We start from the raw sequence: 72,089 nt of genomic DNA, 5'->3' as shown, positions 1-72,089 counted from the left end.
CCCTAGATATGGCATTAGAGACAATGCCATGATAATCATTTTGCCAGAACATTGGACGTATATAGAATACAGTCCAATTAGATTATTTTTTTGTGTGAACTATATTTTGTATATTTTTGTTTTGTTTATGCTTTCATTCCTTTTCGGTTCAGTTCCTTTGACACTTAGGAAGTGATAGAGCCATAAACAAAGTCCCCATACAACCATCACTTAGTGCCACAACGCCGCTCATTGGGGAATGAATGTAATTATATATATTTCATGAGTGTGTGTGCGTTGTTAACATCTGCCTAAGTTACTGCCCAGATCTTCCAGTCTGGACGACGGGTCCGGAACGGCGACCCCAAATCCGGACACCCACAGCCTATCCTAGTGGCGGCATGCCCGCTGTCAGAGAGACTACCAAGGTAAACCACCAGAGGGGGGGACCGCAACGGCGATCACCAACCAGGACATCCCCCTGGCCCTTCCTGGGGTACTTTACAGCTTCCAGGGAACCTACCAAGGTAAACCACCAGAGGGGGGGGACCGCAACGGCGATCACCAACCGGACATCAACTGCCCATCCTTGTGGTGGACGGCTCCACTTTCAGAGAGCCTACCAAGTTCAACCACCAGAGAGGACTGCAACGATGATCTACCAATGGGACATCACGTGGTCATGATTTTATGTTGATTTGTAACTTGCAGGATAAACAAGATCCAAACCACCAGGGGGGGTATGTCATGACGTTGGCCTCTTTTGGTACAGGGAGGACAGTTGACTCCCCTCCAATCCACCCTGTGTGTAAAGGGTTGTAAAAACTCTAAAATTCCAGGAGAGTCTCTGGCCACATGGCCCATAGAGAGACACAGGAAATTCTTCCAACTCATAGAATTGGAGAGCCAAGCGACATTTTGTGTTCTGGAGAAGGTATGGAAGATTGGTGAAGAATCCAGCTACGAACTGATCCGCTTGGTACAATTTTGTGATACTCAGAAGAGACAATATAGCCATATTACCATAAAACTGTTTATATAATAGCATCATAATGGTTGTATAGAATGTATTAATAAGGATAAAGCTTTTGTAAGACATTGAGATGCTATGTACTGATGTAATGTGATATAATTGTATTTCTGTAACCAAATCTAACTCAGTCATAGGCAGGCCCCCAGGGACCCATACAGGACCAGGCGTCATTTGACAAGCCTGTTCGATGGGCACTATAAAACACCCCCTGATTTACATTTCTTCAGACCAGGCCTACACTCTATGGCCAGAGGTTTGACCATCCAAGTACTCTACTGAAAGTGAACTATACCACGTGGTTAACTTTTAGACTATCGAGACCGACAGAATAAGAACAAGTCTTTGATATTAATTATTAGTCTGCAGCTAAGTAAATTATATCATCGAACGCGAAGACCAACGAAACAACCATTCTATGACGACATTAATGAATGTCGCTCTGAAAGATCCATTCAAACCGAGAGAGAGAGAGAGAGAGAGAGAACGCGGACAAAACTCCCCAACAGAACAGAACTCTCGAACAAGGATCACGACGACACACTGAGCGTAAATATATATTGATTGCAATTGTTCCCGAATGAGTGAGCCTTCAATTGTCAATTGTTAATATTAATGAACTCCGTGCAACTTCTCAGCTGACCGTTTATGACCCATTGTTCAACAGGCCGACATGCCTGTTTAGCCCACAAGGGCACATTCCTCTACCAATCCTTTGTGACGATAATTACTGTTTGTATGTTTTTCTGTTAATTACTTAGTGTAGTAAATAAATGATTTTAAGACAATTGACGTATGGATGATTTTAGTAAAGACTGGGTTCGTGCAGATACAACAATTTACGACGTTTGGAATGAGACTGGACTAGAGGTAAAATACACCATTTAAACCAGAACATAATCGGCCTATACTATAATAGAATATAATATTATAGTACAGGAAAGTTATATTAGGAAAATTATAGCTTTGTAATCTGAATATTCTTCTTGGTGCCCCGATCTCCTAGTTAATTACAATTAAACGATTAATCAGTTTAATCACGTGATAATAATTACAGGGAGCTAATTGATAAACATATCTTAAGTTTAATGGTACCCCAAAGACACGACACGGGACAGGTACAGGATGGCAACAACAACTGCCCGAGTTACACCAGGAATGCACAATCCCTCCATCAGTGCTCAGACTGTCCGCAATAGGCTGAGAGAGGTTGAACTGCGGGCTTGTTGGCCTGTTGTAAGGCAGGTCCTCACCAGACATCACTGGCAACAACGTCGCTTATGGGCACAAACCCACCGTCGCTGGACCAGACAGGACTGGCAAAAAGTGCTCTTCACTGATGAGTTGTGGTTTTGTCTCACCAGGGGCGATGGTCGGATTTGCATTTATCATCGAAGGAATGAGCATTACACCGAGGCCTGTACTCTGGAGCAGGATCGATTTGGAGGTGGAGGGTCCATCATGGTCTGCGGCGGTGTGTGACAGCATCATTGGACTGAGCTTGTTGTCAATGCAGGCAATCTCAACGCTGTGCGTTACAGGGAAGACATCCTCCTCCTTCATGTGGTACTCTTCCTGCAGTCTCATCCTGACATGACCCTCCAGCATGACAATGCCATCAGCCATACTGCTCATTCTGTGCGTGATTTCCTGCAAGACAGGAATGTCAGTGTTCTGCCATGGCCAGCGAAGAGCCCGGATCTCAATCCCATTGAGCAAGTCTGGGATCTTTTGGATCGGAGGGTGAGGGCTAGGGCCATTCCCCCCAAAAAATTCTGGGATCTTGCAGGTGCCTTAGTGGAAGAGTACGGTAACATCTCACAGCAAAAACTGGCCAATCTGGTGCAGTCCATGAGGAGGAGATGCACTGCAGTACTTAATGCAGCTGGTGGCTACTTTTGATTTTGAACCCACCTTTGTTCAGGGACACATTATTCCATTTCTGTTAGTCACATGTCTGTGGAACTTGTTCAGTTTATGTCTCAGTTGTTGAATCTTGTTATGTTCATTCAACTATTTACACATGTTAAGTTTGCTGAAAATAAATGCAGTTGACAGTTGTAACGCCCTGGCCATAGAGAGGGGTTTTTTTGTTCTTTATTTTGGTTAGGCCAGGGTGTTACATTGGGTGGGCGTTCTATGTTCCGGTATTTCTTTGTTTTGGGCCGTGTGTGTGGCTCCCAATCAGGCACAGCTGAAGCTCGTTGGTGCTGATTGGGAGTCACACATAAGGAGCATGTTTTGCCTTTGGGTTTTGTGGGTAATTGTTTCTGTTTGAGTATTTTCCTAACAGGACTGTTTGCTGTCGTTTTTGTTCATTTTGTAGTGTTCTCTTGTTTATTTGAATTAAAATTCTAATGATGAACACATCCTCTGCTGCACCTTGGTTCCCTCTTCCAGACAGCCGTTACAGAATTACCCACCAACAACGGACCAAGCAGCAGAGGAAGGAGCAGCACAAGGAGAGGCACCAGGAGAAAAGCTATCTGGAGTCATGGACTTGGGAGGAAATCCTGGACGGGAAAGGACCATGGACTCAAGCTGGGGATTATCGCCGCCCACAGTGGGAGATCGAGGCGGCGAGAGTTGAGAGGCGCTGGTATGAGGAGAGGGAGCGCAACGGACACGGGAGGCAGCCCCACAATTTTTTTGGGGGGGGGCACACAGGGAGATTGGCGGAGTCAGGTGGTAGACCTAAGCCAACTCCCCGTGCTTACCGGAAGCAGCGTGGTACTGGTAAGACACCGTGTTATGCTGTGGAGCGCACGGTGTCCCCAGTGCGCGTTCAAAGCCCGGTGCGCTACATACCAGCCCCCCACAAGTGCCATGCGAGTGCAGGCATCGAGCCAGGGCGGATGGTGCCAGCTCAGCGCGTCTGGTCTCCAGTGCGCCTCCTCGGTCCAGGTTATCCTGCGCCAGCGTTGCGCACTGTGTCTCCAGAGCGCTGGGAGGGTCCAGTTCGCCCAATGCCTGCTCTCCGCCCGTGCCGGGCCAAAGTGGGCATTCAGCCTGGAGTGTGGGTAAAGAGTGTCCGTACCAGAACTCCAGTGCTCCCCCACAGCCCGGTTTATCCTGTGCCTCCTCCTCGGACCAGGCCTCCGGTGGGTCTCCCCATCCTGGTCCATCCTGTGCCACCTCCCAGGACCAGGCCTTCAGTGGGTCTCCCCATCCTGGTCCATCCTGTGCCACCTCCCAGGACCAGGCCTCCTGTGGGTCTCCCCATCCTGGTCCATCCTGTGCCACCTCCCAGGACCAGGCCTTCAGTGGGTCTCCCCATCCTGGTCCATCCTGTGCCACCTCCCAGGACCAGGCCTTCAGTGGGTCTCCCCATCCTGGTCCATCCTGTGCCACCTCCCAGGACTAGGCCTCCAGTGGGTCTCACCAGTCAACAGTCGCCAGAGCTGCCCGCCAGTCAACAGTCGTCAGAGCTGCCCGCCAGTCAACAGTCGTCAGAGCTGCCCGCCAGTCAACAGTCGTCAGAGCTCCCCGCCAGTCAACAGTCGCCAGAGTGGCCAGACTGCCCTGAACTGCCAGAGTGGCCAGACTGCCCTGAACTGCCAGAGTGGCCAGACTGCCCTGAACTGCCAGAGTGGCCAGACTGCCCTGAACTGCCAGAGTGGCCAGACTGCCCTGAACTGCCAGAGTGGCCAGACACGCCCGCCAGCCAGGCGCAGCCTTCGCCGCCCGCCAGCCGGGCGCAACCATTGCCGGGCGCAACCATCGCCGGCCGCCAGCCGGGCGCAACCAGGGTCGCCTGCCAGCCGGGCGCAACCATCGCCGCCCGCCAGCCGGGCGCAGTCAGCGTCGCCCACCAGACCTTCGGCGCGGCCAGGTGCGCCACCTAAGAGGGCGACGCCAAGGGTGGAGCAGAGGCCACGTCCTGCACCTGAGCCGCTGCCGTAAGAAGGCCCACCCGGACCCTCCCCTTCAGAGTCAGGTTTTGGCGGCCGGAGTCCGCACCTTTGGGGGGGGGGGGGGGTACTGTAACGCCCTGGCCATAGAGAGGTTTTTTTTTGTTCTTTATTTTGGTTAGGCCAGGGTGTTACATTGGGTGGGCGTTCTATGTTCCTTTTTCTATGTTTTGGTATTTCTTTGTTTTGGGCCGTGTGTGTGGCTCCCAATCAGGCACAGCTGAAGCTCGTTGGTGCTGATTGGGAGTCACACATAAGGAGCATGTTTTTCCTTTGGGTTTTGTGGGTAATTGTTTCTGTTTGAGTATTTTCCTAACAGGACTGTTTGCTGTCGTTTTTGTTCATTTTGTAGTGTTCTCTTGTTTATTTGAATTAAAATTCTAATGATGAACACATCCTCTGCTGCACCATGGTTCCCTCTTCCAGACAGCCGTTACAACAGTGAAAGGACATTTCTTTTTTGCTGAGTTTATCTTTACAGACGTTTGTCCTTAACAAGGCCTAGGAGGCCCTTGTAGCGTCCAAAAATCTCTCCAAATTGTCAAATGTTTTAAGCATCTTTATTTTCATGCATAAAACTTGTCAAAAAGTATTTTTATGACCAAATTTATATTCTTTAGTGTAGACACCACACTCTAGCTTTCATTTGTGTTATAATAGTGATTTACAAATGAAAAAGTCAATAGTTAATGGCTAAATAATGGAAAAGAATCGAATCAACAATTACATAATATTATAACACAAATGAAAGCTAGAGTGTGGTTTAAATAGCCAAGGGGTGAATGCAAAAAGTTGTATATGTATTAGGTAGTTAAGATCATGTGAAGAAAAAAACTCAATTCTGATCTTATACTCAGGCATACCTACCCCGGAAATTACTGTTTCATATACAAGATCCCTAAACAGCAGAGCCATAAGTTCACTACAACATGTCCCAACTCTTTCAAATGTTCAAACACATAACACAGTTAAACAAGGTCACTACACATCAATCACCAGGACAGCTTTATAGCAAACCCTGCACAGCTACACTATCAGGTTACATAAGCATGTACATAAATTGGCATAACCACATGACACATAAAATAGGTCATCAATCACTTTCGGACACATGCCATCTACTGTATTACCTCTTTTACACATTTACCACGTTTTATTTTACACACAGAGACTGATCATGTAGATCATATTCTTTGTTGTTTAATTAGTTAAAACCTGTATTTCCCCCTAGCAGGATTTTATTTAGCATGTTTCAGTGCAAAACAAAGTGTCACCATTTTGGGCCCTCACCAGTTTATGCTTAAATATGGGGAGTAGTAATGTGTTGTATTGGATTTGCCCCAGGACAAAAATTGAATTGATTTGCCATATTTTTTTGCACTACTACTTTAGTGTCTTGTTGCAAACAGGATGCATGTTTTGGAATATTTTTATTCCGTACAGGCTTCCTTCTTTTCACTCTGTAACTACAGTGTTGTTGATCCATCCTCAGTTTTCTCCTATCACAGCCATTAAACTCTGTAACAGTTTAAAAGACACCATTGGCCTCATGTTGAAATCCCTGAACGGTTTCCTTTCTCTCCAGCATCTGACCTATTCATTATAGACCTATTCATTGTCTTTGTAATGAATAGGTCTATTGATACACCATCCAAAGTGTAATAACTTCACCATGCTCAAAGGGATATTCAATGTCTTGTTTTTTTTTTTTACTCATTACCAATACGTGCCCTTCTTTGCGCGGCATTGGGAAACTTCCCTAGTCTTTGTGGTTGAATCTGTCTTTTAAATTCACTGTTCGACTGAGAGACCCTTACTTTTTTTGGTCCATGCAATTTATTATGCCACTTGAAGACTAGGCCCCTTTTTTCTCCACTTCCTGTCTGAATGACGTGCTCAAAGTAAACTGCCTGTTACTCAGGCCCTGAAGCCAGGATATGCATATAATTGGTACCATTGGAAAGAAAACACTTTGAAGTTTGTAGAAATGTTAAAATATGTAGGAGAATATAACACAATAGATATGGTAGGAGAAAATCCAAAGAAAAACCAACCAGAATTTATTTTGCGAGACCATGCTCTTCCAATGGCCAGTATAAGGGCATACTCAATTCCAGATCCCATGATGCAATTCCTATGGTTTGCACTGGGTGACAGCAGTCTCTGTTCAAGGTTTCAGGCTTGTAACTTGAAAAACTAGTAAGAAATACGTTTTAGTACAGGGACACAGTCTTAGAAGACAAGACGCACCTGCTAAAATCGGTTTCCTATTGAACATACTTCTTTCTGTAAAAAATCTTATAGTTTGATTACATTTTAGGGTATCTGAGGAATAAATAGAAATGTATTTTGACTTGTTGAAACAAAGTTTAGGGGTAGATGTTTCGATTCCTTTCTTTGCATGAACGAGTGGATTACTGAAATCGATGGCGCCAACTAAACAACTTTTTGGGATATAAAGAAGGATTTTATCTAACAAAACAACACTACATGTTGTAGCTGGGACCCTTTGGATCACAAATCAGAGAAAGATTTTCAAAAAGTGAATAGTTATTTGCTATTTGTGAATTTATGAAACCTGTGCCGGTGGAAAAATATTTTGATGTGGCGCGTCGTCCTCAAACAATCGCATGGCATGCTTTCGCTGTAATAGCTACTGTAAATTGGACAGTGCAGTTAGATTAACAATAATCTAAGCTTTCAACTGATATAAGACATATGTATGTACCTAAATGTTTAATATCCATAATTTTAATGATAATTCATTTGAATGCGCGTCCTCCAGGACGCCTAGGCTAAATTAAGGAAATGTTTACTCCTGAACTTATTTAGGCTTGCAAAAACAAAGGGGTTGAATACTTATTAACTCAAGACATTTCAGCATTTAATTTTTAATTTTAACATTTTGAAAAACATTATTCCACTTTCACATTATGGAGTATTGTGTGTAAGTCAGTGAAAAAACATCTCAATTTAATCCATTGTTTATTCAGGCTGTAACACAACAAAATGTGGAACAAGTAAAGGGCTGTACATTATTTCTGAAGGCATTTGCCAAGTCATCAACAGCTACATTATTTATTTCAATTCAATCCAGGGTTCAACTAAAAATAGACAATATATAAGTTTAGCGATTTAAGCGTTGGTTGATTCCAAATGTAATCTTCAAGTTAATCATGAATATGTTGAATTCACTTCTCCATTTCAACCAAAAATGTAAGAATAGGACTAAATCAAATCAGACTTTATTTAAAATGCATTTAAGATTAGATTAAGGTATATTATTAAAGTAAGATTTCTGGGGGGGTTGAGATGTAGACCAACATATCAATTATTCATTTGTAGACAAACTGGACATTGAATTGTGTTTGGTTTTCAACTCAACCAACTATCAACATTTGAAGGAGATGTACTATGTCTTCATATTGGATAGTTCCATTTGTTCCGCTGACTTAGTCTGTCTACAAATGTATTTGATTTAGTCCTACACTTTAATGTTGGTTCTTGGTTGAAATGGAGACATGTATCCAACATATCAATTACTAATGTGGAGCAATATACAGGGATTACCAGTATCAGATCAATGAGCAGGGGTACGAGGAATTTGAGGTAGAAATCTACATGAAGGCAGGGTAAAGTGACTAGGCATCAGGATAGATAATAATAAGGTATTAGAGGTAGATATGTACATGAAGGCAGGGTAAAGTGACTAGGCATCAGGATAGATAATAATAAGGTATTAGAGGTAGATATGTATATGAAGGCAGGGTAAAGTGACTAGGTATCAGGATAGATAATAATAAGGTATTAGAGGTAGATATGTACATGAAGGCAGGGTAAAGTGACTAGGCATCAGGATAGATAATAATAAGGTATTAGAGGTAGATATCTACATGAAGGCAGGGTAAAGTGACTAGGTATCAGGATAGATAATAATAAGGTATTAGAGGTAGATATGTACATGAAGGCAGGGTAAAGTGACTAGGCATCAGGATAGATAATAATAAGGTATTAGAGGTAGATATCTACATGAAGGCAGGGTAAAGTGACTAGGCATCAGGATATATAATAATAAGGTATTAGAGGTAGATATGTACATGAAGGCAGGGTAAAGTGACTAGGTATCAGGATAGATAATAATAAGGTATTAGAGGTAGATATGTATATGAAGGCAGGGTAAAGTGACTAGGCATCAGGATAGATAATAATAAGGTATTAGAGGTAGAGATGCACATGAAGGCAGGGTAAAGTGACTAGGCATCAGGATAGATAATAATAAGGTATTAGAGGTAGATATGTACATGAAGGCAGGGTAAAGTGACTAGGCATCAGGATAGATAAGAGTAAAATAAAGAATAGAGTAGCAGCAGCAAATGAGTGTAAAGGTTTTGTGTGTGTAAAGTGTATGTTTATGTTGTTTCGGTTTGAGTGTGCGTATTTAGTGAATGTGTGTGGGATTGACAATGTAGTGTGTGTGAGTGACTGTGTAGGGTCAGTGCAAGAGAGTCATTGCTCCGGTACCATTTGCCAGACGGTAGCAGAGTGAACAGTCTATGACACGGTTGGCTGGAGTTTTTGGCAATTTCTCTGGTCTTCCTCTGACACCGCCTGATATAGAGGTCCTGGATGGCAGGGAGTTCGGCCTCAGTGATGTACTGGTCTGTCCGCCAGCACACTCTGTAGCACTTTGCGGTCAAGGGCAATGCATTTGCCATACCAAGCGGTGATGAAGTCAGTCAAGATGCTCTCGAAGGTGCAGCTGTAGAATGTTTTGAGGATCTGAGGGCCCATACCAAATCTTTTCAGCCTCCTTCGGTGATCAGGCCAACCACCACTGTCATCAGCAATCTTGATGATAGTGTTGGATTCATGCGTGGCCACGTAGTCGTGGGTAAACGGGGAGTACAGGAGGGGACTAAGCACACACCCCTGAGGGTGTTGAGGGTTAGCGTAGGAGAGATGTTGTTGCCTACCCTCACCACCTGGAAGCCGGCCCATCAGGAAGTTCAGGATCCAGTTGCGGAGAGAGAGGTTCAGTCCCAGGGTTCGTTGCTTGGTGATGAGCTTGGAGTGGACTATCGTGTTGAAGGCTGAGCTGTAGTCTATGAACAGCATTTTCCATTTTTTTCTTGTCCAGGTGGGAGCGGGCAGTGTGAAGTGCATTTCAGATTGCATCATCTGTGGATCTGTTGGGGTGGTATGTGAATTGGAGTGGGTCTAGGATTGTCTGGGATGATGATGTTGATGTGTGTCATGACCACCCTTTCAAAGCACTTCATCATTACAGATGTGAGTGCTACAGGACGATAGTCATTTAGGCAGGTTAACATGGAGCTCTTGGGAACAGGGACAGTGGTGGTCAGCTTGAAACATATTGGGATTACAGACTGGGACAAGAAGAGATTGAAAATGTCTGTGAAGACACTTGCAAACTGGTTTGAGCATGTTTTGAGAACGCACCTTGGTATTTCCATCTGGCCCGGCGGCCTTGTGATTGTAAACTGTTTAAATGTTTTGCTCACATCGGCCATGGAGAGCGAGATCACACAGTCATCTGGAAAAACAGGCTTTCACGCAAGGCACAGTGTTCTATTTCTAGAAGCAGAAAGGCATTTAGGAGTTCTACATTATGGTAAAATAAACATATGAGGCTACATTCTGCTATGCAAAACAAATGTATTGGTCACACAAACATGGTTAGTAGATGTTAATGTGAGTGTAGCGAAATGCTTGTGCTTCTAGTTCTGACAGTGCAGTAATATCTAACAATTCCCTAACTACCTAATACACACAAATGTAAAGGGATGAATAAGAATATGTACATATAAATATATGGATAAGCGATGGCCGTGTGGCTGAGGCAAGATGCAGTAGATGTTATAGAACAGTATATACATATGAGGTGTGTAATGTAGGAAATGTAGACATTATTAAAGTGGTGTTATTTAAAGTGACTAGTGATACATTTTTTCATATATTTTTGGGTGACAGGTCATGAGATCCTCGGACGCGGAACTGTATTTATATAAAACAAGGCCTTTTGCTCCTTGATCAGGATTCTCTGTGTGTGTAAACCCACAGACCTTGACACCTCCCCTCCTGGAGCCTGGACACACCCACACTTAGACATATGTCCCAAGAAAGAGCTGTCATTCATTAAAGAAAAGTGTATTTACCTTCTTGAAAAACTTAAATTTTTTCTTTCTAAAATGTTAATACATAAATGTCTACATATTACTATATTTATATTAAAAAGTGCACTATGCATTATGAAACTATACCTTATTTTTATACTAAACATTTATATAAATCAAACATATTTTTTATCATACTACACTTTAATATCCATTAAATGTTTACATGTATAATTATTTTATTGTAGGAAATACTGTTTTTAAATGCATTTGTCTTAGAAAAAAATGTTTCAGTTAAGTTTCTCTGCTTGTAACCTAACGCCCTCCCATGCTCACACCGCCACAGACACACAGACACATAGACAGAGATATTTCATTAAAGGTAAATTACATTTTAAAACCCTTTATTTTTTCAACAATATTACTACCAACATTTAAACATATTACTATTATAAAAACTTTCCTATGAAATATTAAAATATACCTCTGTTTTTTACTAAACCATATATATATCTCATACGTGTTATTATCACACATTACTACATAATATATATTTAAAATGTATAAATACTTTTAATTGCTGGAAAGACAGATGTTTTAATGTCTTAGAAAAGAAGGACTCGGGAAGGGTTCTCTCTGCTTGTAACCCCACAGCTTGTAACTGTTACGGCTGTCGTAGAGAGGGGACCAAAGCGCAGCGTGTTGAGTGTTCATGATGAAATGTATTATAACTCAAAAACACTAAAGACAAAATAACAAAGAGAAAAAAGGACAGCGCACAGTTCTATCAGGTACATAGACTAAACAGAAATACAAAACCGAAAATAACTACCCACAAAACACAGGTGGGAAAAGGCTGCCTAAGTATGGTTCCGAATCAGAGACAACGATAGACAGCTGCCTCTGATTGGAAACCATACCTGGCCAAAACATAGACATAAAATACAGAGAATGCCCACCCCATATCCCACCCCGACCTAACTAAACAGAGAAAAACGTCTCTCTCAGGTCAGGGCGTGAGAGTAACCTGTCACCACCCATGCAACTAGGCCTCACACATACGCCAAGGGGGAGAGAGACAGAGACAGGGATTTCATTCATTGAAGGTGAATCACAATATACCTAGAATTGGTCTAGGAGACATGTTTTCTGTACTTTCTCTCTCTTGAGGTTTCTTGTCGCTCGTAGTGTAACAGCTCTTACATATACTCAGCATAACTACCCCGAAAATTACTGTTTCATATACAAGATCCCTTGTACATGAAGGCAGGGTAAAGTGACTAGGCATCAGGATAGATAATAATAATAAGGTATTTGAGGTAGATACAGTTGAAGTCAGAAGTTTACATAAACCTTAGCCAAATACATTTAAACTCAGTTTTTCACAATGAGGTAGATATGTACATGAAGGCATGTAAGAATATACTCAAAAAGAGAACAATTATACAAACCTAGAAACAGGGGCAATAACCAATAGTCCGAGTACAATAATCAGAGAAAGAAAAATAACACTGATATAAATAGGAGAGAATAAGGTGTGGTCAAAGTCATTTAGGGCTTGAACAGACCGCTAAGTAACTAAAACTATTTTTACCATGACCTGTTCTAATTTTTGGTACTGTTAGAAGCAAATGAGAATGGGACCGTAATTTATATTTATTTATTTATTTATTTACCGACCTGACTAAAAAAAAGAACAGAGATAAAATGGCATTTTACCCAATATGGCCTTATAAATCAGTGAATACCAGTGTTTAAGCCTACGCAAGGTCAATGACGACCAGCCAATAGCGCTGTAGAGATCACAATGATGACGTTTCTGATTTGTAATGAACCTGACGGCTGCATGATACACTGAATCAAGTGCTCTCAGGGTAGTGGTTGAGGCCTGCATATATATAACATCACTAAAATCTAAAACCGCCAGTGATGTACATCGTACCAGCTCCTTCCTGGCCTCCAAAGAATAACTAGCCTTATGCCGATAATAAAACCTATTCTCAGCTTGAGCTTCCTTATCAAGTTCTCTACATGCACAGTGAAGCTCAGCTTATCATCAACCCACACACCCAAATATTTGTACACTTTAACTTGCTCTATAGTATGTCCAGCCAATGTAGCAATGTAGCAATTTACTGATTAGTAACATGCCTGCCATTTGAAAATACCATGCATTTTCTTTTCAGATGATGATGTTGTTATTGTTTGCTGTGGCAGTCATCAGGTTACCCCTAAAGCAATGTATGATCTTGACGTCGCAGTTTACGGATGTCGTGCCAGGCCAAGTTGATGAGATGATACTGGGCAGCAATGCCATCAAGAAGCTGATAAAGCTACTGAAAGAATCCGAGACTCATGTCTATGCCCGATAGCAATCAAAGTGATGAACACTGTCCGTTTATATTACATCTTTCTGAATTGGAAAGAAGTGGAGGCCAAACTGTGCCAGACAGGGTAGGTATGGTCAAGCTCAAGTAAAGGGTGACATTACCGCCACAGAGTGAACATCATGTTTGGGACAAGTTACCTGTGTCTGCAGTCATATCAGTAGGTAGTACAGTGATTGTTGAACCCACTGAATCCAAGACCAGACCAAAACACATACTGATAGGGAGATGTTGTGTCTTTGGCTATGCCGGATTAAGTGATATGACATGCTATTCTACAAAATCCTTTCTCTGTAATTAATATCACCTGATTCGCTAATCATGTAAATGTAATTAACTAGAAAGTCGGGACACCACGGAAGAGTGTTTATAGAGCTGTTATCTTCCGAATAAACTCTTAAAGACTTTAATATTTTACATCGATAGCCGTCAATATTAATCCTCATTTTATTTTCAGTCTCACAATGAAAGTTGTAAATTATTGGTTATTTTCACGAACCCTGGCTAATAAGTTGAATCAGCAAAACAAAATTGGGTTTAATTATTTATTTACTAAATACCTAACTAATCACACAGAATTACATATACACAGAATACAAATGATGTCATACAGAAAACGCCCATGGTGGATGGAGCCGACATGGCGGCTTGTTACACAAAGAAAGGGGGTTGGGCTTGAATGAAAGAGCGGGAAGACTTAGGAACAAAGAAACAGCAGCTATGCTATCGTAAATACAGAATATTATTCATTCTAAATTACCGCCCATTTGGAAAAGGAAAATGCAATAAATATTTACTCTGAGCTGCGCTTCGGTAGATTGGTCGTAGATGCTGGTCGGGTTGGCCAACAGATCTTCCGGTCCTCGGAAGAATGTCAATGGTGGTAAAGTGGATACATTGTAGTATCTTCGTCTGTGGTAGACTGGATCCGTCGTCCGTCCTTTCCTAGCCCACGTCTACACCGGCCGCTGCTAACTCAACGCCTAGGAAGTATCACTTCTGTAGTGAAAAAGTTCAAAGTTCATACCATTCACAACCAAAGCTCCCGCCGAGGTTGGCTTAGTTCTGTACTTGACATGTGTGTCCTTGTAACGCAGAGGCTGCAGACCTCACGTAGTGGAACCCGGTTACATTGTGTCATTGTCTTATATAGTGGCGAGGGGAGAAGGGTGTGTCATCGTTTATAACCCCTGTCTCTTCACAGGGGCGGGCCACTGATAAAGCAGGGCACTTTCCTTATGAAAACCCAATTCTCTCAATTGGAAGCTAAAATTACATTTAACCTCTATGGGACCGGCGGGACGAATTCGTCCCACCTACGTAACAGCCACTGCCATCCTGTGGCGCGATTTTCAAAATCTTCAAAATCATATTACTTCAATTTCTCAAACATATGACTATTTTACAGCCATTTAAAGATAAGACTCTCGTTAATCTAACCACACTGTCCGATTTCAAAAAGGCTTTACAACGAAAGCAAAACATTAGATTATGTCAGCAGAGTACCAAGCCAGAAATAATCAGACACCCATTTTTCAAGCCAGCATATAATGTCACCAAAACCCAGAAGACAGCTAAATGCAGCACTCACCTTTGATGATCTTCATCAGATGACAACCCTAGGACATTATGTTATACAATACATGCATGTTTTGTTCAATCAAGTTCATATTTATATCAAAAACCAGCTTTTTACATTAGCATGTGACGTTCAGAACTAGCATACCCCCCGCAAACTTACGGGGAATTCGCTAACATTTTACTAAATTACTCACGATAAACGTTCACAAAAAGCATAACAATTATTTTAAGAATTATAGATACAGACCTCCTCTATGCACTCGATATGTCCGATTTTAAAATAGCTTTTTGGTGAAAGCACATTTTGCAATATTCTCAGTAGATAGCCCAGGCATCACGGGCTCGCTATTTAGACACCCGGCAAGTTTAGCACTCACCATAATCATATTTACTATTATAAAAATGTCATTACCTTTTGTTGTCTTCGTCAGAATGCACACCCAGGACGTCTACTTCAATAACAAATGTTGGTTTGGTCCAAAATAATCCATCGTTATATCCGAATAGCGGCGTTTTGTTCGTGCGTTCCAGACACTATCCGAAATAGTAAAGAAGTGTCGCGCGCTTGGCGCAATTCCTGACAATAAAATTCAAAGTATTCCATTGCCGTACGTGGAAGCATGTCAACCGCTGTTTAAAATCAATTTTTACGTCATTTTTCTCGTAGAAAAGCGCTAAAATTCCGACAGGGAATCTCCTTTTCGGCAAACAGAGGAAAAAATCCCAAAGGCGGGGGCGGTCGGGGTCACGCGCATAAGCTAGTGTCTCTTGATGGGCCACTTGAGAAAGGCGATAATGTGTTTCAGCCTGGGGCTGGAATGACGACATTCTCTTTTTTCCCGGGCTATGAGAGCCTATGGACGACGTGGGAAGTGTCACGTTAGAGCAGAGATCCTTAGTAAATGATAGAGATGGCAAAGAAGTTCCAGAAATGGTCAGACAGGCCACTTCCTGTAAAGGAATCTCTCAGGTTTTGACCTGCCATTTGAGTTCTGTTATACTCACAGACACCATTCAAACAGTTTTAGAAAATTTAGGGTGTTTTCTATCCATATGTAATAAGTATATGCATATTCTAGTTGCTGAGTAGGAGTGGTAACCAGATTAAATCGGGTATGTTTTTTATCCAGCCGTGTCAATGCTGCCCCCTAGCCCTAACAGGTTAATCTCCTAACAAACAATTTCAATATCAAACATTTCAATTGCATAACAATTCCACGTGACTCTGATAACTAGAGGGTGTATACTTTCCCAGGTACAGTTTATGTCGTCCTGTCATCAGTCATAATGTCTCAGATGACAACCGAACTGACATGCATACTCATTAAGTTCCAAAGCATATTTCCAACTGGTTTTATTACCAAAATATGGTTCCTTTTCTCCATTTGTTTGATGTTCCCAGACTCTCTATATTTAACAAAGGCTATTCAACAGTCCTTCAGTAGGGTCAGAAAGAGAGGGGAAGGGAACAAGGTATTTATGGGGGGGTCATAAACCTTACCCACAGGCCAACGTCATGACAGAGAGTTATCACTCCATTATGGGAAGATGATTCTATCCCACTTAAAGTAGCCAATCCTACAAACAAAATAATCAATTCTGAAGAGAAATACAAAAATTGCTGAGGTGTCTCCTTGCATTACAGTAGAGGACTTGCCGGGGGTTGACAGTATCCAGTCTAATGTGCACAGAGCTCTGACATCCCATCAAGAACAAAAGAAGAGATGGCAAGTGTTCTGAGAGATCTTGGATTGCAGGATATAGACTTGGAGTCCTGTGAAGTCTCATTGGAATGCTGCACCTCATTGAAAATCATGAGTCAATCTTTTCTAGGCACAAAATGGATTGTGGTGAGGCAAAGGACTTTGTCCACAGAATGAATCTTGTCGATGACAAGCCGTTCCATCTGCCTTACCGATATCTCCAAGCCACTATGAGAAGCTGAGAACTGCCCTGGATGAGATGGAAGAAAGAGGCATCATTCGCAAGTCTATGAGAGAATATGCATCTGCGCTTGTTCTGGTGTTGAGGAAAAATGACGATCTCAGAATTTGCACTGATTTCCGGTGGCTCACTGCCAGAACAATAAAAGATGCCCATCCCTTGCCCCACCAGGCCGACGCCCTAGCTGCACTCGGAGGAAATGCATTTTTCTCAACAATGGATCTCACGTCAGCCTTCTATAACGTTCCTTTACACGAAGAGGACAAGAAGTATATTGCGTTTTCACAACCGTTTGGACTCCATGAATACAATAGGTTACCACAGGGCCTATCGAACAGTTCAACGTTCATGCTTATGATGATGTCTATATTTGGTGATGAGAACTTTACAAGCCTACTGTGCTGTCTTGATGACATAATGGTCTTTGCACCTACTGAGCAGTTAGCACTTGAACGCCTCCAGATGGTGTTTTCTCGTCTGTCAAAACACAACTTGAAGCTGGCTCCCAAGAGGTGCTACTTCTTAAGAAGATCTGTCAGATTCCTTGGTCACATCATCTGTGAAAATGGTGTGCAAACAGATCCAGAGAAAGTTGACGCCATCAACAACGTCCAGAAAGCTGACCTAATGGACTCTGATGGAATGGCACCGTGTCAAAAGAAAATCCGCTCGTTCCTGGGAATGGTTCTCTACTACGGACACTTCATAGAGACATGTTCAGCCAAGACCAAGACCAACTTTTGATGATCTTCATCAGATGACAATCCTAGGACATTATGTTATACAATACATGCATGTTTTGTTCAATCAAGTTCATATTTATATCAAAAAACAGCTTTTTACATTAGCATGTGACGTTCAGAACTAGCATACCCCCCGCAAACTTCTGGTGAATTTACTAAATTACTCACGATAAACGTTCACAAAAAGCATAACAATTATTATAAGAATTATAGATACAGAACTCATCTATGCACTCGCTATGTCCGATTTTAAAATAGCTTTTCGGTGAAAGCACATTTTGCAATATTCTAAGTAGATAGCCCGGCATCACAGGGCTAGCTATTTAGACACCCACCAAGTTTAGCCCTCACCAAAGTCAGATTTACTATAAGAAAAATGCTATTACCTTTGCTGTTCTTCGTCAGAATGCGCTCCCAGGACTTCTACTTCAATAACAAATGTTGGTTTGGTTCAAAATAATCTATAGTTATGTTCAAATATCCTCTGTTTTGTTTGTGCGTTCAAGACACTATCCGAAGTGTAAAGAAGGGTGACGCGCCCGACGCGTTTCGTGACAAAAAAAATCTAAATATTCCATTACCGTACTTCGAAGCATGTCAACCGCCGTTTAAAATCAATTTTTATGCCATTTTTCTCGTAAAAAAGCGATAATATTCCGACCGGGAATCTGTGTTTTAGTTCAAAGAGAGAGAAAATAAAAACATGGGGTTGCCTCGTGCACGCGCCTCATTCTCATTGTCCTCTGATAGACCACTTACCAAAGGCGCTAATGTTTTTCAGCCAGGGGCTGGAATTACATCATTCAGCTTTTTCCCGGGTTCTGAGAGCCTATGGGAGCCGTAGGAATTGTCACGTTACGCAAAGATCCTCAGTTTTCAATAAAGAGAGCCAAGAAGCCCAAGGAATGGTCAGAGAGGGCACTTCCTGTACAGAATCTTCTCAGGTTTTTGCATGCCATATGAGTTCTGTTATACTCACAGACACCATTCAAACAGTTTTAGAAACGTTAGGGTGTTTTCCATCCAAAGCCAATGATTATATGCATATTCTAGTTTCTGGGCAGTAGTAATAACCAGATTAAATCGGGTACGTTTTTTATCCGGCCGTGTAAATACTGCCCCCTAGCCCTAACAGGTTAACGAGAGTCTTGTCTTTAAAATGGTGTAAAATAGTCATATGTTTGAGAAATTGAAGTTATAGCACCTTTGAGGTATTTGTATTTCGCGCCACGCGATTCCACTGGCTGTTGACTAGGGTGGGACGCAAGCATCCCACCTAGCCCATAGAAGATAAGGCATCTCTTTCATCTCCGTTAGGTTTGGGGCCTGGTACCTCCCCATTATCAAGCACTTCCAAGAGGAGAATTTTACAATTGTCATGTACAGTAGTGCTCTATGAGATACACATTGAGTTCTTTTCTTCTATTCTCTCTATGGTCTAAGGATTTAGTGATGTGCTTCCCCAATTTAGCATCATTTAAGGGGGATGTATGTAACGGTGTAATTAAGTTGTTAAATTCTTGCATAAAATGGGTATTATGCCACCTCCTGGTGGATTAGTGTGTTTACATTGTCTAATACGCTCAGTGATAAAAGTATGGGATTCAGGGTAATCCACAGCAGATTTATGGAGAATTGCTGTGGGTGAGTTGAAAATTGAATGGTCCCGGGATAGAAATGTATAAAGTTTACATTATATCATAAAATCCACATTTTACACCGTACATTAGCAATTTATGTTATCAGTATCTAATGTTGTTGGTTTGGCGTCAAATAAGCCACCATGTTATTTGCCGAAGCTCATTTTGCCATGCGGGTTTTATGCTAGCTAAAGTTCCCTCTTTGAAGTTGGTAGCTAACTCAAGAATGCATCTTCTTTTGGAGTGCTGTTATATCCCGTCTAATACTCATCATTCATCAAGTGTGTCCCATGATCACAGCTTTGGAAATAAAATAATTATCCATCCATTACTCCTTCCTGTGTTGACTGACGGACTTGAGGGATGGGACCAGGAAGGTCACACTTGTAAGCAAATTATTTGATATTTTTCCAAAGTAATTTTTATTTTAAGATACAGTACATACTGATGCCACCTGTCAATGATTTTAGAGGACAGGATAATGGGGATTTAAATGGTTTCACTCTTCAGAGCAATCACACACAGGGCTCCCAAGTGGCGCAGCGGTCTAAGGCAATGCATCTCTGTGCTAAAGGTGTCACTACAGACCCTGGTTTGATTCCAAGCTGTATCACAACTGGCCGTGATTGGGAGCCCCATAGGGCTGCACACAGTTGACCCAGCGTTGTCTACAAAGCATGTGACAAATAACATTTGAGCTTATGACAACATGGTCTTGGAGGCTACTTTCACTTTCAGTAGCCTGCTGTGTAGTGTTTGCCATTTAGAGATTGATTTGCAGGGGATCCTTGGCTTTATCTGGCAAACAAAATACACGTCTACGTGAGTATCTGGGATCCACACAGCATTTCAGGGAACCAATGGGCTGAATCCTAACTTTAGATCTGCAGGCTAAACTTATTTCAATTCAATCTATCATGGCAAACTCCCATCAATAACAATTGCTGTGCGTATGCATCTCAAGTATGAATTCTGCCCTATTTTTCCTAGGTATCTCCAAGTCTTTGTTCCACATCTGCACTAACACGCCTGTTTCAAATAATCCATTAATAATGGTCTTAAGTCTGGACCTTAAATATTTTAATATCGTGTCAATGCTGGGTTAGAATAAAATATGTTCATACATTTTGTCTCTAGGCACAAGAGAGTGGAATGCATTATCATGAGAATTTAATTCAAGAATCAATGATGATTAATTGGTATCAACCATTAGCTGCTTTGAAGTGATCATTTGATCATGGATTTCCCAATGTGCCTCTTTAAAAACAATTGCATGTTATTGTTCTCAGAAAGCAGTCCTGAGCGTGCTGCCAGACTTTCCTGACTCCATAGACTGTTTGCAGTGCACTGACTAGTTTTCCATGCAAATGTTTTTACTTGAGAAATACTGCACCCAACATCTTAGCTAGATGTAAAATTGTGCAACTAAGATTTCGGCGGCAAAAAAGTATAAATTAATTACAGATTTCTTAATGTGTCTTAGAATTATTCAGATTATTTTGAGGAAGTCACTATTTTGAGGAAGTGGCTATGATGCTACGGTGACTCAGGAGGGACAAACAACAGAACCTGCCAGGGTATTCAGTCATGGTCGCTAGTATTTGTTAATGAGCATTGGTGAAAAACGAGGCCAAATCAGGAAGTTCAGTCGTCCGTTAAATATTTGAATAGTGTGTTAGTGCTTGGTTGGAATGAAAGCCTCCAATAGGATAAGACCTTGATAGTGAACACCAGACCTTGATAGTGAACACCAGGCCTTGATAGTGAACACCAGACCTTGATAGTGAACACCAGGCCTTGATAGTGAACACCAGGCCTTGATAGTGAACACCAGGCCTTGATAGTGAACACCAGGCCTCGATAGTGAACACCAAACCTTGATAGTGGACACCAGACATCGATAGTGAACACCAGGCCTTGATAGTGAACACCAGGCCTTGTATTTTGCAATGGGCACAAGAAAGATGTGTGAGGGTTTATTTGGGGGATTTAATATTTAGTTCTCAAATATTTAATATTGTCACGGCCGTCGTATGAATTGGACCAAGGCGCAGCGGGTAGGTGAATGCTCATTTTTATTCACCCCCCCAAAAAACCAAGAAACCGGTCGACAAACAGTCTTGCAGGCAACACACAGCTATGCTAAGAACAACTACCCACAATACCCAAAACAAACATACTCCTAATTATAGGACCTTCAATCAGAGGCAACGATAACCAGCTGCTTCCAATTGAAGGCCCCAATCTCATTTACTAAACATAGAAATAAACACCCTAGAAACAGACATAGAACCATACAATATAGAACTAAACCAAAAACCCCGGAAACATAAATCAAACGCCCCTCTACATAAACACACATTCAAAACCATATAAAACAAATACCTCCTGCCACATCCTGACCAAACTATAATAACAAATAACCCCTTTACTGGTCAGGACGTGACAAATATTTAAGTATTAATGAGGATTAACTTGTATCAATCATTCACAAAAGGATTTTCGTGTAGGCCATTTGGTGTGCGTAAAATTAGGCCCTAAAGTTTAGGCTTAAACACTAATGCCAGATAGATAAAAAATAATGAAGGATAAAATCTATAGATATAAATTACACAACAATGATGATTCATTTATGGATTTTTTATGGATTATTTTCTATTTATTCAAACAGACTGCCACCCATCCGCCCTACAACTAGACCACATTTCATGACCCTAAATCGTCCCGCCCCGTGGATATAACCACAGAAGGTATTTTTCTTTACTGTCTATATTCTAGTCTTACTCGCCCTATAGTGTCATGCCCTGACCATAGAGAGCACTTGGTTCTCTATGGTGTAGTAGGTCAGGGCGTGACTCGGGGGTGTTCTAAGTTATATATATTCTATGTTGGTGATCTTGGTATGGTTCTCAATTAAAGGCAGCTGATGTTCGTTGTCTCTAATTGGGGATCATACTTAAGGGTTCCCTGTTCCCACCTGCTTTGTGGGATATTGTTTTTGAGAGAGTGCATGTAGCACCTCAGTGCTGCACGGTCGTTGTTTGTGTCTTGGTTTGTTTTAAGTTTCACTTAATAAAGATGTGGAACTCCAATCACGCTGCGCCTTGGTCCGTCTCTCCACGGTCGTGACATATAGACTATTCACCTCTCCTCTCTTGACACTAACAATGGATTCAAACTGAGCAAATAAGAAATTAATCTCGGTCTTTGTTGTTTAGTGCTCCAACTCCTTTTTGCCTCGAATTAGTCCTTATCCAAGGGCTTATCAAGGTTTTTCTTGATAAGCCCTTGTTGTTAGAAGGCATTGTACTTTAGTACATTGTACAGTTCCATTGGCACTCATGAATAAAAGCAACTGGGAATCGGAGGTAGGTCCTGTTAAACTGCATTCTTGTAGTACTTAGGTAATGAATGAGTTTCACCAGACAGGAGGTCACTTTCACTTTCAGTGTCTGTTTAAATGTTTTGCTCACATCGGCCATGGAGAGCGAGATCACACAGTCATCTGGAAAAACAGGCTTTCACGCAAGGCACAGTGTTCTATTTCTAGAAGCAGAAAGGCATTTAGGAGTTCTACATTATGGTAAAATAAACATATGAGGCTACATTCTGCTATGCAAAACAAATGTATTGGTCACACAAACATGGTTAGTAGATGTTAATGTGAGTGTAGCGAAATGCTTGTGCTTCTAGTTCTGACAGTGCAGTAATATCTAACAATTCCCTAACTACCTAATACACACAAATGTAAAGGGATGAATAAGAATATGTACATATAAATATATGGATAAGCGATGGCCGTGTGGCTGAGGCAAGATGCAGTAGATGTTATAGAACAGTATATACATATGAGGTGTGTAATGTAGGAAATGTAGACATTATTAAAGTGGTGTTATTTAAAGTGACTAGTGATACATTTTTTCATATATTTTTGGGTGACAGGTCATGAGATCCTCGGACGCGGAACTGTATTTATATAAAACAAGGCCTTTTGCTCCTTGATCAGGATTCTCTGTGTGTGTAAACCCACAGACCTTGACACCTCCCCTCCTGGAGCCTGGACACACCCACACTTAGACATATGTCCCAAGAAAGAGCTGTCATTCATTAAAGAAAAGTGTATTTACCTTCTTGAAAAACTTAAATTTTTTCTTTCTAAAATGTTAATACATAAATGTCTACATATTACTATATTTATATTAAAAAGTGCACTATGCATTATGAAACTATACCTTATTTTTATACTAAACATTTATATAAATCAAACATATTTTTTATCATACTACACTTTAATATCCATTAAATGTTTACATGTATAATTATTTTATTGTAGGAAATACTGTTTTTAAATGCATTTGTCTTAGAAAAAAATGTTTCAGTTAAGTTTCTCTGCTTGTAACCTAACGCCCTCCCATGCTCACACCGCCACAGACACACAGACACATAGACAGAGATATTTCATTAAAGGTAAATTACATTTTAAAACCCTTTATTTTTTCAACAATATTACTACCAACATTTAAACATATTACTATTATAAAAACTTTCCTATGAAATATTAAAATATACCTCTGTTTTTTACTAAACCATATATATATCTCATACGTGTTATTATCACACATTACTACATAATATATATTTAAAATGTATAAATACTTTTAATTGCTGGAAAGACAGATGTTTTAATGTCTTAGAAAAGAAGGACTCGGGAAGGGTTCTCTCTGCTTGTAACCCCACAGCTTGTAACTGTTACGGCTGTCGTAGAGAGGGGACCAAAGCGCAGCGTGTTGAGTGTTCATGATGAAATGTATTATAACTCAAAAACACTAAAGACAAAATAACAAAGAGAAAAAAGGACAGCGCACAGTTCTATCAGGTACATAGACTAAACAGAAATACAAAACCGAAAATAACTACCCACAAAACACAGGTGGGAAAAGGCTGCCTAAGTATGGTTCCGAATCAGAGACAACGATAGACAGCTGCCTCTGATTGGAAACCATACCTGGCCAAAACATAGACATAAAATACAGAGAATGCCCACCCCATATCCCACCCCGACCTAACTAAACAGAGAAAAACGTCTCTCTCAGGTCAGGGCGTGAGAGTAACCTGTCACCACCCATGCAACTAGGCCTCACACATACGCCAAGGGGGAGAGAGACAGAGACAGGGATTTCATTCATTGAAGGTGAATCACAATATACCTAGAATTGGTCTAGGAGACATGTTTTCTGTACTTTCTCTCTCTTGAGGTTTCTTGTCGCTCGTAGTGTAACAGCTCTTACATATACTCAGCATAACTACCCCGAAAATTACTGTTTCATATACAAGATCCCTTGTACATGAAGGCAGGGTAAAGTGACTAGGCATCAGGATAGATAATAATAATAAGGTATTTGAGGTAGATACAGTTGAAGTCAGAAGTTTACATAAACCTTAGCCAAATACATTTAAACTCAGTTTTTCACAATGAGGTAGATATGTACATGAAGGCATGTAAGAATATACTCAAAAAGAGAACAATTATACAAACCTAGAAACAGGGGCAATAACCAATAGTCCGAGTACAATAATCAGAGAAAGAAAAATAACACTGATATAAATAGGAGAGAATAAGGTGTGGTCAAAGTCATTTAGGGCTTGAACAGACCGCTAAGTAACTAAAACTATTTTTACCATGACCTGTTCTAATTTTTGGTACTGTTAGAAGCAAATGAGAATGGGACCGTAATTTATATTTATTTATTTATTTATTTACCGACCTGACTAAAAAAAAGAACAGAGATAAAATGGCATTTTACCCAATATGGCCTTATAAATCAGTGAATACCAGTGTTTAAGCCTACGCAAGGTCAATGACGACCAGCCAATAGCGCTGTAGAGATCACAATGATGACGTTTCTGATTTGTAATGAACCTGACGGCTGCATGATACACTGAATCAAGTGCTCTCAGGGTAGTGGTTGAGGCCTGCATATATATAACATCACTAAAATCTAAAACCGCCAGTGATGTACATCGTACCAGCTCCTTCCTGGCCTCCAAAGAATAACTAGCCTTATGCCGATAATAAAACCTATTCTCAGCTTGAGCTTCCTTATCAAGTTCTCTACATGCACAGTGAAGCTCAGCTTATCATCAACCCACACACCCAAATATTTGTACACTTTAACTTGCTCTATAGTATGTCCAGCCAATGTAGCAATGTAGCAATTTACTGATTAGTAACATGCCTGCCATTTGAAAATACCATGCATTTTCTTTTCAGATGATGATGTTGTTATTGTTTGCTGTGGCAGTCATCAGGTTACCCCTAAAGCAATGTATGATCTTGACGTCGCAGTTTACGGATGTCGTGCCAGGCCAAGTTGATGAGATGATACTGGGCAGCAATGCCATCAAGAAGCTGATAAAGCTACTGAAAGAATCCGAGACTCATGTCTATGCCCGATAGCAATCAAAGTGATGAACACTGTCCGTTTATATTACATCTTTCTGAATTGGAAAGAAGTGGAGGCCAAACTGTGCCAGACAGGGTAGGTATGGTCAAGCTCAAGTAAAGGGTGACATTACCGCCACAGAGTGAACATCATGTTTGGGACAAGTTACCTGTGTCTGCAGTCATATCAGTAGGTAGTACAGTGATTGTTGAACCCACTGAATCCAAGACCAGACCAAAACACATACTGATAGGGAGATGTTGTGTCTTTGGCTATGCCGGATTAAGTGATATGACATGCTATTCTACAAAATCCTTTCTCTGTAATTAATATCACCTGATTCGCTAATCATGTAAATGTAATTAACTAGAAAGTCGGGACACCACGGAAGAGTGTTTATAGAGCTGTTATCTTCCGAATAAACTCTTAAAGACTTTAATATTTTACATCGATAGCCGTCAATATTAATCCTCATTTTATTTTCAGTCTCACAATGAAAGTTGTAAATTATTGGTTATTTTCACGAACCCTGGCTAATAAGTTGAATCAGCAAAACAAAATTGGGTTTAATTATTTATTTACTAAATACCTAACTAATCACACAGAATTACATATACACAGAATACAAATGATGTCATACAGAAAACGCCCATGGTGGATGGAGCCGACATGGCGGCTTGTTACACAAAGAAAGGGGGTTGGGCTTGAATGAAAGAGCGGGAAGACTTAGGAACAAAGAAACAGCAGCTATGCTATCGTAAATACAGAATATTATTCATTCTAAATTACCGCCCATTTGGAAAAGGAAAATGCAATAAATATTTACTCTGAGCTGCGCTTCGGTAGATTGGTCGTAGATGCTGGTCGGGTTGGCCAACAGATCTTCCGGTCCTCGGAAGAATGTCAATGGTGGTAAAGTGGATACATTGTAGTATCTTCGTCTGTGGTAGACTGGATCCGTCGTCCGTCCTTTCCTAGCCCACGTCTACACCGGCCGCTGCTAACTCAACGCCTAGGAAGTATCACTTCTGTAGTGAAAAAGTTCAAAGTTCATACCATTCACAACCAAAGCTCCCGCCGAGGTTGGCTTAGTTCTGTACTTGACATGTGTGTCCTTGTAACGCAGAGGCTGCAGACCTCACGTAGTGGAACCCGGTTACATTGTGTCATTGTCTTATATAGTGGCGAGGGGAGAAGGGTGTGTCATCGTTTATAACCCCTGTCTCTTCACAGGGGCGGGCCACTGATAAAGCAGGGCACTTTCCTTATGAAAACCCAATTCTCTCAATTGGAAGCTAAAATTACATTTAACCTCTATGGGACCGGCGGGACGAATTCGTCCCACCTACGTAACAGCCACTGCCATCCTGTGGCGCGATTTTCAAAATCTTCAAAATCATATTACTTCAATTTCTCAAACATATGACTATTTTACAGCCATTTAAAGATAAGACTCTCGTTAATCTAACCACACTGTCCGATTTCAAAAAGGCTTTACAACGAAAGCAAAACATTAGATTATGTCAGCAGAGTACCAAGCCAGAAATAATCAGACACCCATTTTTCAAGCCAGCATATAATGTCACCAAAACCCAGAAGACAGCTAAATGCAGCACTCACCTTTGATGATCTTCATCAGATGACAACCCTAGGACATTATGTTATACAATACATGCATGTTTTGTTCAATCAAGTTCATATTTATATCAAAAACCAGCTTTTTACATTAGCATGTGACGTTCAGAACTAGCATACCCCCCGCAAACTTACGGGGAATTCGCTAACATTTTACTAAATTACTCACGATAAACGTTCACAAAAAGCATAACAATTATTTTAAGAATTATAGATACAGACCTCCTCTATGCACTCGATATGTCCGATTTTAAAATAGCTTTTTGGTGAAAGCACATTTTGCAATATTCTCAGTAGATAGCCCAGGCATCACGGGCTCGCTATTTAGACACCCGGCAAGTTTAGCACTCACCATAATCATATTTACTATTATAAAAATGTCATTACCTTTTGTTGTCTTCGTCAGAATGCACACCCAGGACGTCTACTTCAATAACAAATGTTGGTTTGGTCCAAAATAATCCATCGTTATATCCGAATAGCGGCGTTTTGTTCGTGCGTTCCAGACACTATCCGAAATAGTAAAGAAGTGTCGCGCGCTTGGCGCAATTCCTGACAATAAAATTCAAAGTATTCCATTGCCGTACGTGGAAGCATGTCAACCGCTGTTTAAAATCAATTTTTACGTCATTTTTCTCGTAGAAAAGCGCTAAAATTCCGACAGGGAATCTCCTTTTCGGCAAACAGAGGAAAAAATCCCAAAGGCGGGGGCGGTCGGGGTCACGCGCATAAGCTAGTGTCTCTTGATGGGCCACTTGAGAAAGGCGATAATGTGTTTCAGCCTGGGGCTGGAATGACGACATTCTCTTTTTTCCCGGGCTATGAGAGCCTATGGACGACGTGGGAAGTGTCACGTTAGAGCAGAGATCCTTAGTAAATGATAGAGATGGCAAAGAAGTTCCAGAAATGGTCAGACAGGCCACTTCCTGTAAAGGAATCTCTCAGGTTTTGACCTGCCATTTGAGTTCTGTTATACTCACAGACACCATTCAAACAGTTTTAGAAAATTTAGGGTGTTTTCTATCCATATGTAATAAGTATATGCATATTCTAGTTGCTGAGTAGGAGTGGTAACCAGATTAAATCGGGTATGTTTTTTATCCAGCCGTGTCAATGCTGCCCCCTAGCCCTAACAGGTTAATCTCCTAACAAACAATTTCAATATCAAACATTTCAATTGCATAACAATTCCACGTGACTCTGATAACTAGAGGGTGTATACTTTCCCAGGTACAGTTTATGTCGTCCTGTCATCAGTCATAATGTCTCAGATGACAACCGAACTGACATGCATACTCATTAAGTTCCAAAGCATATTTCCAACTGGTTTTATTACCAAAATATGGTTCCTTTTCTCCATTTGTTTGATGTTCCCAGACTCTCTATATTTAACAAAGGCTATTCAACAGTCCTTCAGTAGGGTCAGAAAGAGAGGGGAAGGGAACAAGGTATTTATGGGGGGGTCATAAACCTTACCCACAGGCCAACGTCATGACAGAGAGTTATCACTCCATTATGGGAAGATGATTCTATCCCACTTAAAGTAGCCAATCCTACAAACAAAATAATCAATTCTGAAGAGAAATACAAAAATTGCTGAGGTGTCTCCTTGCATTACAGTAGAGGACTTGCCGGGGGTTGACAGTATCCAGTCTAATGTGCACAGAGCTCTGACATCCCATCAAGAACAAAAGAAGAGATGGCAAGTGTTCTGAGAGATCTTGGATTGCAGGATATAGACTTGGAGTCCTGTGAAGTCTCATTGGAATGCTGCACCTCATTGAAAATCATGAGTCAATCTTTTCTAGGCACAAAATGGATTGTGGTGAGGCAAAGGACTTTGTCCACAGAATGAATCTTGTCGATGACAAGCCGTTCCATCTGCCTTACCGATATCTCCAAGCCACTATGAGAAGCTGAGAACTGCCCTGGATGAGATGGAAGAAAGAGGCATCATTCGCAAGTCTATGAGAGAATATGCATCTGCGCTTGTTCTGGTGTTGAGGAAAAATGACGATCTCAGAATTTGCACTGATTTCCGGTGGCTCACTGCCAGAACAATAAAAGATGCCCATCCCTTGCCCCACCAGGCCGACGCCCTAGCTGCACTCGGAGGAAATGCATTTTTCTCAACAATGGATCTCACGTCAGCCTTCTATAACGTTCCTTTACACGAAGAGGACAAGAAGTATATTGCGTTTTCACAACCGTTTGGACTCCATGAATACAATAGGTTACCACAGGGCCTATCGAACAGTTCAACGTTCATGCTTATGATGATGTCTATATTTGGTGATGAGAACTTTACAAGCCTACTGTGCTGTCTTGATGACATAATGGTCTTTGCACCTACTGAGCAGTTAGCACTTGAACGCCTCCAGATGGTGTTTTCTCGTCTGTCAAAACACAACTTGAAGCTGGCTCCCAAGAGGTGCTACTTCTTAAGAAGATCTGTCAGATTCCTTGGTCACATCATCTGTGAAAATGGTGTGCAAACAGATCCAGAGAAAGTTGACGCCATCAACAACGTCCAGAAAGCTGACCTAATGGACTCTGATGGAATGGCACCGTGTCAAAAGAAAATCCGCTCGTTCCTGGGAATGGTTCTCTACTACGGACACTTCATAGAGACATGTTCAGCCAAGACCAAGACCAACTTTTGATGATCTTCATCAGATGACAATCCTAGGACATTATGTTATACAATACATGCATGTTTTGTTCAATCAAGTTCATATTTATATCAAAAAACAGCTTTTTACATTAGCATGTGACGTTCAGAACTAGCATACCCCCCGCAAACTTCTGGTGAATTTACTAAATTACTCACGATAAACGTTCACAAAAAGCATAACAATTATTATAAGAATTATAGATACAGAACTCATCTATGCACTCGCTATGTCCGATTTTAAAATAGCTTTTCGGTGAAAGCACATTTTGCAATATTCTAAGTAGATAGCCCGGCATCACAGGGCTAGCTATTTAGACACCCACCAAGTTTAGCCCTCACCAAAGTCAGATTTACTATAAGAAAAATGCTATTACCTTTGCTGTTCTTCGTCAGAATGCGCTCCCAGGACTTCTACTTCAATAACAAATGTTGGTTTGGTTCAAAATAATCTATAGTTATGTTCAAATATCCTCTGTTTTGTTTGTGCGTTCAAGACACTATCCGAAGTGTAAAGAAGGGTGACGCGCCCGACGCGTTTCGTGACAAAAAAAATCTAAATATTCCATTACCGTACTTCGAAGCATGTCAACCGCCGTTTAAAATCAATTTTTATGCCATTTTTCTCGTAAAAAAGCGATAATATTCCGACCGGGAATCTGTGTTTTAGTTCAAAGAGAGAGAAAATAAAAACATGGGGTTGCCTCGTGCACGCGCCTCATTCTCATTGTCCTCTGATAGACCACTTACCAAAGGCGCTAATGTTTTTCAGCCAGGGGCTGGAATTACATCATTCAGCTTTTTCCCGGGTTCTGAGAGCCTATGGGAGCCGTAGGAATTGTCACGTTACGCAAAGATCCTCAGTTTTCAATAAAGAGAGCCAAGAAGCCCAAGGAATGGTCAGAGAGGGCACTTCCTGTACAGAATCTTCTCAGGTTTTTGCATGCCATATGAGTTCTGTTATACTCACAGACACCATTCAAACAGTTTTAGAAACGTTAGGGTGTTTTCCATCCAAAGCCAATGATTATATGCATATTCTAGTTTCTGGGCAGTAGTAATAACCAGATTAAATCGGGTACGTTTTTTATCCGGCCGTGTAAATACTGCCCCCTAGCCCTAACAGGTTAACGAGAGTCTTGTCTTTAAAATGGTGTAAAATAGTCATATGTTTGAGAAATTGAAGTTATAGCACCTTTGAGGTATTTGTATTTCGCGCCACGCGATTCCACTGGCTGTTGACTAGGGTGGGACGCAAGCATCCCACCTAGCCCATAGAAGATAAGGCATCTCTTTCATCTCCGTTAGGTTTGGGGCCTGGTACCTCCCCATTATCAAGCACTTCCAAGAGGAGAATTTTACAATTGTCATGTACAGTAGTGCTCTATGAGATACACATTGAGTTCTTTTCTTCTATTCTCTCTATGGTCTAAGGATTTAGTGATGTGCTTCCCCAATTTAGCATCATTTAAGGGGGATGTATGTAACGGTGTAATTAAGTTGTTAAATTCTTGCATAAAATGGGTATTATGCCACCTCCTGGTGGATTAGTGTGTTTACATTGTCTAATACGCTCAGTGATAAAAGTATGGGATTCAGGGTAATCCACAGCAGATTTATGGAGAATTGCTGTGGGTGAGTTGAAAATTGAATGGTCCCGGGATAGAAATGTATAAAGTTTACATTATATCATAAAATCCACATTTTACACCGTACATTAGCAATTTATGTTATCAGTATCTAATGTTGTTGGTTTGGCGTCAAATAAGCCACCATGTTATTTGCCGAAGCTCATTTTGCCATGCGGGTTTTATGCTAGCTAAAGTTCCCTCTTTGAAGTTGGTAGCTAACTCAAGAATGCATCTTCTTTTGGAGTGCTGTTATATCCCGTCTAATACTCATCATTCATCAAGTGTGTCCCATGATCACAGCTTTGGAAATAAAATAATTATCCATCCATTACTCCTTCCTGTGTTGACTGACGGACTTGAGGGATGGGACCAGGAAGGTCACACTTGTAAGCAAATTATTTGATATTTTTCCAAAGTAATTTTTATTTTAAGATACAGTACATACTGATGCCACCTGTCAATGATTTTAGAGGACAGGATAATGGGGATTTAAATGGTTTCACTCTTCAGAGCAATCACACACAGGGCTCCCAAGTGGCGCAGCGGTCTAAGGCAATGCATCTCTGTGCTAAAGGTGTCACTACAGACCCTGGTTTGATTCCAAGCTGTATCACAACTGGCCGTGATTGGGAGCCCCATAGGGCTGCACACAGTTGACCCAGCGTTGTCTACAAAGCATGTGACAAATAACATTTGAGCTTATGACAACATGGTCTTGGAGGCTACTTTCACTTTCAGTAGCCTGCTGTGTAGTGTTTGCCATTTAGAGATTGATTTGCAGGGGATCCTTGGCTTTATCTGGCAAACAAAATACACGTCTACGTGAGTATCTGGGATCCACACAGCATTTCAGGGAACCAATGGGCTGAATCCTAACTTTAGATCTGCAGGCTAAACTTATTTCAATTCAATCTATCATGGCAAACTCCCATCAATAACAATTGCTGTGCGTATGCATCTCAAGTATGAATTCTGCCCTATTTTTCCTAGGTATCTCCAAGTCTTTGTTCCACATCTGCACTAACACGCCTGTTTCAAATAATCCATTAATAATGGTCTTAAGTCTGGACCTTAAATATTTTAATATCGTGTCAATGCTGGGTTAGAATAAAATATGTTCATACATTTTGTCTCTAGGCACAAGAGAGTGGAATGCATTATCATGAGAATTTAATTCAAGAATCAATGATGATTAATTGGTATCAACCATTAGCTGCTTTGAAGTGATCATTTGATCATGGATTTCCCAATGTGCCTCTTTAAAAACAATTGCATGTTATTGTTCTCAGAAAGCAGTCCTGAGCGTGCTGCCAGACTTTCCTGACTCCATAGACTGTTTGCAGTGCACTGACTAGTTTTCCATGCAAATGTTTTTACTTGAGAAATACTGCACCCAACATCTTAGCTAGATGTAAAATTGTGCAACTAAGATTTCGGCGGCAAAAAAGTATAAATTAATTACAGATTTCTTAATGTGTCTTAGAATTATTCAGATTATTTTGAGGAAGTCACTATTTTGAGGAAGTGGCTATGATGCTACGGTGACTCAGGAGGGACAAACAACAGAACCTGCCAGGGTATTCAGTCATGGTCGCTAGTATTTGTTAATGAGCATTGGTGAAAAACGAGGCCAAATCAGGAAGTTCAGTCGTCCGTTAAATATTTGAATAGTGTGTTAGTGCTTGGTTGGAATGAAAGCCTCCAATAGGATAAGACCTTGATAGTGAACACCAGACCTTGATAGTGAACACCAGGCCTTGATAGTGAACACCAGACCTTGATAGTGAACACCAGGCCTTGATAGTGAACACCAGGCCTTGATAGTGAACACCAGGCCTTGATAGTGAACACCAGGCCTCGATAGTGAACACCAAACCTTGATAGTGGACACCAGACATCGATAGTGAACACCAGGCCTTGATAGTGAACACCAGGCCTTGTATTTTGCAATGGGCACAAGAAAGATGTGTGAGGGTTTATTTGGGGGATTTAATATTTAGTTCTCAAATATTTAATATTGTCACGGCCGTCGTATGAATTGGACCAAGGCGCAGCGGGTAGGTGAATGCTCATTTTTATTCACCCCCCCAAAAAACCAAGAAACCGGTCGACAAACAGTCTTGCAGGCAACACACAGCTATGCTAAGAACAACTACCCACAATACCCAAAACAAACATACTCCTAATTATAGGACCTTCAATCAGAGGCAACGATAACCAGCTGCTTCCAATTGAAGGCCCCAATCTCATTTACTAAACATAGAAATAAACACCCTAGAAACAGACATAGAACCATACAATATAGAACTAAACCAAAAACCCCGGAAACATAAATCAAACGCCCCTCTACATAAACACACATTCAAAACCATATAAAACAAATACCTCCTGCCACATCCTGACCAAACTATAATAACAAATAACCCCTTTACTGGTCAGGACGTGACAAATATTTAAGTATTAATGAGGATTAACTTGTATCAATCATTCACAAAAGGATTTTCGTGTAGGCCATTTGGTGTGCGTAAAATTAGGCCCTAAAGTTTAGGCTTAAACACTAATGCCAGATAGATAAAAAATAATGAAGGATAAAATCTATAGATATAAATTACACAACAATGATGATTCATTTATGGATTTTTTATGGATTATTTTCTATTTATTCAAACAGACTGCCACCCATCCGCCCTACAACTAGACCACATTTCATGACCCTAAATCGTCCCGCCCCGTGGATATAACCACAGAAGGTATTTTTCTTTACTGTCTATATTCTAGTCTTACTCGCCCTATAGTGTCATGCCCTGACCATAGAGAGCACTTGGTTCTCTATGGTGTAGTAGGTCAGGGCGTGACTCGGGGGTGTTCTAAGTTATATATATTCTATGTTGGTGATCTTGGTATGGTTCTCAATTAAAGGCAGCTGATGTTCGTTGTCTCTAATTGGGGATCATACTTAAGGGTTCCCTGTTCCCACCTGCTTTGTGGGATATTGTTTTTGAGAGAGTGCATGTAGCACCTCAGTGCTGCACGGTCGTTGTTTGTGTCTTGGTTTGTTTTAAGTTTCACTTAATAAAGATGTGGAACTCCAATCACGCTGCGCCTTGGTCCGTCTCTCCACGGTCGTGACATATAGACTATTCACCTCTCCTCTCTTGACACTAACAATGGATTCAAACTGAGCAAATAAGAAATTAATCTCGGTCTTTGTTGTTTAGTGCTCCAACTCCTTTTTGCCTCGAATTAGTCCTTATCCAAGGGCTTATCAAGGTTTTTCTTGATAAGCCCTTGTTGTTAGAAGGCATTGTACTTTAGTACATTGTACAGTTCCATTGGCACTCATGAATAAAAGCAACTGGGAATCGGAGGTAGGTCCTGTTAAACTGCATTCTTGTAGTACTTAGGTAATGAATGAGTTTCACCAGACAGGAGGTCACTTTCACTTTCAGTGTCTGCAGCCTTTAAATAGCCTGCTGCTTGGTTATTTTGCCAAATTGGTTTGCAGAGGATCCTTGACTCTCAGTGAAACTACGAGTATATGTGAGTATCAAGCCTGACTTTAACCTGAGTTCTGATTTCCAAACCCACAGATATTCAAACTCTTCGCTGGTTGACCTAATCCTGACAAATTGTCTCCTTAAGTACTTGGCCAGTGGTGTCTTTACAAATGATCTCAGCGACCACTTTCCTATTGCTTGAACTAAATATACCAAACTGAACAACTCTGTTGTAGATTTATGAAGACGTTAATAAAAAATTTTTGCCCCAGGCGTTCCTTCGTGATCTGTATTCTTCAGAGTTTCTCTATCAGCTGCATTCCCGACCCTGATTTGTCTGTAGTATTGTTCTCATGTTCTCATGACACACACCAAAAGCACTAACAAACCTGTATCAAACCTGTACCTTGATATTTTGAATCAGGCATGTTAGTGCTGGATTAATATACAAGCCTAAAGAACCAGTCACTACTGGACTGGAGCAAGAGATCCCTGCATTAGAAGTTTGGCTTTAGTTGCTGTCAAACTATTTACTATTTATTATTGTTACATATCATTATTGGAAGTAAAATAGTTTATGATGTTAAAATGTGTTGTACTTGCTATTGACACGACAAGGAATAGCATCATAGAGGTCAAATAAGCATTAATGATGATGAACGTGTATCAACCATTTACTTTTAAGCGATCTTGTGAATCCACTTGACCATGGACTCCCCAATGTGCCTCGTTAAAAACGCCGACGGAGAGCTTTGCGTTGAAGCAGAGGCCATGGCCTACCTGATGGGACTGAAACAGAAAGTCGTTGTTGTGTCTGTGGTTGGGTTGTATCGCACCGGCAAGTCCTACCTCATGAACCAGCTGGCTCAGAAGAGAAGTGGTGAGAGACAAATATATCTTTCTTTACAAACAGGTTTTGACATCATCTGTGCCTCTAAGTCTTTTTTAGTAACACTGTACATTGTTTCCCCTACTACTTTGTAACTACACAGTAATAACTGTAGAAACATAGTAGGACAGGGATTCTTGAAACTCATACAATCTTTGTATGGCAGAAAAACATTATCTGTGCTTAACCTCTTAGATGTAATGGCAAATGTTTGATTTCCGCCAAAATAGACATACCCAAAAGTAACTGCTTTTCATGTGTAATTAGATGAGTCTGACATGCCAAAAGTTGGTATATTTGGAAAGAATAGATCTGGGAGATTATGGGGAAATTATCATAAGATAGATAGGAGTTACATAGTTCAGAATACACAAGATCAAGCACACACAAAATAACCGTTTATTTTTTATTTTGAAAGTCATCTTTCATTGACAAGCTATAAGTGAATTATTGATTCCCAGAGCTGGAAACACATCAGAAGGCGTCCACATCATGTGAACAATATCAGAAACAAAATGGGATTGATAGACCCAACAACTAGAAATGGGCAGATGTTTTAGTAAGTGGTGTCAGGTGTGGTCACGGGACGTTTCCAAGTGTCCCTAAACCTCTCCAAATGGGCATATGTCTGTAAATGTGAAAATTCCAGTGCTATTACATATCTGTAATCTCTAAATGCTATTTGTTCAGTATAAAAACCAAATTTCTACCATATTTCTACCATATTTAAAATGTTTATTTAACCTTTATTTAACTAGGCAAGTCAGTTAATGTTACCGATGTGAAATGGCTAGCTAGTTAGCGGGGTGTGCGCTAATTGCGTTTCAATCGGTGACGTCAATCGCTCTGAGACCTTGAAGTAGTTGTTCCCCTTGGTCTGCAAGGGCCATGGCTTTTGTGGAGCGATGGGTAACGATGCTTCGTGGGAGGCGGTTGTCTATGTGTGCAGAGGATCCCTGGTTCGAGCCCAGGTAGGGGCGAGGAGAGGAACGGAAGCAATACAGTTACATTAAGAACAAATTCCTATTTACAACGACGGCCGACCAGAGAACAGTGAGTTAACTGCCTTGTTCAGGGGCAGAACCTCACTCAAACTGTGGTGGTATTATGGGTTATCCAGGGTACATTCATGTGCCCTTTAAACCTTTCAAAATTGTCTGAATGTGGTAATTGCACTGTTTTTGCACACTGGATGTGCCCAAAAGTTATTGTTCAGTATAAAAACTACATTTCTACAACACCAACCTCTCTCAAACGTTGTGCTGGTGTCAGAGGACGTACAAGGGATATCCAAATGGTTTTTCAACCTTTCCAAAGTGCCTGAACGTTTAGCCTAGGCCTATCCAATGTATTGGCTCCCCATACAAATGAACTGTTCACAAAAACAATATAAAAGCAACAGATATACATAAACAAATATATCAACATGTCTTATGAAACACAAAATTGGTTACACATGTGTCCTTCACTAAAAAAAGTGCAAAAATAGACATAAGCTAAACTATTTACAAAATGGCGTTCGTGTTTGTTTTACATCCCAGGTGTAGATGATTAGATTTCACTTTCATTGTAGCTTGTGCATGTTGTGTTAGTCTTTGAAACAGTCTCTCTCTCTGACAGGAAACAAAAAGAGAACTGGCATTTCGGACAGAAGATCTGGCATTGCACCCTTTTTTCCTGTCTGTGTTTAGTGAAATGCTTGCAGTTCTTTCTTTTTGTCTTTTGGCATGTGTGTTGGATAGTGGCACTCACCTTGAGTGGGGGTCTTGTGATGGTTGTGAGGTTGCTTTGGGACCCCAATTCAGCCATTTCCCACACCAGCTGCTCTCGGAAGGCCAACTGGGAGAGAGGGGTTTGACTTTTTGTTTTGGCCATTTGCTTGTGGAGAATGAAAGTATTTACTGTAGCAATGTCCACAAAGTGGTAAAAAAAAAAGTCTTATACCACTTCCTGGTCTTATGGAGGACCTGGTAGTAGCCTATCAGAGCATCAGATAGGTTGACACACCCCCATGCTGGCATTGCAGTCCTTCACAGAAACAGGAATGGGGACATTCTTCCTTTTTCACCCTCCTTGAAGCATGGTAGTTATTGAATGCCTTATGCTGTGTGGTGAGCATGGTTACTTCCCTAATGTCATTCCATTTCACAGAAAGCAGCTTGTTGGGGAGGGGTGGCTCCCAAATGTCATCATCCAAATCCTCTGCATCCTCCACTCTATAGTGAATCAAATAAAGGGATATATTGTTGTAAGACACACAGAATTACAGTTGACTAAGTTTACAAAACAACATCACTGTAAAGTAAAAACACCAAGCCTGGACTTCATCTGTACAGTGACTCACATAGTAGGTGTGAAGCACACACACAATGCAAACAAATAAGCAATGTCCATGAGAGTTTAGTGGCCTCCCCAATGTCCATGAGAGTTTAGTGGCCTCTCCAATGGCCGTGACAGTTTAGTGGCCTCTTCAATGGCCATGAGAGTTCAGTGGCCTCTCCAATGGCCATGAGAGTTCAGTGGCCTCTCCAATGGCCGTGAGAGTTTAGTGGCCTCTCCAATGGCCGTGACAGTTTAGTGGCCTCTCCAATGGCCGTGACAGTTTAGTGGCCTCCCCAATGGCCGTGACAATTTAGTGGCCTCTCCAATGGCCGTGACAGTTTAGTGGCCTCTCCAATGGCTGTGACAGTTTAGTGGCCTCTCCAATGGCCGTGACAGTTTAGTGGCCTCTCCAATGGCCATGAGAGTTTAGTGGCCTCCCCAATGGCCGTGACAGTTTAGTGGCCTCTCCAATGGCCGTGACAGTTTAGTGGCCTCTCCAATGGCCGTGACAGTTTAGTGGCCTCTCCAATGGCCGTGAGAGTTTAGTGGCCTCTCCAATGGCCGTGACAGTTTAGTGGCCTCTCCAATGGCCGTGACAGTTTAGTGGCCTCTCCAATGGCCGTGACAGTTTAGTGGCCTCTCCAATGGCCGTGACAGTTTAGTGGCCTCTCCAATGGCCGTGACAGTTTAGTGGCCTCTCCAATGGCCGTGACAGTTTAGTGGCCTCTGCAAAGTAACGAGGATGACACTTAGAACAGTAAACAGTGAAATAATATGAAACAAAAGACAACTACTTTGGAATTGTATAATATTGACATTTCTTGTTAAATAGGCTTATGTAAACTAAATCCAAAGCACAAAAAGCAGACAATTTACCGAAAACAAAATACATTTAGTAAATTACTTCATCATTCCAAGATGGCATAGCAGTCAGATGTCCTCGTCTTGTCGTGTCCCGTGTGTATATATATATATATTTACATCTTTTCTTCGCATATTTTTTTATATATTTTTTTCTAAAACTCAACCTCAAAACACTCTCCTGCAACCCGCCTCAACAATAAAAAAACAAATTTATTATTTACCTCAAATCTGAAATCCACAACAGAAGCTGGCCAGAGGTTGGCCAGTTCACTGGCTAAAGTTGGAGTTCAGCTAGCCACGGTTGGCGGTCATCAGCTATCGCCAGTTTTCTACAGTGCGACTCAGACCAGAACATACCGGACCTATTTTCTCTCCATATTCCCGGATTTCTACCGCAGGCTCTGGACATTTACAACTGGAGCTTGCAGCTAGCGACTATTGGCTAACGTCAGTCCCGGAGCTAACATCAATTATTTCAGAGCTAGCCAGCTGAAGAGTTCCATCAGCCACTCCTGGGCTACAATCACCTATCCGGACCCGTTTTACTGCCGATGCGGAGCCCCATCGGGCCTTCATGACTGGACTACCGACGTTATCTGCCCGAGGGAGTTATCCAACTGGCCCCTCCATCGCGACGTAACCTGAACGCCCATATGCGGCCCGCTAATCGTTAGCTGTCTTATCGGCTGCTATCTGAATATGTAACGGCTGTCGTAGAGAGGGGACCAAAGCGCAGCATGTTGATTGCTCATTATTTTATTTTATTATAACTCAAAAAACTGAAGCAAAATAACAAAGAGAAAAAACGAAAGCACACAGTTCTGTCAGGTACATAGACTTAAACAGAAAATAGCTACCCACAAACACAGATGGAAAAAAAACCCTACTTAAGTATGATCTCCAATATGAGACAATGAGGACCAGCTGCCTCTAATTGGAGATCATCCCCAAAAAAACCATAGAAATCGAAAAACTAGAACTAAAACATAGAAATAGGAAACATAGAAAAACACAAAACGTCCCGTCACACCCTGACCTACTCTAATAATATTTTACTATGGTCAGGACGTGACAGAATAGGTCTATTCGGACAATTTCCTTGGGCCACTATAACTACAACTATTTTGCCAATTGGACTGGTCCCCCCTACCACACGGAACCCCACTAATCTACAGACGGAAACGCACGAGGTGGCTAAAAACAGACCTGCCTCCATCTTCTGCCAGCTTGCTACCTATGGCTCGACTAGCTGTCTGAATCTCACTGGACCCTTATGATCACTCGGCTAAGCATGCCTCTCCTTAATGTCAATATGCCTTGTCCATTGCTGTTCTGGTTAGTGTTTATTGGCTTATTTCACTGTAGAGCCTCTAGCCCTGCTCATTATACCTTATCCAACCTTTCAATTCAACCACCCACACATGCTATGACATCTTCTGGTTTCAATTATGTTTCTAGAGACAATATCTCTGTCATCATCACTCAATGCCTAGGTTTACCTCCACTGTATTCACATCCTACCATACCTTTGTCTGTACATTATACCTTGAAGCTATTTTATCGCCCCCAGAAACCTGCTCCTTTTACTCTCTATTCCGGACGTCATAGATGACCGATTCTCATAGCTTTTAGCCGTACCCTTATCCTACTCCTCCTCTGTTCCTCTGGTGACGTAGAACTGAATCCAGGCCCTGCAGTGCCTAGCTCCACTCCTATTCCCCAGGCGCTCACACCCGCGGTACACACTATTCAACAGCCAGTGAAATAGCAGGGCGGCAAATTCAAAACAACAAAAATCTCATAATTCAAATTTCTCAAACATACAACTATTATATCCCATTTTAAAGATAATCTTCTCGTTAATCCAACCACATTGTCCGATTTCAAAAAGGCTTTACAACGAAAGCAAAACATTAGATTGTGTCAGGAGAGTACCCTGCCAAAAATAACCACACAGCCATTGTCAAAGCAAGCATATATGTCACAAAAACCAAAACCACAGCTAAATGCAGCACTAACCTATGATGATCTTCATCAGATGACACTCCTAGGACATTATGTTATACAATACATACATGTTTTGTTCAATCAAGTTCATATTTATATCAAAAAACAGCTTTTTACATTAGCATGTGATGTTCAGAACTTGCATACCCACCGCAAACTTCCGGTGAATTTACTAAATTACTCACGATTAACGTTCACAAAATACATAACAATTATTTTAAGAATTATAGATACAGACCTCCATTATGCAATCGCGGTGTCAGATTTTAAAATAGCTTTTCGGCGAAAGCACATTTTGCAATATTCCGAGTACATAGCCCGGCCATCACGGCTAGCTAATTTGACACCCACCAAGTTTGGACCTCACCAAACTCAGATTTACTATAAGAAAAATTGGATTACCTTTGCTGTTCTTCGTCAGAATGCACTCCCAGGACTTCTACTTCAACAACAAATGTTGTTTTGGTTCCAAATAATCCATAGTTATATTCAAATAGCTCCGTTTTGTTCGTGCGTTCAGGTCAGTATCCGAAGGGTGACGCGCGAGCGCATTTCGTGACAAAAAATTTCAAAATATTCCATTACCGTACTTCGAAGCATGTCAAACGCTGTTTAAAATCAATTTGTATGCTATTTTTCTCGTAAAATAGCGATAATATTCCATCCGGGCGACGTTATATTCATTCAAAGGCTGAAAGAAAATTTTTTAGAATTCACATGAACGTGCATCTCCAGTGTCACTGTTGTCAGCCTGACCACTCACAAAATCTCCTGCTGTTTTTCGGCCAGAGACTGGAGAGACGTCATTCCACTTTCTGGCGCCTTCTGAGAGCCAATGGAAGCCTTAGAAAATGTCACGTTACAGCAGAGATGCTGTATTTTTGATAGAGATGCCACAGAAGGAGAACAAATTGTCAGACAAGGCACTTCTTGTATGGAATCTTCTCAGGTTTTGGCCTGCCATATGAGTTCTGTTATACTGACAGACACCATTCAAGCAGTTTTAGAAACGTTAAGAGTGTTTTCTATCCAAATCTACTAATTATATGCATATTCTCGTTTCTGGGCAAGAGTAGTAACCAGTTTAAATCGGGTACGTTTTTTATCCGGCCATGCAAATACTGGCCCCTAGCCCCAACAGGATAATTGAACATTTCAATAAGCATTTTTCTACGGCTGGCCGCGGTCAACAGCACTGCACCCCCCACAGCTACTCGCCCAAGCCTTCTCCATTTCTCCTTCTCCCAAATCCAGTCAGCTGATGTTCTGAAAGAGCTGCAAAATCTAGACCCCCTACAAATCAGCCGGGCTAGACAATCTCGACCCTTTCTTTCTATTACTAGCCTGTTCAACCCCTATTACTAGCCTGTTCAACCTCTCTTTTGTGTCGTCTGAGATTCCCAAAGATTGGAAAGCAGCTGCTGTCATCCCCCTCTTCAAAGGAGGGGACACTCTTGACCCAAACTGCTACAGAACTATATCTATCCTACCCTGCCTTTCTAGAGTCTTCGAAAGCCAAGTTAACAAACAGATCACCGACCATGTTGAATCCCACCACACCTTCTCAGCAATGCAATCTGGTTTCTGAGCTGGTCATGGGTGCACCTCAGCCACGGTCAAGGTCCTAAACGATATCAAAACCGCCATCGATAAAAGACAATACTCTGCAGCCGTAATTCATCGACCTAGCCAAGGCTTTCGACTCTGTCAATAACCACATTCTTATCGGCAGACTCAACAGCCTTGGTTTCTGAATTGACTGCCTCGCCTGGTTCACCAACTACTTCTCAGACAGAGTTCAGTGTGTCAAATCGGATGGCCTGTTGTCTGGACCTCTGGCAGTCTCTATGGGGGTGCCACAGGGTTCTATTCTCGGGCCGACTCTTTTCTCTGTATACATCAATGATGTCACTCTTGCTGCTAGGGATTCTCTGATCCACCTCTACGCAGATGACACCATTCTGTATACTTTTGGCCCTTCTTTGGACACTGTGTTAACTAACCTCCAGTTTGATCTTCAATGCCATACAACTCTCATTCCGTGGCCTCCAACTGCTCTTAAATACAAGTAAAACTAAATGCATGCTCTTCAACCAATCGCAAACTGCACCTTCCCACCCGTCCAGCATTACTACTCTGGAAAGTTTTGACTTAGAATATGTGGACAATTACAAATACCTAGGTGTCCGGTTAGACTGTAAACTCTCCTTCCAGACTCACATTAAGCATCTCCAATCCAAAATGAAATCTAGAATCGGCTTCCTATTTCGCAACAAAGCATCCTTCACTCATGCTGCCAAACATACCCTCTTAAAACTGACTATCCTACCGATCCTTGTCATTTATAAAATAGCCTCCAACACTCTACTCAACAAACTGGATGCAGTCTATCACAGTGCCATCCGTTTTGTCACCAAAGCCCCATATACTACACGCCACTGCGACCTGTATGCTCTCGTTGGCTGGCCCTCTCTTCATACTCGTCGCCAAACCCACTGGCTCCAGGTCATCTACAAGACCCTGCAAGGTAAAGTCCCCCCTTATCTCCGCTCACTGGTCACTGTAGCAGCACCCACCCGTAGCACGCGCTCCAGCAGGTATATCTCTCTGGTCACCCCCAAAGCCAATTCCTCCTTTGGCTGTCTTTCCTTCCAATTCTCTGCTGCCAATGACTGGAACGAACTACAAAAATCTCTGAAACTGGAAACACTTATCTCCCTCACTAGCAGCTCACAGATCACTGCACTTGTACATAGCCCATCTATAATGTAGCCCAAACAACTACCTCTTCCCCTACTGTATTTATTTATTTCTTTATTTTTGCTCCTTTGCACCCCATTATTTCTATTTCTACTTTGCACTTTCTTCCACTACAAATCTACCATTCCAGTGTTTTACTTGCTATATTGTATTTACTTTGCCACCATGGCCTTTTTTGTCTTTACCTCCCTTATCTCACCTCATTTTCTCACATTGTATATAGAATTATTTTTCTACTGTATTATTGACTGTATGTTTGTTTTACTCCATGTGTAACTCTGTGTTGTTATATGTGTCGAACTGCTTTGCTTTATCTTGGCCAGGTCGCAATTGTAAATGAGAACTTGTTCTCAACTTGCCTACCTGGTTAAATAAAGGTGAAATAAATCAAATAAAATAAGCTATATAAAGTATATTAGCTATATAAAGTATAGTGTGTGTGTGTACATATATATATGTCATGAAAATAATTTCCTTACAGATCTAAAATTATCTTTCTCTTTCCTTTGAGAAAGAAAAATAACAATAATAATAAAAATCACCATGGTCAACATCATAACCTGTCATCTCCATCTCCCTTAATTAACAAAATAAATGCTGCACTCAACCCCAAAACGTATTTACTAGATTCATGATAGGAACGTGAATTTAAAACATATTGTTTTATTGGAATTTGCAGCTGTTGTTGGTAAATAATGAAATCTGCTAGCTTCCAAAGTTACTTTATCAACTTTGAAACCCTTTTTAAAGAGAAGTCAAACTGAAAAACGTTCTCCTGTCTCCTTTATTTCTCCTGGTTAGTCTGTTGTCTGCAAAGGTTGTAATTAAAAATGTAAAGGGTTGGATTATTAAATAAGGAAGACACATCTCAGTTAAATGCATTCAGTTGTACAACTGACTAGGTTGCATTTCAGATTATTTTGTGCTTAATGGAAAGTAATGGTAAATAATGCATAGTGATTTTTTTTTTAGTTACTTTTATTGTAAATAAGAAAATAATATGTTTCTACACACATCTACCTTAATGTGGATGCTACCATGATTACAGATAGTCCTGAATAAATCGTGAATAATGATGATTGCAAATATCCTACCCCCCCAAAAATGCTAACCTCCACTCTATTGTAATGGTGAGAAGTTAGCATGTCTTGGAGGTATGATATGAAATGCTAACCTCCACTCTATTGTAATGGTGAGAAGTTAGCATGTCTTGGAGGTATGATATGAAATGCTAACCTCCCCTGTTATTGTAATGGTTAGAGGTTAGCATGTATGAACTTCCTCACTCATCCTTATTCACGATTCATTCAGGACTATGTGCAACCACGGTAGCATCCACATTAATGTAAAAGTGTTTACAAACATATACTATTCTTATTTACAACAAAAGTGACTCAAATATGACACAATACTTTAATTAGCATTTACTTCGAAGTGAATTTGTCCCAATACTTTTTGTCCCATAAAATGGGGCATCTATCTTCCCCTCCCCCCTAACTCTGGTCTGCAGTAGTTCTGGTCCGCACTAACTAACTCTGGTCTAGGGCGTAGCTAGTAGCTAGCTAGTTCTGGTCCACACCAACTAACTGGTCTAGGGCGTAGCTAGTAGCTAGCTAGTTCTGGTCTGCGGTAGCTCTGGTCCAGCTCTGTAACAGTCTTATAGGCTGGTTTAATATTTGTACTGTAAATGTCCTCAATAATCTGTGTTCATTTAGGTTTTGCCCTTGGAGCCACCATCCAGTCCAAGACTAAGGGCATCTGGATCTGGTGTGTCCCTCATCCTGAAAAAACAGACCACACCCTGGTGCTGCTGGATACAGAGGGGCTGGGGGACGTGGAGAAGGTGGGGGTCAAAGTTCAATCTCTTTACAATCCACATTAAATGTTCACATTCCTTCATTTACCAACAAAGCACAGTGATCACATATCTGCACGCTCATATTTTAAATGAGATGATTACATAGTTAGAGATCCAATACATGTTGTCATACTTATTTCAGGGGGATTCTAAGAATGATGCCTGGATCTTCTCCCTGGCCATTCTGTTAAGCAGTACTCTGGTCTACAACAGTCGAGGGACCATCGATAATGATGCTGTGGAGAAGCTTCAGTATCCTTTTGGGTCAACATTTGGCTCCATTCTGTGGCATCTTGTGGACATAATCTGTTGTGGTATTTGATATGATAGTTTGCTTGTTTGTTAGGCTTTTGACAGTCATCTCAGCTATATTAGTGGTAGCCTAGCTAATTGTGATGGACATTTTCATGAATTTGTATGTATATTTTTAACATTATTTAATTGTAGGCTAGACCTAATCATTGATATGGTAGAGAATTTAAATGTTCATAATTCGCCAACTAAATATGTTCCATTTAATTAAATATGCTATATGCAAGTTCCATATGTCGTGTTTATCAGTACTACGCAGAATTTTTTTTCTCTGGAAACTGTAAAGGGCTTGAGAAATCTCAGGATGCCGGTTCCCGTGATTGATTCTTAGCTTTGGTGAACATGAAGAGCTGGTGTTGACTAAAAGCAATGTCTGTGACTTTCAAGCAAATGACGTTACTGTGTCAATTTAAATCTAAACTGAAAATTACTTGTTTTGTTTGTTTTTTTGCTTGTTTGTAACTTCCCTGAAATTCAAGCCCCTGTACGCAAACTGTGCATGACATTGACATGAGCTATGGGAACTCCTGTATCAATCCTCAACCGGTCCTATAGATATGTGAACGAGCTGACAGAGAGGATCAAGGTGAAGTCTACCACTGACAATGAGGAGGAAGGAGAGGGCACCCAGTTTATGCAGTTCTTTCCTAATTTTGTGTGGACCGTCAGAGATTTCACTCTACAGCTCGAGATCGACGGTGGAGAAATCACTCCAGACCAGTACCTGGAGAATTCCCTGCAACTCAAGAAAGGTGATATTGATTATTATAAAACCAGGTAGTTTGAGACCTAGATGCTGATTGGCTCAAACAGCATTCCAGCTGTGTGTATATCAGACAATATACCACGGTATGATGCAAAGCGTAGCATTATGAGTATAACTACTGTTCCCTGAAGGAGTACAACATACTATGGGGAGTCACACTCTCGCGACTTTGGTTGAAGGATCTACAATCACGCCTGACAAGGCCAATGAAATTCTGGGACTGGGAGAGATTCTTCCACCACTCTTAACAACTGTGTGTCTGAACGTGGAGATGGGACACTTCATCTAACTCATATGTGGGAGACACAACACTTTTTACACCCGTGAACACTGTGGAACCAGTTGAAAAACCTGTGTTCATGTGCCAAAGTTTGCCTAAAGCCTGGTCCTCTCTGGGTACACAGGCTCCGGAGATCAGTGACGAGCCTCACTCGGTTTAGGTGGTAAGATGCGTTCTGGCAACCGGCTGGCACCCAGCGCTGGAACGCATGCTTTACAAACAGACCTAGGTAAAAAGCCTTATCATGGAGGTTACCCTACTGACCAGTCATAGGTACTGATGACAAAATACCTTGTAACATAGCTGGGAATGGGACAGACAGCTGTTGTAACAGACCGGGCGAATTGTAATTTAATCTAATTCCCAGGAATGCAAAGTGTTGAGCTGGAGACAGACAGCTCATTTGTGGGCTCATATGAACCACAGAAACTTTGTGTGGGATAATAGTGTCCAACCCTGCTCGTTCCCTCAACTCCGCTACCAACAACTAATCACCTATAGAGACCATAACATGTATCACTAGACACCAGAGGCCAGTGAGCTACAGGCAGGGATCAGCAATGAATCTCAGTAATGAGCCACCTATGGGGGAGGGGCACCCCTTTGTGGACAAATACCCAACTTCTCACTCTCACCCTGGAGAGATTGATTTAGCCCCTGAACCCCATTGACACCGTGGAACGTGGGGTAACAAAGGGGGGAACATTAAACATAGACAAGCTTCCAACATACGTAGTGCTTCTATGAAACTGTATAACCTGCGTGAAGCAAAAAGGGCTTTGACAAGGTAGGCTAGCTAGCATCTTTGACCGAAGTATCTATTTAGAATAACCAAGCGACTTTACGCTACGTATTCTTAACAAGAGAGCTACCCCAGCAACTCCACCGTGGGCAGGTAGGAATAGATAGTTATATGCAGTGCTTGTTTAGCTAGCCCAGTCTCGAAAGTCCAAGTAGGAAACGGTTTACTGGGGTGGGACCGGACCGTTCATCAACATGTCTGGGAATAGAGGCAAACGGTGCTTGACCGAGGCAGACACAGGCAGCAGGGGGTACCCACAAAATCTGGCCGCCCTCTCTCTTCAAGTAGCCTCACCCTAACTGGCGACACAGGAGCCGGGTGGGGGCGCGGGTAGGGACTCCCTTTGAGTCCCACAATCACACCGGCGTGATTTATTACCTTCAACCCCTTTTAAACATTGTGTGTTGAGCTACATACGTATTTTTTTGCATCGGATTCGTCTATTCCTTCTGTATCCGCAGATACCAACCATTAACCTGTGTGGGGGCTGAGATAGAGTGGAGTTTGTGTGACAAGGGCGGATCCCGAAAACAGTTCTCACAAAAAACGTCTGTAATGTCTGAACAGTTTGAGCTACAGACTATTATGACCCCAATATGAAAAGCTGAGACACTCACAAATACACACATGTAAGCTACACAAGAGTCGTTAGAAGCTAAAGGGTTCTTCTACATAGATGATCATAGGAAATCCCAGGACATAGTGTCTATAATACTGTATGGGGTTCTTCTACATAGAAGATCATAGGAAATCACAGGTCATAGTGTCTATAATACTGTAAGGGGTTCTTCTACATAGATGATCATAGGAAATCCCAGGACATAGTGTCTATAATACTGTAAGGGGTTCTTCTACATAGAAGATCATAGTAAAACCCAGGACATAGTGTCTATAATACTGTAATAAGATCACATAGTTGCTGTCACAAACTCCAAACTCCACACAGTTATTACTGGGTAGTTGGATATTCATTTCCCACTAAGCAAACAATTTCTGGACTTACAGCATTTTTATAAATTCATTTTTAGTCAGGTTTCTCTTAAGGCGGACCGTGTTTTTTATTTTTTTACATTTGCAATAAAACTCACAAATGCAACACTTTATGTCAAATTGTTGTTCTACATGTAGACATGGTTGTCCTGAAAAGAGCATGGTAAAACACTTCAATGTGAGGTTACATATAAGAGCAAGCAGATGAATGAAACAGCGGTGGTCGGTGACGTTTAAGATGAGGGAGGATGATTCTTTTTTTTCATGAACATGGCCTTATTTCTATTACAGCATATTGGATGACTGTCATTCATATTCCATTCACCCAGTTTAATTACTTCTTCAGGATCGGTGTCCCTTCCATGGGACGGTTGAGCTAACATAGGCTAATACGATTAGCATGAGGTTGTAAGTAACAAGAACATTTCCCAGGAGACATATCTCATATTGGCAGAAAGCTTAAGAAATGTTTTTCAACAGAATCGGCGGAATTAATACACCCCTGATCACACGCAAACACAGTTCACTTTCATCGCAGCCACATACAAACAGCATGATCATTTTGCTCATATATATATATAATTCCTTCTCACGTCTACACTCTCTCCTCCTCTCACCTTTTCCCTTCACTTGTAGACTTCAGTGCACAACACATCAGCTGTCTGTGACCAGACAAAAAAAAATCCAAGCCAAACCTTCATATCATAACTGCTAACTACTACACACAGTCTACATCATTGTCACCATATTAGCTAACGTCATAGTCAACATAGCTAATAGAAGTAAGGTGTTTCCAAACCCGCTACATTCCTACAGGAACGTTACAGTTAACAGTCAGCAAGCAGTTTAGCAGTTAAACCGGCGGGCCCCAGTGGCAATAAATTAGTAAAACCAAAATCTTACCTTGGAAGAGTTCCAGTGTTGGATAGACATTCAGCTAGGTACCATAGCATCCCTCTTTGTTTTAGCCGGCTGTTTGAGTAGGCTAAACTAACTAGCTGCATGCACTAGCTAAGTGAAAGTGGAAAAAATACAACAAAATATACACTCTTTCGCTTCTCCTTCATTTTTAAAGAGATTAATTTGTTAACTGTTGTCTTTCTCTTTGAGTCAATTACTAACCACACTTCATGCACTGCAGCGCTAGCTAGCTGTAGCTTATGCTTTCAGTACTAGATTAATTCTCTGATCCTTTGATTCGGTTGACAACATGCCAGTTCATGCTGTAAGAGCTCTTGATAGGTTGGAGGAGAAAGGAGATATTATTTGGACGTACCCAAGATCTGCTTGTACTATAAAATCCAGTAATGCCAATGTTATCTTTCAGGTTATGGTAAAAAGATCAATGACTACAACGTTCCGCGAGAGTGCATCCGGAACTTCTTCCCCTCACGCAAGTGTTTTGTGTTCCCCTCCCCTACAACTCCTGATAACATGCACCGACTGGACTCCATGGACGAGGCTGAGCTTTCTGAAAGTTTCAGAGAGGTCGTAGATACTTTCTGCAGCTTCATTTACCAGGAAAGCCGTATGAAGACTGTTATAGGGGGACACACATTGACCGGAGAGAGTGAGTCAGACATCTACCTACAGTACAATATGTGAAAATGGATACACATATTGATTCTGAATTGTATTGTGCCACTAAATTCAAACATTCAAATTTTTCCTCCGACCTGTCTGATTGCAGTGCTGGGGCACTTGGTCACCACCTATGTGGAGACCATAGCCAAAGGCAATGTGCCCTGTCTGGAGAATGCAGTGCTGGCCATGGCTAAAATTGAGAACCAGGCTGCTGTGGATGAGGGCCTGGCGGTGTACCAGAAGGGAATGGAGGATGTGAAGGCCTTATTCCCGGTGGACATCAATCAGCTGTCAGAGAACCACCTTCGCTCAGAGTCCGAGGCCACACAGACGTTCATGAAGCGATCTTTCAAAGACGAAAATGAGGAGTTCTTGAAAGCTCTGGTGGTAAGAGTCATCATTTGAGATCTGTGCCTGGTTCTAACACAATGCATTTTTAACATCGTCAAGGCCATTCAATAGAACAAATCATTGATTAGCTGATGCAACAAAATGATAATCACCAGTGACAGTAACAACAGTAGGATCCAAGGACACCAGGTGGAATATGACCAATCAGTGCAATTCCTCAATCAATTAACTTCTGGAGACAAAATAACACTACTGTGAAAATCCCTGCTCAGATTAGATTTTTAATCTTGGATTAAAAAGAACACAATATTGAATAAAAGCCTTAAATAGATATGGAGCCAATATGTAACCCTTAATCACTATTGGCATACCGGGGTTCACATGTCTGAAGCTAGTTTCAGTTCATACCAGGGTTCACATGTCTGAAGCTAGTGTCAGTTCATACCAGGGTTCACATGTCTGAAGCTAGTATCAGTTCATACCAGGGTTCACATGTCTGAAGCTAGTGTCAGGTCATACCAGGGTTCACATGTCTGAAGCTAGTGTCAGGTCATACCAGGGTCCACATGTCTGAAGCTAGTGTCAGTTCATACCAGGGTTCACATGTCTGAAGCTAGTGTCAGCTCATACCAGGGTCCACATGTCTGAAGCTAGTGTCAGTTCATACCAGGGTTCACATGTCTGAAGCTAGTGTCAGCTCATACCAGGGTCCACATATCTGAAGCTAGTGTCAGTTCATACCAGGGTTCACATGTCTGAAGCTAGTGTCAGGTCATACCAGGGTTCACATGTCTGAAGCTAGTATCAGTTCATACCGGGCTTCACATGTCTGAAGCTAGTGTCAGTTCATACCGGGGTTCACATGTCTGAAGCTAGTGTCAGTTCATACCGGGGTTCACATGTCTGAAGCTTGTGTCAGTTCATACCAGGGTTCACATGTCTGAAGCTAGTGTCAGCTCATACCAGGGTCCACATGTCTGAAGCTAGTGTCAGTTCATACCAGGGTTCACATGTCTGAAGCTAGTGTCAGGTCATACCAGGGTCCACATATCTAAAGCTAGTGTCAGTTCATACCAGGGTTCACATGTCTGAAGCTAGTGTCAGGTCATACCAGGGTTCACATGTCTGAAGCTAGTATCAGTTCATACCGGGCTTCACATGTCTGAAGCTAGTGTCAGTTCATACCGGGGTTCACATGTCTGAAGCTAGTGTCAGTTCATACCGGGGTTCACATGTCTGAAGCTAGTGTCAGTTCATACCAGGGTTCACATGTCTGAAGCTAGTATCAGTTCATACCAGGGTTCACATGTCTGAAGCGAGTATCAGTTCATACCGGGGTTCACATGTCTGAAGCTAGTGTCAGTTCATACCGGGGTTCACATGTCTGAAGCTAGTGTCAGTTCATACCAGGGTTCACATGTCTGAAGCGAGTATCAGTTCATACCGGGGTTCACATGTCTGAAGCTAGTGTCAGTTCATACCGGGGTTCACATGTCTGAAGCTAGTGTCAGTTCATACCGGGGTTCACATGTCTGAAGCGAGTATCAGTTCATACCGGGGTTCACATGTCTGAAGCTAGTGTCAGTTCATACCGGGGTTCACATGTCTGAAGCTAGTGTCAGTTCATAACTGGGTTTACATGTCTGAAGCTGGTGTCAGCTGAAGGTCAACCTGACCTTGTACTCTGTAAAATGTTGCTTCTTAGAGACCATTCTGATCTGCAATGTGTTATTGTATCGAGGTGGACTTATAGCTGCTGTGTTTCTCATTTGGTGTATACTGTATTCTCCAATGTTAGCATGCTGCAATAAACCTTTTCTAGAACTGTCTTTCTATAATTGTCTGATCTTTTATCTTATTCTACACACCTGATTCTGAAAATTCCCAATAAATCTTTTAGGAGGCCATTAGTAACCACTCCGCCGACCTTTTCAAACAAAACAAGGATGCCTCAGAGAAGAAGTGCAAGGCCCTTCTGGAGAATCTGTCTGCTCAGATGGATCAGGGGATGAAGGAGGGGACATACGCCACACCAGGAGGCTATGAGCTTTACTGCAATCACCATGACAGCATAGTGGCACAGTACCGGGCTGAGCCCAACAAAGGAGTCAGAGTAAGAGCTAGAATCCAAACAACATCAACAACGTTGTGTATTAGAGAATCAAAAACATCCATCATTAGTCAGTAATGACCAATTAAACATTTCAACTAATCTCAGTCACCTGGTTACGGTTTGAATCAAAATCAATGCAAATATCTAAAAGGCATGTTTTCTGCAGGCTGAGGAGGTTCTGGAGCAGTTCCTGAAGGGAAAGAGTGCAGAGTCCAACTCCATCCTGCAAGCTGACAAAAAACTGACGGAAAATGAGAAAAAAATCCAAGGTAAGCCACACCTCAATCTTTTTTTTACTTCCAATTATAAAATTATAAAATCTACTGTGGTAGGCTAACATTCGGAAGATGCAAATAAGACCAGTGGCCCCGCCGTAATGACAGGCCCCGCCCAAAATGACAACTTCTAAATATTATGGAGTAAAAATAACCAAATATATCCAAATTGGATTGTATTATTGGTTGCCATCAGAACATATAAATGGCAGATTTGACAAATAAGCATTTAGTTAGTATTTACTATTTTGAAAGAAGAATTAAAATCAAAGCAAATCAGATTTTATTTACAGAGCCTTCAGAATGTATTCACACTCCTTGACTTTTTCCACATTTTGCTGTGTTTAAGCCTGAATTTAAAATTGATTATATTCAGATGTTTTGTCACTGGCCTACACACAATGTCAAAGTTGAATTATGGTTTTAACATCGGTCACAAATTAATTAAACATTACAAGCTGAAATGTCTTGAGTCAGTAAATATTCAACCCTTTTGTTATGGCAAGCCTAAATAATAGTGTTTAACTCAATTTTTGAACGATTACCTCATCTCTGTACCCCACACATACAATTATCTGTAAGGTCCCTCAGTCGAGCAGTGAAATTCAAACACAGATTGAACCACAAAGACCAGGGAGATTTTCCAATGCCTCGCAAAGAACGGCACCTATTGGTAGATAAAATAATAAAAATAAAATAAAATAAATAAAATAAAATAAAAATAATAAATGCAGAAATGGAATATCCCTATTCCCATGGTAAAGTTATTAATTACACTTTGGATGGTGTATCAATTCAGCCAGTCTTTACAACGATACAGGCGTCCTTCCTAACTCAGTTGCCGGAGAGGAAGGACACCGGTCAGGGATTTCATCATGAGGCTTAAGGTGACTTTAAAACAGTTACAGAGTTTAATGGCTGTGATGGGAGAAAACTGTAGTTACTCCACAATTCTAACCTAATTTACAGAGTAAAAAGAAGGAAGCCTGAACAAAATAAAAATATTCCAAAACATAAATCCTGTATGCAACAAGGCACTAAAGTAATACTGCAAAAAATGTGGCAAAGCAACAACAAGGGGTATGAATACTTTCTGAAGGTACTGTATAGCAATCTGGTGCTCAACTAACTGTCCCTATAGGGATATCCAAAGTCAACCCAAATTGAACATTATGACCGGGTCTCAAGCAGCTGCACTCTGAATTGATGATTAACTGATTGCTGCCAGCTGTGGGTAGGCGTGAAACAAACCCAACCTTAATTTACGTTGCTATGCAGTCACGTCCACAAGTCTCACAAAAATCTGTTTGGGGTGACACTGACTATGTCAAATTATCCTATTTACAATTTGTATAATTTAGCATTTTTTGTTTAAAATCAAATTGAGATGTTTTTCCTTTTTCCCACCAATTTCATGATATCCAATTGATATCCAATCTTGTCCCATCGCTGCAACTCCCATATGGACTCGGGAGAGGCGAAGGTCGAGAGCCAAGTGTCCTTCGAAACATCCGCACTGCTTCTTGACACACTGCTTTCTTAACCCGGAAGCCAGCCACACCAATGTGTCTGAGAAAACACAGTACAACTGGTGACCGAAGTCAGCGTGCATGAGAAGAACGATTTGCGGGATGTCTGACAAACAGCGCAGTAGCTCTGCCCCTTTCCATCTTCTGTTGCGGATCGGCGACATAGGTGGTTGTGGTGGATTGAGACGTAGCCCAATGCAAAAATACATATCTCTAGCTATAACTGCCAGATTTTAATAGGTATTTTTGTTATTATGTTACTTAGATTGAAGCACCGTTGCGCCAATAGACTCTAGAGGGTTTTAATGTGTATGAATCTGTATGAGAAAATGAGTTATCCAGTTTTCCTACTTATTTATCTCTCTCCTTGGCTCTTCCAGCTGAGAAGATGAAAACAGCTGAGCTGGAGCAGGAGAAGGAAGCATCCAAGGAGAAACAGGCAGAGATGGAGCGCACCATTGAGAACATTAGCAGGGGCCAGGAGAAGTACTTGAGGGAGATGGAAGAGAAGATGGAGGAAGAGAGGAAGCAACAGCAGCAGGAGTTCAACAGGACCCTGGACCGCAGGATGCAGGAGCAGAAATATCTCCTGGAGAAGGGCCATAAGGAGAAGGCTGAGCTAATGAGGCAAGAGATCGAGGAGATAAAGAAGAATAATCAACTGGAAAGGGACGCCAATACCCAGAATCAGAAGGCTCTGCTGGATGGCTACAAGCAGCAGGCTGAGGAACAGAACAAAAAGATGGAAGCGTTAATGGTGGCGCTCAACAATAAATCACAGGCCCCCGTACATGTTGTTGAACGAGGCTGTATGGTAATGTGATCCACTCCACTCCACTTTGAATGCCTGACTATGAAAAGCCAACTGATATTGAATCTTGAAGCGTTGAAGTGTTTGTCCTCTACAGCCATCGGTTTTTTATCTCTCTCTGCTGGTTATCTATGAAAGTTTGAACGTCTTGAAAGTATATCTGCCGTTCATGGCCGCGTGAGCCTGGTTCCTCTCTAGGTTTCTGCCTTCTAGGGAGTTTATCCTAGCCACTGTGCTTCTGCCTCTACATTGTTTGCTCTTTGGGGTTTTAGGCTGGGTATCTGTAAATCACTTTGAGACAACTGTTGATGTAAAAAGGGCTTTATAAAATAAATGTGATTGATTGACCTTTTGTGAACCTTATATCTTACTTTAAGATGTCGTAGGCCCTGCAATCAAATGTGTGCTTTATGTCACCTGGGGCCATATGGCAAATGGCCCAAAACACAAAGATTCTTGTAGGGGCCAGTCCTCCCTTCCTCTGTCAAGAGGACAAAATGTCTCTGTTACAGTACCCAGATGAATGACTATTGAAATGTGTGTTACAGTAATATCCATGTTTGGTATCTACAGTATCTGAAATGTGTCCTCAGAGGAGAACTTGGTGCCATTCACATGGATCTATGATCTCTGTATGATTTTTGTTTATCCAGATGCCCAGATATTAATAAGCTGGGACCCGATCAATGTGGGCACCATCCAAGGTCCAAATAACTAAATCATCAGACTTTTTTAAGTGTTTTGGAAAACAACATACTGTACACTTGGTTTTATCTGCATTAAGTACCCATTTAAGTTCAACAAAGATTTTCTGGAAAGCAACAAATGCAGACTGTAGCTCTTGTTGGAATTGGCTAAACTTTGAACATTGAGATATTTAATGAATGATAGAAAATGAAAGAGACTGGGTTATGTTAGAAGTTAATGGTTCTCAGAAGAAAGAAGAAAGAAGAAGGCTTTGGAATGTGTTTGATGGAGGAGAGTGTGTTGATACAGGGGAGACAGATGGACATCTGTGTATTAGATGAAAGAGGGGTTGAGGTCAGGAGGTGAGGACAGATTCTATTAAGAAAGTACTAAATGTTTGGAATCCTGTTACCCTCTTTATTAGCTTCCTGTAGAGCCATAACATGTAAGGATTGGAGAGAAAGGGGAGTGTCTTAATAGGATGCATATAAACGGTGAAGTCTGAAGTCTTTTGCTGTCTGTTTTCAGCTGTACAGAACCTTTGGGAAGAATAAACTGGGTTAAAGCTTCTCTAGTGTCCGTGGTTTATTTACTCTGAAAAATAAGAACCCAACACTCTGAAACAGCTTGGTCATCCGTGGGGGAAATAACAATCACAACAGTGTCATCGGCATACAAGTACAGGTACATTATTTATTAGATAAACCAATATTGTTCATGTAAATAATGAAAATAACTGGATCAAGAATCGATCCTTGTGGAACACCCTTTGTTGTGTCCAGAAAACCTGATTTAACACCATCAGTAAATACACATTGCATTCTGTCCGTTAAATAATTTTAACACCAGCTACAAAGCCTCTGAATGAGTAATCCATAGTGTCAAAAGCCTTAGACACTTCAATGAAAAGGGCTGCACAGTGTTTCTTCTTATCAATACAAGTAATAACATAATTTCAAACCAGAGAAGAAGCAGAGATGGTGCTATGACCTGGTCAGCCTCCTATGTTGACATGTAAAAAACATCTTCACAAAATAACATACTTTAGAAACAAAATGAATGTAATTAATACAATTCAATTCTAAAGAATAGAATCAAGACTTACGTTGTTAAATTATATTACACAGCCTTTATAATATATATCATAATGTAGCCTTATAACAGCTGAATATAGGGAGAAACCATGCCAATCTATCGGCCCTGCCTACACCACTGTTAAATTATATTACATAGCCTTTTAATACACATCATAATAACCAAATATAGCCGATTAATAACTGAATATAGAGAGAAACCATGCCAATCAACAGGCCCTGCATGACCCCAATGCATTAAAAACGACACAATGTCGGGATAGTAGAAATTCTGTTGGGGACAGTATATTTTTAGCCAACAGGCCTGGTCGGGCCAGTGAGAATTTTTTTTTACGTTGGACCCTGTCAAAGCCAATGAATAGGACCCAGAGTTTTACCTGACCAGGACATGAGAGCAGGAAAAACTCCAGGCCACAGAAAATACATTTTTCCCACACCACTTTTGAAACTGTGGTGGCATCTCTGGGAAGGAGGTTTGTCAAGCGTAGTCGATCGGAAGCCAGCACTCATGCAGGATTTGATTCTGGGTTCCCCAGACTAATGAAGAATTTTCCAACAGTACCTATAGAGGCCATGTCATCTCACCAGCGTTCAAGGTTACTTTCATTGTGTGACACATTTGTATGCGAGACAGCATAGATTAAGTAGTAAATTTGGAGCAAGAAGTCAGAAGAGTTAATTTACTTCAGAGTTAGTTTATTATAGCGTCCATCAATCCATTATAGTGCCTAGTAGTGTAGGAAAATCCAGACACACTATTTTTTAAGTTAAACTTTATTGCAATGTGCATTGTCACATTCACATACAGCACATCCATGTTGAAGTCACATTCATCCTTGCACAACAGAATGGAGGCATCCAAACCCGTTTCTCAAGAAAAGACTAAACAAAGATTCCATCAAATCATCTGACAGACAAAAAAATACTATCAAACATTATCTCTGTATAGTTTTAAACAATTTACTGTACAACAAAATAATAACAATACTGGTCATGTCTTCCCAGAGGAATGGGAATATTTAGATTCACATTGTTTTAAGAAAATGTATAGTGCCTTCAAAAAGTATTCAGACCCCTTGACTTTTTCCACATTTTGTTAGAGCCTTATTCTAAAATGGATTACATTTTTTTCAACTCTCTCTCTGTAAAGTAGAGAGAGATCGTTAATGAAAACCTGCTCCAGAGCGCTCAGGACCTCAGACTGGGGTGAAGATTCACCTTCTAACAGGACAATGACCCTAAGCACACAGCCAAGACAAGAGTGGCTTCGGGACAAGTCTCGGAATGTCCTTGAGCGGCCCTACCAGAGCCCGGACTTGAACCCGATCTAACATCTCTGGAGAGACCTGAAAATAGCTGTGCAGCAACGCTCACCATCCAACCTGACAGAGCTTGAGAGGATCTGCAGAGAAGAATGGGAGAAACTCTCCAAATACAGGTGTGCCAAGCTTGTAGCGTCATACCCAAGAAGACTCAATGCTCTGCCAAAAAGTGCTTCAACAAAGTACTGAGTAATGGGTCTGAATACTTATGTAAATGTGATATCATTTTCTTTTTTTTTTATTAATGAGTAAAAAATATTTTAAAAAACATTTTTTTTTTTCCTTTTGCTTTGTGAATTTAATCAATTTTAGAATAAGGCTGTAATGTAACAAAATGTGGAAAAAGTCAAGGGGTGTGAATACTTTCCAAAAGCACTATTATGATAATCATACATGCCAAGGTCCTTATCTGTATCAGTGTCTGGGATATGAAACACATTGAACAGGTTAATTTCCTCTTACAACAGCTTAGAATTAAATGTTAAAGGTTGACATTTCTCAGTAATTAATAAGCAACTGACCAGATTGTACTGAACAGTCAATTGAACAAAAACATAAACGCAACATGTAAAAATGTCAAAGATTTTACTGAGTTACAGTTCATATAAGGAAATCATTAAATTGAAATAAATTCATTAGGCCCTTGTCACGCTCTGACCTAGGAGAGCTGTGTTCTCTGTTTAGTTAGGTCGGGGTGTGACAGGTGGGTGGGCATTCTATGTTTTGTTTTTCTATGTCTTGGCCGGGTATGGTTTCCAATCAGAGGCAGCTTTCAGTCGTTGTCTCTGATTGGAAGCCATACTTAGGCAGCCTGTTTTTCCCTTTGTTTTTTGTGGGTAGTTATTTTTTGTTTAGTTTGTCTAACCTGACAGAACTGTTGGTAAAATAAAATGTAAAATAAAAAATAAACAGATCACAGTATCAGTATCAGTATCTGGTTTGACCATAATTTGCCTCATGCAGCGGGACACATCTTGTTCCCATAGAGTTGATCAGGGTGTTGATTGTGGACTGTGTGATGTTGTCCCTCTCCTCTTCAATTGCTGTGTGAAGTTGATGGATATATGGGGGAAATGGAACATGCTGTCGTACATGTCGATCCAGAGCATCCCAAACATTCTCAATGGGTGACATGTCTGGTGAGTATGGAGGAACTGGGACATTTTCAGCTTCCATGAACTGTCTACAGATCCATGGGGCTGTGCATTATCATGCTGAAACATGAAGTGATGGCGGTGGATGAATGTCAAGACAATGGGCCTCAGGATCTCGACACGTTATATCTGTGCATTTAAATTGCCATCGATACAATGCAATTGTGTTTGTTGTCTGTAGCTTATTCCTGCCAATTCCATAACCCACCACCACGGGGCACTCTGTTCACAACATTGACATCAGCACACTGCGCATCCACACAATGCCATACACGTGCTCTGCGGCTATGTGGCCGGTTGGAAGTACTGCCAAATTCTCTAAAACAATGTTGGAGGCGGCTTATGGAGAGAAAATAACATTACATTCTCTGGCAACAGCTCTGGTGGACATTCCTGCAGTCAGCACGCCAACTGCATGCTCCCTCAAAACTTAATACATCTGTTGCCTTGTGTTGTGTGACAAAGCTGCACATTTTAGAGTGGCCTTTTATTTTCCCCCAGCACAAGGTGCACCTGTGTAATGATCATGCTGTTTAATCAGCTTCTTGATATGTCACACCTGTCAGGTGGATGGATTATCTTGGCAATGGAGAAATGCTCACTAACAGGGATGTAAACAAATTAGCGCTCAACATTTGGGAGAAATAAGCTTTTTGTGCATATGGAACATTTCTGAGATCTTTCATTTCAGCTCATGAAACAATGGGACCAACACTTTACATGTTGTGTTTATATTTTTGTTCAGTGTAGTTTCCTGTATCGCTATATTCTGTCTTTCCTTTATATTGATCCCCTTTCATCATAATCCCTCACAAAGCATTACCATTATTACATTATTACATGATTTCCCTTTATTAACCAGCAGAGCATGGTACCTATACCATGCACTCAGACACAAATCAATAATTCTGAAGGGCTGTAAGGACCTGCGATGCTTTTCATAGATTTTCCTTGAAATGGACCTACTGAGTATACAAAACATTCGGAACGCCTCGCCAATATCCAATGATAGGGCGTGGCGCGAATTACAAACTCCTCAAAAATCCCAAAATTTCAATTTTTCAAACATATGACTATTTTACACCATTTTAAAGACAAGACTCTCCTTTATCTAACCACATTGTCTGATTTCAAAAAGGCTTTACAACGAAAGCAAAACATTAGATTATGTCAGGAGAGTACCCAGCCAGAAATAATCACACACCCATTTTTCAAGCTAGCATATAATGTCACAAAAACCAAAACCACAGCTAAATGCAGCACTAACCTTTGATGATCTTCATCAGATGACACTCCTAGGACATTTTGTTATACAATACATGCATGTTTTGTTCAATCAAGTTCATATTTATATCAAAAACCAGCTTTTTACAATAGCATATGACGTTCAGAACTAGCATACCCACCGAAAACTTCCGGTGAATTTACTAAATTACTCACGATAAACGTTCACAAAAAACATAACAATTATTTTAAGAATTATAGATACAGAACTCCTTTATGCAATCGCAGTGTCCGATTTTAAAATAGCTTTTCGGGGAAAGCACATTTTGCAATATTCTGAGTAGATAGCCCGGCAATCATGGCTAGCTATTTTGACACCCACCAAGTTTGGCACTCACCAAACTCAGATTTACTATAAGAAAAATTGGATTACCTTTGCTGTTCTTCGTCAGAATGCACTCCCAGGACTTTTACTTCAACACCCAATGTTGTTTTGGTTCCAAATAATCCATAGTTATATCCAAATAGCTGCGTTTGTTCTTGCGTTCAAGACACTATCCGAAGGGTGACGCGCCTGCGCATATCGTGACAAAAAATGTCAAAATATTCCATTACTGTACTTCGAAGCATGTCAAACGCTGTTTAAAATCACTGAAAATGTAAAATGGACTCTTCACATGCACCCGCGCGCCCGTGTCATTGTTCTCAGATCGACCACTTTCCAAAAGCCCTACTGTTTTTCGCCCAGGGACTGCAGAGTCATCATTCCCCATTCTGGCGCCTTCTGAGAGCCTATGGGAGCCTTAGAAAATGTCACGTTACAGCAGAGATCCTCTATTTTCCATAAAGACGCTATAGAAGGACAAGAAATGGTTAAAGAGGGCACTTCCTGTATGGAATCTTCTCAGGTTTTGGCCTGCCATATGAGTTCTGTTATACTCACAGACACCATTCAAACAGTTTTAGAAACTTTAGGGTGTTTTCTATCCTTATCTACTAATTATATGCATATTCTAGTTTCTGGGCAGGAGTAATAACCAGATTAAATCGGGTACGTTTTTTATCCGGCCGTGAAAATACTGCCCCCTAGCCCCAACAGGTTAAGAGAGTTCTCATCTATATTAATCGTAGCCATCTATTTATAACCACAGACCGATGCTGGCACTAAGACCGCACTCAACCAAAGCTACAAGGCCATAAGCAAACAATAAAAGGCTCATCCAGAAGTGGTGCTCCTAGTGACTGGGGACTTTAATGCAGGCAACCTTAAATACGTTTTACCTCATTTCTATCAGCATGTCACATGTGCAACCAGAGGGAAAAAACTCTAGAACACCTTTACTCCACACACAGAGAGAAATTCTAGACCAAAGCTCTCCCTCGCCCTCCATTTGGCAAATCTGACCATAATTCTATCCTCCCGATTCCTGCTTACAGCAAAAACTAAAGCAGGAAGTACCAGTGACTTTCTCAATACGGAAGATTTCAGATGATGCGGATGCTATGCTTCAGGACTGTTTTGCTAGCACTGACTGGAATATGTTCCAGGATTCATCGAATGGCATTGAGGAGTACACCACCTCAGTCATCGGCTTCATCAATAAGTGCATCGATGACGTCATCCCCACAGTGACCGTACGTACATATCCCAACCAGGAGCAATGGATTACAGGCAACATCCGCGTCGAGCTAAAGGCTAGAGCTGCCACTTTCAAGGAGCTGGACACTAATCCAGATTGGATCCTACTACACCGGCTCGGACACTCGTCAGATGTGGCAGGGCTTGAAAACTATTATGGACTGCAAAGGGAAACACAGACGCGAGCCTACCAGACGAGCTAAATGCCTTTTATGATAACTTCGAAGCAAGCAACACTGAAGCATGCATGAGAGCAACAGCTGTTCTGGACGACTGTGTGATATATCTTTCGGTAGCCGATGTGAACAAGACCTTTAAACATTTTTTTTTACATTTTACATTTTAGTCATTTAGCAACGCTCTTATCCAGAGTGACTTACAGTAGTGAATGCATACATTTCATAATTTTTCTCCCCCCGTACTGGTCCCCCGTGGGAATCGAACCCACAACCCTGGTGTTGCAAACACCATGCTCTACCACCTGAGCCAATAATCACAAAGCCGCGGGAACAGAAGGATAACCAGGACGTATACTCAAAGCGGACCAACTGGCAAGTATCATCACTTACATTTTCAACCTCTCCCTGACCAAGTCTGTAATAGATAGTCCCTGTGCCCAAGGAAGTCAAGGTAACCTGCCTAAATGATTACCGCCCGTAGCACTCACGTCGGTAGCCATGAAGTGCTTTGAAATGCTAGTCATGGCTCACAACAACAGCATACTCCCAAATACCCTAGACCCACTCCAATTCGCATACCACCCCAAAAGATCCACAGATGGCACAATCTCAATCGCACTCCACACTGCCCTTTCCCACCTGGACAAAAGGAACATCTATGTGAGAATGCTGTTCCTTGACTACAGCTCAGCGTTCAAAACCATCATGCTCACGAAGCTCATCACTAAGCTAATGAGCCTGGGACTAAACACCTCCCTCTGCAACTTGATCCTGGGCTTCCTGACGGGCCGCCCCCAGGTGGTAAGGCTAGGCAACCACACGTCTGCCACGCTGATCCTCAACACTGGGGCCCCTCAGGGGTGTGTACTTAGTCCCCTACTGTACTTCCTTTTCACACACGACTGCGTGGCCAAACACGACTCCAACACCATCATTAAGTTTGCTGACAACACAACAGTGGTAAGCTTGATCACTGACAACGATGAGACAGCCTATAGGGAGGAAGTCAAAGACCTGGCAGTGTGGTGCCAGAACAACAACCTCTCCCTCAATGTAAGCAAGACAAAGGAGCTGATCGTGGACTACAGGAAAAGGTAGGCCGAACAGGCCCCCATTAACATCGACAGGGCTGTAGTGGAGCGGGTTGAGAGTTTCAAGATCCTTGGTGTCCACATCACCAACGAACTATCATGGTCCAAGACAGTCGTGAAGAGGGCACGACAACAACTTTTCCCCCTCAGGAGACTGAAAAGATTTGGCATGGGTCCCCAGATCCTTAAAAAGTTCTACAGCTGCACCATCGAGAGCATCCTGACTGGTTGTATCACCACCTGGTATGGCAACTGCTCAGCATCTGAATGTAAGGCGCTATAGAGGGTAGTGCGTACATCACTGGGACATCACTGAGGCCAAGCTTCCTGCCATCCAGGACCTATATAATAGGCAGTGTCAGAGGAAAGCACAAAAAGTTGTCAGGAACTCCAGTCACCCAAATCATAGAATGTTCTCTCATATTGCACGGCAAGCGGTACCGGAGCGCAAAGTCTAGAACCAAAAGGCTCCTGAACAGCTTTTACCCCCAAGCCACAAAATTGCGGGACACGTGACAGTCATAAATCATGCAGCACATTATATCAAGATCACAGATTTTAGAGTAACAACAAATGTCGGTACATAGAAGTGTCATATCGGTTGAAAGCTTAAATTCTAGTAGCTATTACTGTGAAAGAATGCCACACTATTGTTTAAGGAGAGCTCCTAAAAACAAAACACTTTTTCAATGCGATAGGTTTGATAAATTCACCTCTGAAGGTGAAATGTGTACTTACATCCTGAAATCTTGCTCTGGTTTATCATCCAAAGGGTCCCAGAGATAACATGAAGTGTCGTTTTGTTAGATAAAATCCTTTTTCATATCCTAAAAAGGTCTATATAGCACGCACGATCGATTTTGTATTTCCACTCGTTCAATTTGCAAAGAAAGGAATCTGTGAAAATCACGAGTCAAATCACATTTATATCTATTCCTCAGAGATCCTAGAAGGTAACAAGACTTCACTATTTCATTTGGGGTGTAGTATATCCTATAGGACACCATATTTGGTCAGAGAGCGACGTCTTCATGGCACGCCGATAATGCGGGCGGCCATCACTTGAACAACTGTATCTTTATAAAATAAGCACCAATCAGGGTCAAACAAACAAAGCTAGCTAGATAGCCAATGAGCTGGGCTTTACGGGAGTATCTGGAAACCATATATTTGTCATAAAATGTTGCTCCTAACCTTGTATGACAGCATGCCTTTTCATTTTGGACAAAAATTTTAAGGATATTCAGAGTTATGAAGGCATGAAAACTGGTTGTTTTGCAAGTGTTGAATTTATTATATGGCTACTAATACTTGGAAAGCTAAATCCAAGTCCAAGTATACAGATTTCACAATATTCTTTCAGAAAAATGGAATAAGAATGCAAATGTCTCCTTCACGATTTGCCCAAATGTACCTGGCGACACTAAAAGTCTTGAGGATCAGTCATTCTCCAAGTTATCCATCTGAAACTTTGCACATACACTGCTGCCATATTGTGGACACTATGGGAATTACAACCAGAGTGATGGCTGTAACAGTGACCTTTCTCTTGCATTTAAAAAATGGTGATAAAAAAACATCGGTTGGTTTTTTCTTTGCATTTTCTTCTACCAGATCTATTGTGTTATATTCTCCTACATTCAATTCACATCTCCACAAACTTCAAAGTGTTTCCTTTCAAATGGTACCAAGAAAATGCATATCCTTTCTTCAGCGCCTGAGTTACAGGCAGTTAGATTTGGGTATGTCATTTAGGTGAACATTTTAAAAAAGGGGGCTATCCCTAAAGTTTTTAACAGCTCCTATGCCCATTCCATGAAACTGCTGAACAATTGATCGAATGGCCACTGGACTATTTACATTGACCCCCCTTTGTTTTGTACACTGCTGCCACTCACTTTTTATTACCTATGCACAGTCACCTCACCCCTACCTACATGTACAAATTACCTCTATCCTGTACCCCCGCACATTGACTTGCTACCGGTACCCCCTGTCTATAGCCTCGTTATTGTTATGTGTGAATTTTTACAATTCTTTTAATTTTGTTTATTCGGTAAATATTTTCTTAACTCTTCTTGAACTGCACTGTTGGTTAAGGGCTTGTAAGTAAGCATTTCACTGTAAGGTCTACACTTGTTGTATTCAGCACATGTGACAAATAAAGTTGGATTTGATAAATGGCAGCTAGCATGCTAAATGGAAGCTAGCATGCTAAATGGCAGCTAGCATACTAAATGGCAGCTAGCATACTAAATGGCAGCTAGCATGCCAAATGGCGCTGCACCTGTAGACTTCCAGTCATTGTTTCCAGGGCTTAGTTATCAAAATGCTGATCTATCCCTTCAAAACATTCAAAGTAAAACCAGGCATGAAGAATGAGTCTCCTGTCCTCCATCACAGTTCAGTCATACAGTCTATCTAGTTCCACCAGTCACACTACATAGCATTTCTTCACTGATTAGTTCACAGTAGGGATTTTGTCCATGGGACTAAGAGGAAGGGGTAGTGTACAGAAATGCTGCGTACAGAGAGGAGGCCATGTCAGTACTTGGCATCAGCCTGGAGACTAGGAATACTCTCAGGGAGAAGGCAATATACAGTATGCCCAAACAACCATCAGATTTAGGTGCTATGTGGACCTGTGGAGGGGTGGGTGTTACATTATGTATGTTCCGCCTTCAATTCCATACTCATTACCATGCTACCTTAGTTCCTAGTGACTAGTGGTGGCCTGTGTGATTAGAGGGAGACGAGGGTGACAGGTTTAGATGACAGCATAGAGATGGTAATAACATCGGTTTATTAAAATCATCATCTTTAAGTCATGGAAATGATCAACATATGCAGTTAAGATGTGTTGATGGTTTGATTATGGTAGTTTTAGAGTGGAGAAGCATCTCACTCAAGACACACAAACATAAACCACATGTCAACCAGACTCTAGAAGTCAGTTGACATGGAGAGAGAGGTGGGAGGGATACCCCAGGAACCTTCATTCACCCTCAGTCCCAACACTGCAGTTATACAGGACATAGAGAGAGACCCGGGGTATCATGGTGAGACTATACCATGTATACTATACATAATGGTGCAGGATAGACCACAACAAAGGAGATGGCTACTGAAGTTAGTCTGTGGTCTTATTGGTCAATACTCACCGTTCCCATTGCTGATAGGCTCCGTGGTGTCCCGGTTCATGGCCCTCTGGACGGCCTTCTTTCAGCGTGTGTTCCGGAACTCTCTCTCTACAGGAGAAAAAGAGACAGTTACATACTGACTGATCATTGGATCATCCTGTCCTCATGAAAACTATGCAATTAGTTGCACCTGTATTGTTCTGTAATGTATACATTTAACCACCAGATGGCAGTCTGAGGTAAATATTGATAAGGCGTCTAATGGTCATGCCTAAGACAGGGTTGGTGTCAAATCAGTCAATTGACGAAGTGGATTGAAATTAAATTAATGAATTAATATCCTCATGGAAAAACAACAAGGTTTTACATTCATGGTTAAAGAGCTGATCAAGGTCTGATGCTGCTCCCACACCCTCTGGGTTGATCTGGGGTTATATTACTCAGTAGAGAAGGTTGTGAGGTCACCAAGGGCCAGGCTCCAGACACTGGCCCCCTCTGCTACTCCAGCTGCCATGGCTGAACCCAGTGCAGGAACACATATGACTTGATAATCCAATACTGCACTTCCTCAGGAGTAGGTTGTTGGTTCATGTTAGAATGTACTCTGTGTGTATCTGCTTTCAGAATGTACTCTGTGTGTGTCAGCTTTTACAGTCATGTTTTCCTGCGTAGAGTGACTTCAATGTGCCTGTGTGTCCTTGGGAGTGGACATACAAATGTGTGTATTTGAGTCAAAGTTCATATTAGAGTTTACTGAGTGTGTGTGGGTGTGTACGTGTCTCTACCCATGCCTCTCTCCACCTGTAGCTGGCTTAGAGGAACCCCATAGTCCTGGTTCATGGCATCCAAGATCTGGACAATTATCCATCCATTAGTTAATATCAGAGTGCTATCTGATGTGTGTGATTTGCATTAGCGTAGCCTCTTCTGTAGCTTGTCTACTATGTGTCTGTCTATCCCTGCTCTCTCTCCTCTGCACAGGCCATACAAACGCTCCACACCGCGTGGCCGCTGCCACTCTAACCTGGTGGTCCCAGCGCGCACGACCCACGTGGAGTTCCAGGTCTCCGGCAGCCTCTGGAACTGCCGGTCTGCGGCCAACAAGGCTGAGTTCATCTCAGCCTATGCTACCCTCCAGTCCCTAGACTTCCTGGCGCTGACGGAAACATGGATTACCACAGATAACACTGCTACTCCTACTGCTCTCTCCTCGTCTGACTACGTGTTCTCGCATACCCCTAGAGCATCGAGCCAGCGGGGTGGTGGCACTGGAATCCTCATCTCTCCCAAGTGGACATTCTCTCTTTCTCCCCTGACCCATCTGTCTATCTCCTCATTTGAATTCCATGCTGTCACAGTTACCAGCCCTTTCAAGCTTAACATCCTTATCATTTATCGCCCTCCAGGTTCCCTTGGAGAGTTCATCAATGAGCTTGACGCCTTGATAAGTTCCTTTCCCGAGGATGGCTCACCTCTCACAGTTCTGGGTGACTTTAACCTCCCCACGTCTACCTTCGACTCATTCCTCTCTGCCTCCTTCTTTCCACTCCTCTCCTCTTTCGACCTCACCCTCTCACCTTCCCCCCCTACTCACAAGGCAGGCAATACGCTTGACCTCATCTTTACTAGATGCTGTTCTTCCACTAATCTCATTGCAACTCCCCTCCAAGTCTCCGACCACTACCTTGTATCCTTTTCCCTCTCGCTCTCATCCAACACTTCTCACTCTGCCCCTACTCGGATGGTATTGCGCCGTCCAAACCTTCGCTCTCTCTCTCCCGCTACTCTCTCCTCTTCCATCCTATCATCTCTTCCCTCTGCTCAAACCTTCTCCAACCTATCTCCTGATTCTGCCTCCTCAACCCTCCTCTCCTCCCTCTCTGCATCCTTTGATTTCCTCTGTCCCCTATCCTCCAGGCCGGCTCGGTCCTCCCCTCCTGCTCCGTGGCTCGACGACTCACTGCGAGCTCACAGAACAGGGCTCCGGGCAGCCGAGCGGAAATGGAGGAAAATTCGCCTCCCTGCGGACCTGGCATCCTTTCACTCCCTCCTCTCTACATTTTCCTCTTCTGTCTCTGCTGCTAAAGCCACTTTCTACCACTCTAAACTCCAAGCATCTGCCTCTAACCCTAGGAAGCTCTTTGCTACCTTCTCCTCCCTCCTTAATCCTCCTCCCCCTCCCCCCCCCTCCTCCCTCTCTGCGGATGACTTCGTCAACCATTTTGAAAAGAAGGTTGACGACATCCGATCCTCGTTTGCTAAGTCAAACGACACTGCTGGTCCTGCTCACACTGCCCTACCCTGTGCTTTGACCTCTTTCTCCCCTCTCTCTCCAGATGAAATCTCGCGTCTTGTGACGGCCGGCCGCCCAACAACCTGCCCACTTGACCGTATCCCCTCCTCTCTTCTCCAGACCATTTCCGGAGACCTTCTCCCCTACCTCACCTCGCTCATCAACTCATCCTTGACCGCTGGCTACGTCCCTTCCGTCTTCAAGAGAGCGAGAGTTGCACCCCTTCTGAAAAAACCTACACTCGATCCCTCCGATGTCAACAACTACAGACCAGTATCCCTTCTTTCCTTTCTCTCCAAAACTCTTGAACGTGCCGTCCTTGGCCAGCTCTCTTGCTATCTCTCTCAGAATGACCTTCTTGATCCTAATCAGTCAGGTTTCAAGACTGGGCATTCAACTGAGACTGCTCTTCTCTGTGTCACGGAGGCTCTCCGCACTGCTAAAGCTAACTCTCTCTCCTCTGCTCTCATCCTTCTAGACCTATCTGCTGCCTTTGATACCGTGAACCATCAGATCCTCCTCTCCACCATCTCCGAGCTGGGAATCTCCGGCGCCTCCCACGCTTGGATTGCGTCCTACCTGACAGGTCGCTCCTACCAGGTGGCGTGGCGAGAATCTGTCTCCGCACCACGTGCTCTCACCACTGGTGTCCCCCAGGGCTCTGTTCTTGGCCCACTCCTATTCTCGCTATACACCAAGTCACTTGGCTCTGTCATATCCTCACATGGTCTCTCATATCATTGCTATGCAGATGACACACAATTAATCTTCTCCTTTCCCCCTTCTGACAACCAGGTGGCGAATCGTATCTCTGCATGTCTGGCAGACATATCAGTGTGGATGACGGATCACCACCTCAAGCTGAACCTCGGCAAGACGGAGCTGCTCTTCCTCCCGGGGAAGGACTGCCCGTTCCATGATCTCGCCATCACGGTTGACAACTCCCTTGTGTCCTCCTCCCAGAGTGCTAAGAGCCTTGGCGTGACCCTGGACAACACCCTGTCGTTCTCCACCAACATCAAGGCGGTGACCCGATCCTGTAGGTTCATGCTCTACAACATTCGCAGAGTACGACCCTGCCTCACACAGGAAGCGGCGCAGGTCCTAATCCAGGCACTTGTCATCTCCCGTCTGGATTATTGCAACTCGCTGTTGGCTGGGCTCCCTGCCTGTGCCATTAAACCCCTACAACTCATCCAGAACGCCGCAGCCCGTCTGGTGTTCAACCTTCCCAAGTTCTCTCACGTCACCCCGCTCCTCCGCTCTCTCCACTGGCTTCCAGTCGAAGCTCGCATCCGCTACAAGACCATGGTGCTTGCCTACGGAGCTGTGAGGGGAACGGCACCCCCGTACCTTCAGGCTCTGATCAGGCCCTACACCCAAACAAGGGCACTCCGTTCATCCACCTCTGGCCTGCTCGCCTCCCTACCTCTGAGGAAGCACAGTTCCCGCTCAGCCCAGTCAAAACTGTTCGCTGCTCTGGCACCCCAATGGTGGAACAAGCTCCCTCACGACGCCAGGACAGCGGAGTCAATCACCACCTTCCGGAGACACCTGAAACCCGACCTCTTCAAGGAATACCTGGGATAGGATAAAGTAATCCTTCTAACCCCCCCCCCCTTAAAAGATTTAGATGCACTTTTGTAAAGTGGTTGTTCCACTGGATATTATAAGGTGAATGCACCAATTTGTAAGTCGCTCTGGATAAGAGCGTCTGCTAAATGACTTAAATGTAAATGTAAATGTGATTGTGTCTGAATGGAATGAAAAACCTTACCTCTAGTCTGATAACAGACAGCCTCCAGCTCAGCAAAGACCAGGTGAGATGTGTTAGTGGACTGAGTCTGTCTACAGATGATAGAAGGAAGGAGAGACGGTGAAAGGGATACCGAGCTGTCTGTTTGAACTACTGGCACACAGCTCGGACACCCATGCATACCCCACAAGACATGCCACCAGAGGTCTCTTCACAGTCCCCAAGTCCAGAACAGACTATGAGAGGTGCACAGTACTACATAGAGCCATGACTACATGGAACTCAATAACAATAACATAACATACACATGGATTTAGTACTGTAGATATGTGGTAGTGGTGGAGTAGGGGTCTTAGGCCACACAGTGTTGTGAAATCTTATGAATGTTTTTAAAATGGTATAAACTGCCTTAATTTTGCTGGAATCCAGGAAGAGTAGCTGCTGCTTTGGCAGGAACTAATGGGGATCCATAATAAACCCCAGGAAGAGTAGCTGCTGCCTTGACAGGAACTAATGGAGATCCATAATAAACCCCAGGAAGAGTAGCTGCTGCTTTGGCAGGAACTAATGGGGATCCATAATAAACCCCAGGAAGAGTAGCCGCTGCCTTGGCAGGAACTAATGGGGATCCATAATAAACCCCAGGAAGAGTAGCTGCTGCCTTGACAGGAACTAACGGGGACCCATAATAAACCCCAGGAAGAGTAGCTGCTGCTTTGGCAGGAACTAATGGGGATCCATAATAAACCCCAGGAAGAGTAGCTGCTGCTT

The 72,089-nt window shown here is 42.0% G+C and overlaps 1 protein-coding gene across 1 annotated transcript; it reads left to right on the top strand.

Moving 5' to 3' along the window:
* The first annotated feature begins 35,146 nt into the window (after nucleotides 1-35,146).
* Nucleotides 35,147-56,996, top strand: LOC145862585 (guanylate-binding protein 1). The gene is made up of 10 exons (XM_082967235.1): nucleotides 35,147-35,269; nucleotides 35,912-36,106; nucleotides 45,784-45,911; nucleotides 46,069-46,178; nucleotides 46,794-46,990; nucleotides 50,404-50,646; nucleotides 50,767-51,047; nucleotides 52,912-53,124; nucleotides 53,291-53,393; nucleotides 55,309-56,996. The coding sequence occupies exons 2-10, from the start codon at nucleotides 35,935-35,937 to the stop codon at nucleotides 55,749-55,751; spliced, it is 1,890 nt and encodes a 629-aa protein (XP_082823361.1). The 5' UTR covers nucleotides 35,147-35,269; nucleotides 35,912-35,934; the 3' UTR covers nucleotides 55,752-56,996.
* The last annotated feature ends 15,093 nt before the right edge of the window (nucleotides 56,997-72,089 follow it).

The sequence above is a fragment of the Salmo salar genome, chromosome 21 (assembly GCF_965601325.2).
Source record: "Salmo salar chromosome 21, fSalSal1, whole genome shotgun sequence".
Classification (NCBI taxonomy): domain Eukaryota; kingdom Metazoa; phylum Chordata; class Actinopteri; order Salmoniformes; family Salmonidae; genus Salmo; species Salmo salar.
Note: the sequence above shows the minus strand (reverse complement) of the source record. Positions and strands in the feature narration are given on the sequence as shown.

Bases quoted from the DNA above. Each gene is read 5' to 3' on its own strand.
- LOC145862585 (XM_082967235.1), top strand. From the start codon at position 35,935: ATGGACTCCCCAATGTGCCTCGTTAAAAACGCCGACGGAGAGCTTTGC. The intron at 45,912-46,068 runs GTGGGGGTCAAA...TACTTATTTCAG, and splicing joins GGCTGGGGGACGTGGAGAAG to GGGGATTCTAAGAATGATGC. The intron at 53,125-53,290 runs GTAAGAGCTAGA...TGTTTTCTGCAG, and splicing joins AGCCCAACAAAGGAGTCAGA to GCTGAGGAGGTTCTGGAGCA.